General features: G+C 42.0%; 1 protein-coding gene, 1 long non-coding RNA gene and 1 pseudogene across 2 annotated transcripts; all 3 read left to right on the top strand.

Annotated features, from left to right (window-relative positions):
* Positions 1-31,156: 31,156 nt before the first annotated feature.
* On the top strand, positions 31,157-32,015 carry LOC116541164 (annotated as a pseudogene).
* Positions 32,016-37,198: 5,183 nt separating this feature from the next.
* LOC116541165 (late cornified envelope protein 1F) lies at positions 37,199-54,585 on the top strand. Its single transcript, XM_032265157.1, has 2 exons — positions 37,199-37,527; positions 53,852-54,585. The coding sequence occupies exon 2, from the start codon at positions 53,874-53,876 to the stop codon at positions 54,291-54,293; it is 420 nt and encodes a 139-aa protein (XP_032121048.1). The 5' UTR covers positions 37,199-37,527; positions 53,852-53,873; the 3' UTR covers positions 54,294-54,585.
* An 8,438-nt stretch (positions 54,586-63,023) lies between these two features.
* LOC116541166 lies at positions 63,024-65,470 on the top strand. The gene is made up of 2 exons (XR_004264730.1): positions 63,024-63,081; positions 64,765-65,470. It is a non-coding gene; the product is annotated as an uncharacterized LOC116541166 (long non-coding RNA).
* The last annotated feature ends 5,148 nt before the right edge of the window (positions 65,471-70,618 follow it).

Here is a 70,618-nt window from a genome sequence, read left to right as displayed (position 1 = left end):
CGAGTAGGGAAGAGCGATCCCCTGAACCACCTCCTCACTTTCTCAGCCTTCATCGCCACCCAGGTTTTGTGAGCCTGGGACTTGGGAGACTGTCTGTAGCCCACGTCTCCTATGTTTGGCTGCTTCCTGGGCTTGCCTGAGTTGAGGGTGCAATGGGTGTGACCCTGGGCTGCCCAGCATTCATGTGGAAGTGAAGCAAGGAGGACTGGATCAATCCCATTGGAAAGCGTGCCTCTCTACAGCCCCCATCATCCTCCAGCAACACCGTAAGCATACGGCTTTGACATACATCAAAGGCTTTATGTATATACATGTTCTGGGGTCTGGGAGGCCTGACATTCTGTGGCAGAAAGAAAATCTGTCAGGTTTCTTCATTTTAAAAATGATGAAACTACAGGTTCACCAAGTTATGGGCTTACTCGACATCTCCAAGAGATGAGTTTTGAGCACTGCTAATAAAAGCAATCACAACAATTATTCCATAATTATTCATAGGATCCATGTCATTCTGTAAATATTCATACAATTATTCAGGAATTATTTGTTGATCAATTTGTACCAGGCATTTTGCTCAAAACTCTGCACATATTTGGACAGCATATCTTCATCATAATCCTCAAGGTAAAGCTGTTCTCCTAAGAATCAGGTAAGAAACCTGAACAAGAGGGCTAGCAAATCATGAATTTGCCCAGATTTCCATTTTTTGGTTTCTGTGATGCTGGACGAATGACTAGAATGAGTCACAGGAAGAGTATTCATTCCTGTATCATCTTCCAGGACAGAGGTGTGCCCTCCTAAAGTATTGGGCCCAAAATTCAGAAGCGTCTGCTACCTTGCTTTAACAGTGTGGGAAACAACCTCTATTACCTGGAATTTCCCTGGACCTTTGGAATATACAAGAGAAGTATGAGATGTGGTCTTCCCTTGACTATATTTATTTCTCTCTTCTATGGAATACCAATGATTTTCACTAAGACTTTTGGTTTTTTCTCTTTCTTATTTATTTTTTATTTTTGAGACAGAGTCTTGCTCTGTCACCAGGCTGAAATGCAGTGGTACAATCTCTGTTCACTGCAACCCCTGCCTCCCAGGTTCAAGAGATTCTCCTGCCTCAGTCTCCCGAGTAGCTGGGACTACAGCATGTGCCACCAGGCCTGGCTAATTTTTGTGTTTTTAGTAGAGACAGGGTTTCACCATGTTGACCAGGATGGTCTTGATATCTTGACCTCGTGATCCGCCCGTCTCGGTGTCCCAAAGTGCTGGGACTACAGGCATGAGCCACCGCACCTGGCTGACTTTTGCCTTCTTATATCCACAATACATGTTTTATGAAGATTTTGCTAATAGTTCTATTTAGAAAGAATAAATATGAGCTATGGTTTAGGTTTTATGCCCTGGACTTACTGTTTCTATGATTTCTGTTTGAGATTAAATCCTCATGTAAATAGAAAAATACTTATTACTTATAAAAGCAAATCAGTTATTGGTTTGAGTTTTTGACACTGAAGCACACACTTTTGACTTTATCTTTGTCTGTCCCCATCGGGGCCGCTCACTGTCTCCCAGTATGACCTGGCCATGCCCCTGCACTTAACCTCATCCTGCTCAACCATCTCCATGCACTGTCCAATTCCATCAGTGATTCAGGCTCCTCTCAAGGCTCCCTGAAATGGGTACAGGGACATTCAAGCACAAATCAGACACATTCCAGGCACAAAAGCAACCCATACTGTAAAGCGGGCAGCTGTGTTCCCACTTCCTTGAAGTTGGCAGTGATATCAGAGGACAGGAAGAAATACTTTCCCTTGTTAGGGGGTCTGTTCTTCATGTCTCAGGGCTTCTGATCTAGTGAACACAACTGTCCTGAATGTGAACGAACTTGCTAAATTCCTGATTTCTTGCTAGGTGGCTAGAATAGATTTATAAGACTTCCTTACTTACCCATGTTTGCTGAAGTCTGAATTATTACCAGTATGATTCCTTTTCTTGTAAGGGGTAGTTTAGGGAAGATTGGCCCCATTGCCATGAGAGGTAAAGTGAATTTCTACTCAAAGCAACCTTGAATTTGAAACTAAGTCTTCCACTGTTTCAAAGCTGGCCCTTAGGTCCAACTGTGCACATATTTGGACATCATATCTTCATCAGAATCCTCAAGGTAACGCTGTTCTCCTAAGAATCAGGTAAGAAACCTGAGCAAGAGGGCTAACAAATCATGAATTTGGTCATATTTCCATTTTTTGGTTTCTGTGATGCTGGACGAATGACAAGAATGAGTCACAGGAAGAGTATTCATTCCTGTATCATCTTCCAGGACAGAGGTGTGCCCTCCTAGTATATTGGGACCAAAATTCAGAAGTGTCTGCAACCTTGCTTTAATAGCATGGAAAATAACCTCTATTTTCCATTAGACCTGGAATTTCCCTGGACCTTTGGAATATACAAGAGAAGTATGAGACTTGGGTCTTCCCTTGACTGTATTTAATTCTCTCTTCTATAGAATGCCAATGATTCTAAGACTGTTGCCTTCCTTCCTCCCTCCCTCCCTCCCTCCCTCCCTCCCTTCCTTCCTTCTTCTTTCTTTCTTTCTTTCCTTTCTTTCTTTCCTTTCTTTCTTTCTTTTTCTTTCTTTCTCTTTCTCTCTTTCTCTTTCTCTCTTTCTCTCTTTCTTTCTTTCTTCTCTCTTTCTCTCTTTCTTCTTTCTTTCTTTCGTATTTTGAGACAAGAGTCTTGCTGTCACCAGGCTGAAATGCGGTGGTGCAATCTCGGTTCACTGCAACCTCTGTCTACCGGGTTCAAGCAATTCTCCTGTCTCAGTCTCCCGAGTAGCAGGGACTACAGGCATATTCCACCACGTCCAGCTAATTTTTGTGTTTTTAGTAGAGACAGGGTTTCATCATGTTGGCCAGGATGGTCTCAATATCTTGATCTCGTGTTCCGCCCACCTCGACCTCCCAAAGTGCTGGGACTACAGATGCGAGCCACCATACCCGGCTGACTTTTGCCTTCTTATATCCACAATACATGTTTTATGAAGAAGATTTTACTAATAGCTCTATTTAGAAAGAATAAATATGAGCTATAGTTTAGGTTTTATGCCCTGGACTTACTATTTTTATGATTTCTGTTTTGAGATTAAATTCTCACTTAAATAGAAAAATACTTATTGCTTATGAAAGCAAACTAGTTATTGGTTTGTTTTTGACACTGAAGCACACACTTTTGACTTTATCTTTGTCTGTCCCCATCAGTGCCACTCACTGTCTCCCAGTATGACCTGGCCATGCCCCTGCACTTACCCTCGTCCTGCTCAACCATCTCCATGCACTGTCCAATTCCATCAGTGATTCAGACTCCTCCGAAGGCTCCCTGAAATGGGTACAGGGACATTCAAGCACAAATCAGACACATTCCAGGCACAAAAGCAGTCCATATTGTAAAGTGGGCAGCTATGTTCCTGCTTCCCTGAAGTTGGCAGTGATGTCCTAGGACAGGAAGAAACACTTTCCCTTGTTAGGGGGTCTGTTCTTCATGTCTCAGGGCCTCTGATCTAGTGAACACAACTGTCCTGAATGTGAACGAACTTGCTAAATTCCTGGTTTCTTGCTAGGTGGCTAGAACACATTTATAAGACTTCCTTACTTATCCATGTTTGCTGAAGTCTGAATTCTTACTAGTATGATTCCTTTTCTTGTAAGGGGTAGCTTAAGGAAGACTGGCCCCATTGCCATGCAAAGAGAGGTAAAGTGAATTTCTACTCAAAGCAACCTTGAATTTGAAACTAGGTCTTCCACTGTTTCAAAGCTGGCATGTAGGTCCAACTGTGCACATATTTGGACATCATATCTTCATCAGAATCCTCAGGCATGTGTCCTCAAGGGCTTGTGTGTCTGTTGTACTCAGGATAAAGTTATTTCTCATTATGGTAAGTTATAATTAACTTACCAGAATATAATTCATTATCAAGATAAAGTTATTTATCATTATGGCAAGGACACATTTAGAAGACTTATTAAATTTCCTTCTTTATTTCCCCAGCTGGAAACAGTCTATAGCTACTGATATCATCAGTGTCCTCTGAATACCTTGGCTGTGTTAACTGCTTTGACTCAACATGGAGCTGAGGTGTTGGTGTACTGTATCGCGAGATGCTGAAATATGGCTGAAGTCCAGGGTCACTGGCCCAGGACATCCACTGAGGTCATCTCATGAGGCATGGGACACTGGTTCCAATGAACCCACCATCACTACACTTCTCATGAATCACCAGTCACTAGACTGAGAATTCTGTGAAAGCTGGGATCCTATTTTACTCACCTCTGTGGTCATGGTCCTTAGCTAAGGGCCCAGCACAGAGGGGCCTCTCAGCAGTGTGCATCCATGATTGAATAAAATGAATTACAAACCTCTGACCCTATCACCTACATTTCTGTCCCCACTGTCTTGTAAGGGATGGTCTTTCTCTCAGAATGCTGCAAACTTCTTCGCTAGAGAGGCACCTGCCGTACACCATCCCTGCCCCAGAATCCTCTACTGTGGGAGCTTTAAGAAAGACTAGTCTGTCCTGAAAATGTTCTCTTATGCTTCCCCATTATTAGGAGCAATGTCCTTTGACATACCCTCCCATCCTCTGGGCTCCCACAACACCTCAGTTGGGTAGAACTACCGTATCTCGTTGAAATCATCTGTTTGTGTTCTTCCACTCACTGGCTTGAGATTCTTTAGAGAGACATTAAATACCTGAATCCCAAGTGCTTAGCACAGTATAAAGAAAATTACATGCTCAATAAATATTTATGAGAAACTTCCCTCAACTGAAAGTGCAGAGGAATATTATTAGTATCACTGCATCATAATCAAGCAAGGGACACTTACTCCGGCACCTGACCTAGGGCAGAGCGGTTTAATGTAAGAATGGACGTCTCCAACCCTTCTCCAAGCACGGTTATTCCCTCTAACCCACACTGACCTGAAGAGCATCCACTGCTACGGCAGCACTGACACTGAGGCTCCTGGGTCTGGGGAGTGTTCATCCATGACTGAATAAAACTGATTACAAACCTCCAACCATTTTTGGAGTTGAAGCTGCCCCTCAATACAAACCAGCTCTGATCTAACCTGTGGCTCTCCCTGGCCAGATGCAGGAGATTCCTGTCGAGTCAGTTTCTCTCAGTCCCCACTGCTCAGCTCACGCTGCTCCTTGAGGGTTTAAATGGTCATAGCATTGCCCATTTCCCCTGAGGCTTCTGTCCTGGTTTGCCCTTATTCTCACCTTCTTTGGTTTTCATTTACCGATGGCTTGTCCTTTGTGCATTATTCTCATCCCCTAAACCTGCCGACTTTCTTTCTTCCACCTATTCCCTCAGCTCTGGGATTCCAGCGTGTAGACTCGGCTGAGGCTCCTGTAGAAGACACACAGGGTCAGGTCTCAGCTGAAGGTCCCAGGCAGTATTGACAAGCATCTCAATTCCTCAGAGGCTCAGAGAAAACAGAGCAGGAAGGAACCTCAGAGAGGTACAATAAGCCTCTATCTTACTCATGAGGAAACACTGAAGCCCAGAAAGACTGAGACTCTTCCAGGCTCCCTCCGTCACCACTTGGTGGCAGCAGATCCACCATACAAGCCATGGCCTCAGCCTCCCTGTGCAGAGCAGGTAACTCACCCTCCTGAGGCTCGCTGTTGCCATTCAGAAAACTTTAGATGAAAAATAGCCAATTCCACTGTGAAAACAAAAACAGTAAAATCCCCTTTCCTTGGACAAACGCTTTATCACAGTTCTATAGTCCTGGTCTTTATACTCAGTCAGCCGTCATTCACTGGCTGCTAGATTGGGGCAGAAAACACATAGGATTAAATAATGTTTCACACAACCCTGCTTTCCCGGCCTGGGCTCTCAGCTTCTCCATTCTTCTTCAGAAACTTTCTTCTGCTGTAACTGTGGGAGAGTCCAGGCCCTCACGTGAGTCATTTCTCCAAGAAGATCCCTGTTATTTTCTTCCTCTCTTGGAGATAGAGAGGGCAGAGATTGGTTCTGGGACTCCATAGTCTTAGGTTTTCTCCTAAGCCAGCCAGGGCAGCTGAAAGCAATCATGACTGCGAGAGGTCAGGTCAGTGAAGAGGAGCACGGGCTCACAAGGACAGCCCCTCATGGAGATGGTCAGGACCGTGACACAGGCAATATCTGACTAATTCTGCTGAGGATGACACAACAATAATTAAGTGGAGGATGCTGCCACAAGGAGAAAGGGGAAGAACCAAAAGAGTAGGGGAAGAAGGAAAATAAAACATTTTCAATAATGATGGGAAAAAATGCAGAGCCCGGAGGCAAAGCCCCCTGTCACAGAGGGTTAGTTCCAGGCTGAGGAGCCTAATCAAGAAATTCTGGCTGGATTTTGCTCAGCCGCATGTCAAAATGGTTTTGGATCAGTAACGTTGTTCCCTCCACTTTCCCTCTTTTTGAACAAGAATCACTAGCAGTGTTATTCTGTGACTGTCCCGGCATTGCACACTGAGGACAGATAAGCTATTTGATCAGTTTCACTGGTCAACAGGGGTAAGGGAATTATATCAAGGTTCTGTACTTGGGCCGGGCACGGTGGATCATGCCTAAAATCCTAGCACGCTGAGGGGGACAGCCCCTGCGGTCGGGAGTTTCAGACTAGCCTGGACAACAGTGCAAAACCCCGTCTCTACTAAAAATACAAAAAAATTAGCTGAATGCAGTGGTGCATGTCTGTATTCCCAGCTACTCAAGAGGCTGAGTCAGGAGAATCGCTTGAACCCAGGAGGCAGAAGTCGTAATAAGCCAAGATCACACCACTGCACTCCAGCATGGGTGACAGACCAAGACTCACTCTCAAGTAAAAAGAATCTGTACTTAACGGACACCCTGAGAAGCCTCATTCACACTTGGTGTAGATGATTTAAATGAGATTTTAAACTTTTGATCAGATTAAAGCTACATGACATTTTTCACTTTGCACTAATGCATAATGACATGAAACTTGGAAACCTTAGGTGAGAGGGTGAATGTATTTTGCATCTGTGAGGAACGTGAACATCTGGGGACCAGAAGTTGAACTGTGATAGGTGGAATTTCTAAAATCGTCTCCAAACATGCTGTACCCTTATCTCTGAAACCTGTTAAGCTGATGAGACATTCCTGTGATTATGTTGTTAGATGGTAGTCATATGACTTTTTTTTTTCCATTTATTTTATTGCATTTTAGGTTTTGGGGTATATATGAAGAACATGCAAGATTGTTGCATAGGTATACACATGGCAGTGTGATTTGCTGCCTTCCTCCCCATCACCTACATCTGGCATCTCTCCCCTTGCTATCTCTCCCCAACTCCCCACCCCCCACCGTCCCTCCCCTATTTCCCTCCAACTGACCCCAGTGTGTAGTGCTCCCCTCCCTGTATCCATGTGTTCTCATTGTTCAACACCCGCCTATGAGTGAGAACATGTGTTGTTTGATCTTCTGCTCTTCTGTCGGTTTGCTGAGAATGATGGTTTCCAGGTTCATCCATGTCCCTACAAAGGATACGAACTCATCGTTTTTGATGGCTGCATAATATTCCATGGTGTATATGTGCCACATTTTCCCTGTCCAGTCTATCATCGATGGGCATTTGGGTTGGTTCCAGGTCTTTGCTATTGTAAACAGTGCTGCAATGAACATTCGTGTGCACGTGTCCTTATAGTAGGACGATTTATAATCCTTTGGATATATACCCAGTAATGGGATTGTTGGGTCAAATGGAATTTCTATTTCTAGGTCCTTGAGGAATCACCACACTGTCTTCCACAATGGTTGAACTAATTTACACTCCCACCAACAGTGCAAAAATGTTCCTATTTCTCCACATCCTCTCCAGCATCTATTGTCTCCAGATTTTTTAATGATCACCATTCTAACTGGCATGAGATGGTGTCTCAATGTAGTTTTGATTTGCATTTCTCTGATGACCAGTGATGATGAGCATTTTTTCATATGTTTGTTGGCTTCATGTATGTCTTCTTTTGTAAAGTATCTGTTCATATCCTTTGCCCACCTTTGAATGGGCTTGTTTTTTTCTTGTAAATCTGTTTTAGTTCTTTGTAAATTCTGGATATCAGCCCTTTGTCAGATGGGTAAACTGCAAAATTTTTTTCCCAATCTGTTGGTTGCCGATTCACTCTAATGACTGTTTCTTTTGCTGTGCAGAAGCTGTGGAGTTTGATTGGGTCCCATTTGTCTATTTTGGCTTTTGTTGTCAATGTTTTTGGTGTTTTGGTCATGAAATTCTTGCCTACACCTATGTCCTGAATGGTTTTGCCTAGATTTTCTTCTAGGATTTTTATGGTGTTAGGTCTTATGTTTAAGTCTTTAATCCATCTGGAGTTAATTTTAGTGTAAGGTGTCAGGAAGGGGTCCAGTTTCTGCTTTCTGCACGTGGCTAGCCAGTTTTCCGAACACCATTTATTAAACAGGGAATTCTTTCCCCACTGCTTGTTTTTGTCTGGTTTGTCAAAGATCAGATGGTTGTAGATATGTTGTGTTGCCTCCGAGACCTCTGTTCTGTTCCATTGGTCTATATCTCTGTTTTGGTACCAGTACCATGCTGGTTTGATTACTGTAGCCTTGTAGTATAGTTTGAAGTCTGATAGTGTGATGCCTCCTGCTTTGTTCTTTTTGCTTAGAATTGACTTGGCTATGCGGGCTCTCTTTTGGTTCCATATGAAGTTTAAGGTGGTTTTTTCCAGTTCTGTGAAGAAGGTCATTGGTAGCTTGATGGGGATAGCGTTGAATCTGTAAATTACTTTGGGCAGTATGGCCATTTTCACATTGATTCTTCCTAACCATGAACATGGAATGTTTCTCCATCTGTTTGTGTCCCCTCTTATTTTGTTCAGCAGTGGCTTGTAGTTCTCCTTGAAGAGGTCCTTTATGTTGCTTGTTAGTTGTATTCCTAGGTATTTTAGTCTCTTTGTGGCAATTGTGAATGGCAGTTCATTCTTGATTTGGCTCTCTTTAAGTCTGTTATTGGTGTATGGGAATGCATGTGATTTTTGCACATTGATTTTGTATCCTGAGACTTTGCTGAAGTTGCTTATCAGTTTCAGGAGATTTTGGGCTGAGATGATGGGGTCTTCTAGATATACAATCATGTCGTCTGCAAGTAGAGACAATTTGACTTCCTCCTTTCCTATTTGAATATCCTTTATTTCTTTTTCTTGCCTGATTGCTCTGGCTAGAACTTCTAGTACTATATTGAATAGGAGTGGTGAGAGAGGGCATCCTTGTCTAGTGCCAGATTTCAAGGGGAATGCTTCCAGTTTTTACCCATTCAGTATGATATTGGCTGTTGGTTTGCCATAAGTAGCTTTTATTATTTTGAGATACGTTCTGTCAATACCTAGCTTATTGAGGGTTTTTAGCATAAAGGGCTGTTGAATTTTGTCAAAGGCCTTCTCTGCATCAGTTGAGATAATCATGTGGTTTTTGTCTTTGGTTCCGTTTATGTGGTGAATTACATTTATAGGCTTGCGTATGTTGAACCAGCCTTGCATCCCTGGGATGAAGCCTACTTGATCATGGTGGATAAGCTTTTTGATGTGCTGTTGCAATCGGCTTGCCAGTATTTTATTGAAGATTTTTGCATCTATGTTCATCATGGATATTGGCCTGAAGTTTTCTTTTCTTGTTGAGTCTCTGCTGGGTTTTGGAATCAGGATGATGTTGGTCTCATAAAATGATTTGGGAAGAATTCCCTCTTTTAGTATTGTTTGGAATAGTTTCAGAAGGAATGGCACCAGCTCCTCTTTGTATGTCTGGTAGAATTCAGCTGTGAACCTGTCTGGACCTGGGCTTTTTTTTGTGTGGTAAGCTCTTAATTGCTGCCTCAACTTCAGACCTTGTTATGGGTCTGTTCAGGGTTTCGGCTTCTTCCTGGTTTAGGCTTGGGAGGAGGCAAGTGTCCAAGAATTTATCCATTTTTTCCAGGTTTACTAGTTTATGTGCATAGAGTTGTTTGTAATAATCTCTGATGATGGTTTGAATTTCTGTGGAATCCGTGGTGATATCCCCTTTATCATTTTTTATTGCATCAATTTGGTTATTCTCTCTTTTCTTTTTTATTAATCTGGCTAGTGGTCTATTTTGTTGATCTTTTCAAAAAACCAGCTCCTGGGTTTATTGATTTTTTTGAAGTGTTTTTTGTGTCTCTATCTACTTCAGTTCTGCTCTGATCTTAGCTATTTCTTGTCTTCTGCTAGACTTTGAGTTTTTTTTTTTTTTTATCTTGCTCCTCTAGCTCTTTCAATTTTGATGATAGGGTGTCAATTTTTGATCTCTCCTTGCTTCTCATGTGGGCACTTATTGCTATATATTTTCCTCTAGAGACTGCTTTAAATGTGTCCCCGAGATTCTGGTATGTTGTGTCTTCATTCTCGTTGGTTTCGAAGAACATCTTTATTTCTGTCTTAATTTCTTTGTTTATCCAGTCAACATTCAAGAGCAAGTTGTTCAGTTTCCATGAAGCTGTGCAGTTCTGGGTTAATTTTTGAATTCTGAGTTCTAACTTGATTGCATTGTGGTCTGAGAGACTGTGTATTATGATTTCAGTTCTTTTGCATTTGCTGAGGAGTGATTTACTCCCAATTATGTGGTTAATTTTAGAGTAGGTATGATGTGGTGCTGAGAAGAATGTATATTCTGTGGATTTGGGGTGGAGAGTTCTGTAAATGTCTATCAGGTTTGCTTGGTCCAGGTCTGAGTTCAATTCCTGGATATCCTTGTTAATTTTCTGTCTGGTTTATCTGTCTAATATTGACAATGGGGTGTTAAAGTCTCCCACTATAATTGTGTGGGAGTCTAAGTCTCTTTGTAAGTCATTAAGAACTTGCCTTATGTATCTGGGTGCTCCTGTATTGGGTGCGTATATATTTAGGGTCATTAGCTCTTCTTGTTGCATTGATCCTTTTACCATTATGTAATGTCCTTCGTTGTCTCTTTTGATCTTTGTTGCTTTAAAGTCTAATTTATCAGAGATGAGAATTGCAACTCCTGCTTTTTTTTGCTCTCCATTTGCTTGGTAAATCTTCCTCCATCCCTTTATTTTGAGCCTTTGTGTATCCTTGCATGTGAGATGGGTTTCCTGGATACAGCACACCGATGGGTTTTGGCTTTTTATCCAGTTTGCCAGTCTGTGTCTTTTGATTGGGGCATTTAGTCCATTTACATTTAGGGTTAATATTGTTATGTGTGAATTTGATACTGCCATTTTGGTGCTAGCTGGCTGTTTTGCCCATTAGTTGATGCAGATTCTTCATTGTGTTGATTCTCTTTACCATTTGGCATGTTTTTGCAGTGGCTGGTACTGGTTGTTCCTTTATATGTGTAGAGCCTCTTTCAGGAGCTCTTGTAAAGCTGGCCTGGTGGTGACGAAATCTCTGAGTACTTGCATGTTCACAAAGGATTTTATTTTTCCTTCACTTATGAAGCTTAGTTTGGCTGGATAGGAGGCTCTGGATTGAAAGTTCTTTTCTTTAAGGATGTTGAATATTGGCCCCCACTCTCTTCTGGCTTATAGGGTTTCTGCTGAGAGATCTGCTGTGAGTCTGATGGGCTTCCCTTTGTGGGTAACCCGACCTTTCTCTCTGGCTGCCCTTAGTATTTTCTCCTTCATTTCAACCCTGGTAAATCTGACGATTATGTGCCTTGGGGTTGTTCTTCTTGAGGAATATCTTTGTGGGGTTCTTTGTATTTCCTGGACTTGAATATTTGCCTGCCTTGCTAGGTTGGGGAAGTTTTCCTGGATAATATCCTGAAGAGTATTTTCCAGCTTGGATTCATTCTCTTCATCACATTCGGGTACACCTATCAAACGTAGATTAGGTCTTTTCACATAGTCCCACATTTCTTGGAGACTTTGTTCATTCCTTTTTACCCCTTTTTCTCTATTCTTGCCTTCCCGTTTTATTTCATTGAGTTGATCTTTGACCTCTGATATCCTTTCTTCTGCTTGGCCAATTCGGCTGTTGATGCTTGTGCATGCTTCGCGAAGTTCTCGTGTTGTGCTTTTCAGCTCCGTCAATTCACTTATATTCCTTTCTATTTTGTCCATTCTCATTAGCATTTCATCAAATCTTTTTTCAAGGTTCTTAGTTTCTTTGCATTCGGTTAAAACATGTTCTTTTAGTTCACAGAAGTTTCTTACTACCCACCTTCTGAAGTCTGATTCTGTCATTTCATCACACTCGTTCTCCATCCAACCTTGTTCCCTTGCTGGTGAGGGGTTATGATCCCTTGTAGGAGGAGAGGTGTTCTGGTTTCGGGTGTTTTCATCCTTTTTGCACTGGTTTCTTCCCATCTTTATGGATTTAGCCACCTGTCATCTTTGTAGTTGCTGGCTTTCAGATTGGGTATCTGAGTGGACGTTCTGTTTGCTGATGATGAGGTTATTTCTGTTTCTTGGTTTTCCTTCTGACAGTCTTGCCCCTCTGCTGTAGGTCTGTTGAGGTCCACTCCAGGCCCCACTTGCCTGGGGATCACCTGCAGCAGCTACAGAACAGTAAGGGTTGTTACCAGTTTTCTTCTTCTGCTATCTTTGTCCCAGAAGGATACCTGCCAAGTGTCGTCTGATCTCTCCTTTATGAGGTGGCTCTTTGGATATACAGGGGTCAGGGAGCTGCTTGAGGAGATGGTCTGTTCTTTATAGGAGCTCAAATGCTGAGCTGTGAGCTCCATTGTTCATTCAGAGCTGCTGGGCAGGTACGTTTAGGTCTGCTGCAGGAGAACTCATAAACTGCTTTTTGTTCCCAGGTGCTCTGTCCCAGGGATTAGGGCTTTGTTTATGAGTTTCCACTATGCTGCTGCCTTCTTTTTTTTCCTTCAGGGCTGCCCTGCCCAGCAAGGAGGCAGCTTAGTCATTGTCTGCTTGTAGAGACTTTGCTGAGCTGCTGTGGGCTCCACCCAGCTGCTGAGTGAATTTCCCTACAGTCCTGTTTATGTGGGTGTATTTAGAACTGCCTCTGCAATGGTGGCCAGCCTCTGTTAAGGTGGAGTATCTCTGTAGTGGCGGGTTGCCTTGACAACGGCGGGCTGCCTCAGCAATGGCGGGTTGCCTTGGCAATGGTGGGCTGCCTCAGGAATGGCGGGTTGCCTTGGCAATGGCGGGCTGCCTCAGCATTGGCTGAATACCTCCGTAGTGGCGGGCTGCCTCGGTAATGGCGGACGCCCCTCCCCCACAGAGCTGGACCGTCCCGGGTTCAGCTGCGCTTGCTATGAAACTCTCAATCCAGAGAGTTTCTGATTGCTGTTCTTTTGTGGGGGTGGGCCCAGCCGAGCCTGATCGCCTGGCTCCCTGCCTGAGAGTCTTTTTTTTAAGTTGGTATTCCAGTCACCTGTTGAAGAGACGCTGGGATCTCTGTGTTTTCCCATGCGGCGACTCACTGCACTGGCTTAAACAGCGGCACTGAGATTCGTGGCCCTTTTTTTGCCCTGGAATCTACTGTTCTGGTTCCCTGTTCAGTCCCCTTTTTAAACAGATGAATGGGTGACTTCCCGTGGCTCCAATTGCCAGCCAAAAGGGCACCTGGACCAGTGTATTTTGTATGGAGAACCGCTGCGCTGGGGCGCTGACAAAGCAGCCGCGCGGGGCAAAGCAGCGGAGCGGGCCGACACAGCCACCCTGGCCGAAACAGCTGCGCTGGCAACCCGTGGAGCTCCTCCGTCTGGGAATTTCCTAGTCTGTGGGCAATAAAAATGCGGCGTCCACTCACCCTCTGCGCTTTCACTGGGAGTTGCAATCCTGTGCTGTTCCTAAACGGCCATCTTGGATTCACCTTTATCAGAATGATTTATTTTCCCATATGACTTTAAAGAGTGATATGGTTTGGCTCTGTGTCCCCACCCAAACCTCATGTTGAATTATAATCCCGAGTGTTAGAGGTGGGGCCTGGCAGGAGGTTATTGGATCATGGGGATGGTTTCTAATGTCTTAGCACCATCCCCCAAGTGCTGTTGCATGATAAGAGTTTCCATGAGATCTGCCTCTTTAAAACTATGTAGCACTTCCCCTTTCTCTCGCTCTCTCTCCCTCCCTCTCTTGCTCCCCTGTCAGCCCACAGAACCATGACCTGATTAAACCTCTCTCCTTTATAAATCACCCAGCCTCAGGTCATTATAACATTGCAAGAACAGGCTAATACAAAGGCTGAGCTTTCCTGAGTGTGCCGCATCTAATCACATCACTCCCTAAGAGTCACAGATTTCTCTAGTGGGTAGGAGAAGACGAAGTCAGAGAGAGGATGGAAGCTGGAGAAGAACTCCATGGGCTGTTGTTGGTTGGAAGATGGGGAAAGTGAGAAAGAATGCAGGTGGCCTCTGGAGTCAGGGTGTCTCCTGGCTGAGAGCCAGGAGGACTGCAAAAGGATGTCAGTCCTCCACCCACAAGAAGATGGATTCTGCCAATACATCTGTAGCGAACTTGGAAGAGTAGCCTCAGCTCTAGATGAAAAACACAGGCAGCACATAACTGGATTTCAGCCTCCTAAGACGCTGATCAGAGAACCCAATCATTCCTGATTTCTGTGGTTTCCCACCACTAACTTGTTATAATGTGTTAATAGGTAGCAACAGAAAAATAGTTACAGATGCCTATCTGTACTCTTTTTATATTTTCACATACATGTATGCTAATCCCTATAAGCACAAAAAAGAAAAAAAAGCAAAGAACTACAGTAAAATGTTACACTTACCTTTACGGGAGCACTGCAAGGGCTGTTCCAGAGCCCATGCAACTTGAAGAAGATAACGTAGGCCATTTCAGGCAGGTGAGAAGTGTCTCTTCAATGTTACCAACCCAATTTCTGAAAGAAAAAAGATGGAAAAATACTTAACTCCCAGCCAGGTGTGGTGGCTCACACGTGTAACCCAGGCACTTTAGGAGGCTAAGGTGGGTGGATCACCTGAGATTTGGAGCTCAAGACCAGCCTGGCCAACATGGAGAAACCCCATCTCTACTAAAAATACAAAATTAGCTAGGTATGGTGGTGCATGCCTGTAATCCCAGCAACTCGAAAGGTTGAGGCACAAGAATTACTTGAACTCTAGACGTAGAAGTTGCAGTGAGCTGAGATTGCACACAGCACTCCAGCATGGTGGCTCATGCCTGCAATCCCAGCACTTTGGGAGGCCAAGGCAGGCAGGTCACCTGAGGTTGTGAGTTCAAGACCAGCCTAACCAACATGGAGAAACCCCACCTCTACTAAAAATACAAAGTTAGCTTGGCATGGTGGTGCATGCCTGTAATCCCAGCTACTCAGGAGGCTGAGGCAGGAGAATTGCTTGAACCCAGGAGGCAGAGGTTTCAGTGAGCCAAGTTCGTGCCATTGCACTGCAGCCTGAGACAAAAACTTAACTCGGCATAACATTATTTGCAAATTCATCATCTGCATTTCTAATAGATTTTCTTTTAGGTCTTTTACTCATGCTTACTAGACAAGGTTTGATAGCAACAGTCTGACACCAGCATAGATGAACCAATTCAAGGAGAGCAATAAACAGAACTACTACTAAGTTCCCCCAAAGAAAATCCTTAGAATAAAATATCTCCTCTAGTTGCCACAAGAGTAAGACAATGGTCTATTATATAAAATTCCAATCTAATAAAAGCTGAAATGCAATGTTGTCTGTTTTCCCAATTTTTATTTTGTTCAGGCTCGGTCGTGGTGACCAGGGATTGGAAAATGATGGCAAAGAGGCTCTGGGGAATCTGGGGAGGGAAGAAATGTATTCTAAGAGGGGACTGAGGTGATGGCTACAAAATTCTATATATCTACTTAAATTATTCAATTCTACATTTACAATTAGTGATTTTTATTACAAGTAACTTGTTAAATGAAATTCCTGGTTTCTACTCCAACTTGTAAGGAGCGAGGAGGTCACTTGTCCTCACAACAAGAAAAAAGCTGAACAAACTGAAAATTATCAACCCTTATCAGAGGGACTAGAGGAGAGGTCACAGGGCAAATTGCCATGCTGAAAACCAGACAGACAGACAAATACAGGGAACAGAAGCTGCTGAAGCCAGCAACTGGGAGGAGCACTTAAATGGTACTCACAGATGACTAGAAGCTGAGGGTGGCCTGGCTTGAGCATTCAAAACTCCTTGGGGACCAGATTTAGTGGGGATCTCACACTTTTCTAAGTGTTACCACCAGGAGCTCAACCAGGTTCTCATTGTAAAGATCAGAAAAATCCCCAGAGAACTGACACTGCTGACTTCAGTACTAATTATAGAGCTACAGTAACCAAACAATGTGGAAATTGGTGAAGAAAGAAAAAACAGAAAAATAGGTCACTAGAAAAGAATACAGAGCTCGGGAATACACCTACACAAATACTCAACAGATCTTTGAGAAAGGCACAAAGGCAATTTAACTGGAAAAGGACAGTCTTTTCAACAAATGGTGCTAGAATTACTAGATATCCATATGTGGAAAATGAATAAATCGAGGCACAGATTTTACACCTTTCACACAATGGATCTTACACCTGATTGTGAGGTGCAAAACTGTAAGACTCCTGGATGATCACATGGGGAAAATCTGCGGGACTTTGGGATTGGTGATGACTTCTCAGATACAATGCCAAAAGCACAATCCAGGAAAGAAAAAATTGATAAGTTGAACTTCATAAAAATTAAAAACTTCTGCTCTGTGAAAGACATTGCTAAGAAAATGAATAACCAAGTAACAGACTGGGAAAAAAATTGGCAAAATACAGATCTGATGAAAGACTGGTGTCCAATATATATAAAGGACTTTAAAAACTCAATAATAAAAAAGCAAAAACCCCAATTTAGAAATGGGCAGATCTGGATACTTCACCAGAAAAGATACATGGATAGCAAATAAGCATATGAAAAAGATGCTCAAAACCATGTGTCACTAGGAAATTGCATGTTAAACCAATGAGATGCCACTACACTATAATATACACCTAATAGGAAGGCTCAAATCCAAACAAGTGACAATACCACAGGCTGTCAAAGACGCAGAGCAACGGGGACTCTCAGTCACTGCTAGTGGAAATCTAAAACGCTAGTCACTTTGGAAAACAGTTTGGCAGGTACTTTTAAAAAAATAAAAAATAAAAAGCTAAACACAGCCTTGCCATATAATCCTGAAAATAGCAGTTTTAGATACTTACCAAAGTAATGTGAAAACATGTTCATTCAAAAACTTGTATCCAAGTATTTACAACAGTTTTACTCACACTTATCAAAAACTGAAAGTAACCAAAATATCCCTCAGTAAGTGAATGGCTAAACAAACTGTGGTATATCTGTACAAGAGAATATGATTCAGTGATAAATGAAATGAGCTATCAGGCCATGACAAGACATGGAGGCTCTTTAAATACAGAATGCTAAGAAAAACTAGTCTAAAGACTCTACACACTGTATGATTCCAACACTAGGACATTCCAGGAAAGTCAAAATGGTAGAGACAGTGAAATGATCAGTGATTGCCAAGCATGCAGGAGGGATGAATTGGTTGAACACAAGGTTTTCAGCAGTGAAAATCTGTGTGATACGGTACTGGGGATTCATGACATGGTAATTGTCAAGCCCTATAGAACTGTAAAACTCAAAGAACACACCCTAATGCAAACTATGGAGTTTAGTTAATAACAATGTATCAATATTGATTAATCAATTGTAAACATATATCACAGCAATGCATGATACTAATGATAGAGGAAACTGTATGCTAGGGGACAAGAGAGAATAGGGGAATTCCCTGTACTATCTGTAAACCTAGAATTCTTCTAAAAAATAATGTCCATTAAATTTTATTAAAGTTAGGATGCAAGAGCCCCAAATCAAAATTGTGGTGGCATCCTGCTATGTGTGGTTCATACTGGGCATTGAGGTGCACCAAACTGGAGTCAGAACAGTCGGAGACATCAACACCTATGCCTCCAACCACTGGCTCTGTGGGTGTCCCTGGAATCCAGAGGACAGATCAGTTAGCCTGAGACCGACTCAGTGCTCCACATAGTGCAGGCTTCTGGTAAGGACAGGGAGAAATCAACTCAGGGCAGTAATATGGCCGATATATATGTTATTTTGGACGTGGGTGAATCTTGAAGTCTAAAAAGTATTTAACTTAGAAGACAGATAATCTCTGCTCATTATGTTAAGAATAAATTTAGAATCATTGTTAAACTTACATCTTTATTTCCCTAGCTGGCCAGGACCTCATCAGTAGCTACTGATGTCACTAGTGTCCTCTGATCACATTGGCAGTGTTGACTGTTTTGACCCAACAGGAAACTGAGGTGTTGCTTGTACCTAAGATGCTGACACCTGGCAGAAGTCCAGGGTCACTGGCCCAAAGCAAGCCATCCAGCTGTCGATAACAACCAGAAGGGGGACCAGGCCATCCACTGAGGTCATCTCCATGCAGCATGAGCCACTTGCTCTAATGAAGCCACCATCACTACACTTCTCATAACTCGCTAGTCACTAGACGGAGAGTTCTGTGAAAGCTGAGATCGTATTCTACTCATCTACTCATGATTCCCAGCTTAGGGTCTGGCACTAAGGAAGTTCTCAGCAGTGTTCACTCAAGATAGAATAAAACTGACTACAGATATCCAATCCAATCGCTGACATTCCTCTCCAAAATGTCCTACCAGGAAGGCTATAATTTCTCCCAAGATGCAGCAAGTGCCCCTCCTACACCTGTAGACCCATGCTCTACACCAGTCATGCCCCAGGATCTTCTTCTGCGGGACACTGGGGTAAAAACAGGACTGCTCTGAAGAATCCCTCTTACGGTTCCCCTTGTCCTTATGAGTAATGTCTTCACCTACACTCCCGTCCTCTGGGCTGCCATGACACCCCACTTTCGGAGAACTACTCTATTTTCTTGAAATCATATCTCTGTGTTCTTTCTCTCATGGGCTTGAGTTCCTTGGGGAAACTACTATCTAAACCCCAAGTGCTTAACACAGTATAGGGAAAATTAAACACCCAGTAAATACTCATCACATAGAGACCTTCCTCAAGTGAAAGTGCAGAGGAATAGTCTAAGTAGCACTGCCTCATATACTGGCAAGAATCACTTACTCTGGCACCTGGCCTAGGGCAGGGCTGTTTAATGTAAGAACAGACATCTCTAACCCTTCTCCAAGCACGGTTATTCCCTCTAATCCACACTGACCTGAAGAGCATCCACTGCTGTGGCAGCCCCAAGGTCGAGGCTCTGGGGTCTGGCGTGGGGGCTCATGGTCGCATCCTCCCTGTCTTGGAGTTGGTGCTGCCCCTCACTATAAACCAGCTCAATGCCCTCTTTGGCTCTCCCTGGCCAGGGTCAGGAGACTCCTGTGGAGTAAGTTTCTCTCTCGGTCCCCATTGCTCAGCTTGCGCTGCTCCTCGAGTGGTTGAATGATCATAGGCCCATTGCCCATTTCCCTGAGGCTCCTGGCCCAGTTTGTCCTTATTCTCCCTTCTTTGGTTTTCACCTGTTCTAGCATTTACTTGTCCTTTGCAGGTTATTCTCTTTTCCAAAACCTGCTGACTTTCTTTCTTCCGTCTGTTCCCTCGGTTCTGGGCTTCCAGGGTGTGGACTCAGCTCATGTTCTGCAGGAGACACACAGGGGCCAGTCAGGAGTCAGACCCAGAGAGGTCAGTGCAGGTTACAGGTCCAGGCAGTGTTAAAAACCATCTTAGTCCCTCAAGGACTCAGAGAAAACAGAGCAGGAAGGGACCTCAGAAAGGTACAATAAGCCCCTACTTTACTGATGAGAAAACTGAAGCACAGAAAGACTAAGAATCTCCCAGACTCCCTGACCACCTGGTGGCAGCAGATACACCATGCAAACCTTGGCCTCAGCCTCCCAGTGCAAAGCAGGTAACTCACCCTCCAGAAACTCACTGCTGCCTTTCAGAAAACTTTGGATCAAATACAGCAATTTCGCCTTGCAAACAGAGTAAAGAGGTGTTTCCTTGGACAATTCTTGATCATGGTCCTATAGGCCTACTACTTATTCTCAGTCCATTGTCATTCGCTGGCTTGTAGATTGGGGCAGGGAGCACATGAGAATTAAATAGTCCTTAACACAACCCTGCTTTCCCAGTCTGGACGTTCAGATCCTCCATTGTTCCTCAGGGAGTTTCCTCTGCTGTGACTGCCGGAGAGTCCAGGCCCTCACGTGAGTCATTTCTCCATGAAGATCCCTGTGATTTTCTTCCTCTCCTGGAGATAGCGAGGGCAGAGAATGGCTCTGGGACTCCACAGTCAGGTTTTCTCCTAACCCAGCCAGGTCAGCTGAAACCAATCAAGACTGAGAGAGGTCAGGTCAGTGAAGATGGTCCCAGAGGAGCACGGGCTCACAAGGACAGCCCCTTGTGGAGACGGTCGTGACCATGACACGGGCAATATCTGACCAATTCTGCTGGGGATGACGGACCACGGATTAAGTGGAGGATGCTGCCATGAGGAGAAAGGAGAAGAACCAAAGGGGTGGGGAAAAAATAAGATAGATAATAATGGTTTCAAGAAATGCAGAGCAAAGATCCCAGAGGCAAAGTCCCACAGGATGGAGGGTCAGTCCTAGGCTGTGGATCCTGCTTAAGAACCTCCTCCTGGATTTTGCCCAGCTCTACTTCCACATGACTTTGGGTCGGCGACTTCTTTCTACCTTCCACGTTCCTTCTTTTTGAACTAGAATCACTGTAGTTGTCATTCTGTGTCTGTCCCGCCATTCCACATTAGGAGCAGATAAGCAGGTTGTTCAGTTTCACAGGTCGACGGGGGTAAGGAAATTATGTCCAGGAGCTGTACTTAATGGACACCCTCAGAAGCCTCATCCACACCTGGTATGGATGTTTTAGATGAGATTTTTAACTTTGGATCTGTTGTGGTCTATGTGACATTTTTCATGTTGAACTAATGCTTTAATATGAAATTTGGAAACTTTAAAGGAGTGGGTGATTGTATTTTGCAGATGGGGGAATGTGAGTGTCCAACTGTGGTAGACGGAATTTCTGAAATGGTCCCCAAACACGCCATACCCTTGTCTCTGAAGCCTGTGGTTTGAGACACCGTTCCTGTGATTACATGGGTATATGACAGTTACATGACTTCATATACCCATGTATATGAAGATGGTGAGGTTACCTGCATGAACTGGATCGAATCACATCACTCCATAGTGACAGAGCTTTCCTTGGCTGGTTGGAGAAGATGAAGTCAGAGAACGGAAGTCAGAGCTTGAGAAGGACTCCATGAGTGGTTATTGGTTGAAAGATGGGAAAGACAGGTGAGGAGGAAAGCAGGGGGCCTCTGAAGTCAGAGGGTCTCCTGGTTGACAGCCAGCACAGAAAAAGGGCCCTCAGTCCCCCACCAACAAGAACAGAAACTCTTTCAATATGTATAGTGAACTCAGAAAAATAGCCTGAGATCTAGAGAAAACCCATAGCCAGCCCATTCCCAGATTGTGGCTTCACATGACCCTGATCAGAAAACCCAGCCGCTTCATTCCAGACTTCTGTGGCTTCAAACCACTGGTTTGTGGTAATGTGATAATAGGCAGCAGGAGAAAACTAATACAGGTGCCTGTCTCTACTCTTGAATTCTATTTCAGATACATGGATGCTAAACCCTCTAAGAGCAAAAATCAATCAATCAATCAAAGAACTACAATAAAATCTTGCCCTCACCTTTATGTGGCTGTTCCAGAGCACTTCCCACCTGAAGAAGACAATGTGGGGCATTTCAGGCACATGAGGAGTGTGGCTTTACTGTTATCAACCATATTTCTGAAAGAATAAAGAGACGCTTCAGTCCTGGTGCAGTGACACATGCCTGTAATCCTAGCACTTTAGGAGGCCAAGGCAGGCGATCACCTGAGGTCAAGAGTTAGAGACCAACCTGGCCAATATGGTAAAACCTTGTCTCTACTAAAAATACAAAAATTAGCTGGGTGTGGTGGTGGGCACCTGTAATCTCAGCTACTCAGGAGGCTGAGGCAGGAGAATCACTTGAACCCAGAAGGTGGAGGTTGCAGTGAGCTGAGATCGTGCCATTGTACTCCAGCCTGGGCATGAAGCAAAAACTTTGTGAAAAGAAAAAAAAGGAAAAAAAAAGAATAAAGATGGTTTAATACTTAACTCCACATAAGACTATGTGAAAATGTATCATCTCTGTTTTAATGGCCAATTTTTAAAGATTACTTTCCTTGTGCTCACCAGACAAGCTTTTGTAGTAAGTACCACTCACCAGCACAGATGAATCAATTCAAGGAGAACCATAAACAGGACTACTGTTATGTTTCCCCAAAAACATCCCTAGAATGCAATCTCTTCTCTATTTGTCAGAAAAGGAAGACAATTGTCCACTATATAAAGTTCCAAACACATGAAAATGTAAATATAATGAAGTCGGTTATCCAAATATTTATTCTATTCAGGTCTAGTCATGGGGACTAAGGATTAGGAAATGGCTACAAAGAGGCTCAAGGGAATTTGGGGAAGTGACAAAAATGTACTGAAATAGAACTCTGCTGATGGCTGCACAATTCTATAAATCCACCTAAAATGATTAAGCTGTACACTGACAATGGGTGACTTTTATTACAAGTAACTCTAAAATGAATTTTTGGGTTTCCAATCCAACATGGAAAGAGCTAGGGAGTCATCACTTATCCTCACAGCTAGAGAAAAGCGGAACAAACTGAAAGTCAGCTCTTCTAGGCTGGACCAGAGAAGTGAGGTCACAGGGAAAACTGCCACCCTAAAACTGAGAGAGACAGGCCAACACACAAGGAGTCAGAGCTCACCAGGAAGAGAAGCTACTGGGGCCAGCCACTGGGAGGAGCACTTAAATGATATTCACACATTACTAGCAGCTGAGGGTGGCCTGCCTTGAGCATTAAAAACTCCCTGAAGACCAAACTAAGGGGGAATCTCACACATTTCCAAGTTTGACTACAACAGTCTTGATCAGGTTGTCATGATGAAGTTCAGAAAAAAAAACCTGAAGGTACTACCAACTTCAGGATTTACTAGAAACATACAGAAACCAAAACAGCGTGAAGTTGGTGAAACGAGGAAAAACACACAAATAAGGTCTATGGAAAAGTATACAGAGCCCAGAAACAGGCCTACATACAGTCCACTGATCTTTCATAAAGGGTTAAAGACAATTTAAAACAGCAAGGATAGCCTTTCCAAATAATGGTGCTAGAACAGCTAGACAACCAAATGCAAAATCAATCAACCAATCAACCAATCTAGGTGTGCATGTTATGCCCTTTATAAAATGAATCTTACACCTAAATGTAGGTGCAAAACCATGAGAATCCCAGGAGATCGCACAGGAGAAGAGCTCGGGAGCTTGGGTTCAATGATGACTTCTTAGATACAACACCCAAAAGGACAATCCACAAATGAAAAAAATAAAGTTGAGCCTCGGAAAAATGAAAAACTTCTGCTCTGTGAAAGACACTGTGAAGATAGTGGAAAAGGCAAGCCAAAGACCGGCGAAAATATTTACAAAATAATCTGATAAAACACTGCTGTCCTAAATATACGAAGAATTCTGAGAACTAAACAACACAAGGCAAAAAAATAATAATAGGTGAAAGATCTGAGCACATCACCAATAAAATACGCAGATGGCGCATAAGCATATACAAAATGCTGAAAATCATTGGTCATTAGGGAATTGCACATTAAAACAATGAGCTATCACTGTAAACCTATTAGAATGGCTAAAATGCAAAAAGGTAAACACACCAAATGCTGTCAAAGATGAGAAGCAGCCAGAACTCTCCATAGCTAGTGAAAATCAAAATGGTACAGTCACTTGGGAAATCTGAAGTTCACTCAAAATCCTGCACAAAAGTACTTACAGCAATTTTATTCATCAGTGTCAAAACTTGGAAGAACCAAGATATCTTTCACCATGTGAATGAATAAACACACTGTTGTAGCCATACCATGAAATCTAATTCAGTGATTTTTTAAAATGAGCCATCAAGCCACAAAAAGACATGGAGGAAATTTAAGTCCATCATGTGAGCAAGAAGCCAGACAGAAACCTCTATACTTTGATTCCAACTGTAGGACATTCCTGAAAAGTCAAAAAGACAGAAACAGTGAAATGATGAGTGGTTGTCAGGGGTGGAGGAGAGGAGGCCTGAAATGGTGAAGCGCAGGGAATCTTCAGCAGTGGAACGATTTTGCATGATGCTGTATTGGGAATTTACGACATTATGTAATTGTCAAAACTCAATCTGTGAAAACTCGAAGAATGAACTCTAATGTCAACTATGAACTTTAGTTACTAATGATGTATCAATATTGGTTGATCAATTGTAACAGATGGACCACACTAATACAACATACTAATAAGAAAATTATGTGCTGGAAGTCAGGGGAGCCTAGGAAAACTCTCTGTACTATCCACTCAATTTATCTGTAAACCTAGAACTGCTCTGAAAAATAATGTCTATTAAGTGTTTTGAAATTAGGAGGCAGCAGACCCAAATCAGGTTTTGGTGGCATCCGGTTCTTGTGTGCTTAGTACTTGGCATGGAAGTGCATGAACCTAGAGTCAGAGCAGCTGGAGATTTCAATGCCTGTGCCTTTTGCCTCCATTGCTGGGGTGCCCTGGGAATACAGACGGCAGATCAGTTAGATGGAAGCAGCCTCAGTGATCTAGGCAGTGCAGGCGTCTGGTAAGGACAGGGACAAACCATCCAGGTGGGCAGAACTTAAGGAAGACTAGAAACATCTGAGACTCAGCAGCAGCCCCAGGGGTACCCACAAATCCAAAGAGAAGGAGGCTGGGAGGGGCTGAGGCATACAGGATGACATCCCTGCCTGAAAGACAGAAGCAGCTCCAGAGATTTTGGTAAATAATGTGGGTTTCAGTACAGTGTGGTCTATTCAAAAAAGTTTAAAAGAAAGAAAGAGAGTGAGAGAGAGAGAGAAAGAAAAAGAAAAGAGAAGGATGGAAGGCAGGGAAGGAGGAAGGGAGGAAGGGAGGAAGGGAGGAAGGGAGGAAGGGAGGAAGGGAGGAAGGGAGGAAGGAAGGAAGAAAAGAAGGAAAGAGGGAAAGATGGAAAGAAGGAAGGAAGGAAGAAAGGAAGGAAGGAGGGGAGGGAGGCAGGAAGGAAAGAAGGAAGGAAGAAGGGGAGGAAGGAAGGAGGGGAGGGAGGGAAGAGGGGAGGAAGGGGGAACAAATAAACTTACACAATGATGAGAAGATCCAGGGGGACTTACACCACCAATATTTTCCATTAACAGACACACGCTAACTAGCTATTAGAGAGAGAAGCACTATTGTAAAACCATATTCTGTATCCACGATGTACAATTCCTTCCTCCTTTTCTGAAACACATTCTGTCTCTGGCCTACTATTTCCAGAGACACTGAGTCCTCCATTTGGACAAATTCTGACACCCACAGAATGAGATGGGTGAGTGGACCCCAGAACTCCAGGCCACGACCTTCCCTGCTGCTCCTTGTCCACTCCAGAAGCTGCCCAGCTGCAGATGGGGGTCTTAGCCCCTGGGTCTGACATCGTCCCTTTGCCTTGCTCACTGGGCTCCTCTCCTTGCACTGGCTCCCACTGCCCCAGGACCTGGCAGGTGACCACGTGAGAAGGACACAAACAGGCCACACCGCTTTCTTTCTCCCCCTCTCGATGCCTGCAGTGGTGGGTTCCGTGGGGTAGTGACCTGATATTTACTCATTATGGTGCCCCTAGCCCAGAGCAGAGCCTGGCACCTAATACCCACCCTGTGAATGCTCAGTGAAAGAAGGTGTCCACCACAAGGTCCTGAGGAACCAACAATTCCACTGTGGCCCATCAGTTTTAAGTCCTACACGATTCTACAATGGGAGCTGTGAAAGGCCTTCAAAAGTGGCCACTCTCTGAAACCATTATACTGGCAGCTGAGCCATGTTTCCCCATCCTGGACACATCTAGAGGGCGCCGCCTAAATCCACACACATCTCCCCACCAGGACAGTGCAGGGGCCTTAGCTGGGAAATGCGGGTGGACGGGAGAACCATGAAAGCTGAAGAGGAGAAAGCAGGTGAAAGGGAACAGCAAGGTGGAAACAGACAGAGAAATGGGGATGGAGACTGGGGGTGAGAGGGGAAGAGAGAGGAGAGGGACGCAGATCCAGCCACTGAGGACAAGGCCTGAAGAGAACACTGTCCTCTCCTGAAGTCAAGTAACTTCCACCTGACCACACACTGCAGGTCATGGTGGCACACGCTGGTCATGCTGCGATGTTTAGGGTCCATGGCATCTTCCCTTCGCATCTGAGTCACAATGGAGAGAGGGCTCTCTGACCTCAGGATTTTTACCTGTTGGATCTGGCAGCTCTTCATGTCAGCCCACACCGTGTGAGGCTGCTCTTGGTGCACCGAATGGGGAAGACTGTATATCAGTGCCTCGGACAGTCCACTGGAAGCCCTGGACAGCAGGAGTCGGTGGTGCCCCGGCATGGAGGCCGAGAGCACACAGCACTGAAGCTCCAGACACCCTCCGGAGGACAGTAAAGGACAACGTGCCGGTGAGAGCCTGGGTCAGCAGGAACCTTCGCCTGGGTCTGAACATGATTTGCCTTCATATTGGCTGTGACATAAAAGAGAGAAATGAAGGTTAACATTGAGATTCAGCGCTTGGGCAACGTGAAGGATGGAACTGCCACTTACTGAGACTGGGAAGACGGAGAAAGGAGCAGATTGAAAGGGGGCAGGAACTCGAGTTGGTTGGTTTCTGTCACATGCAATCAACAGTCCTGACCAGCCTGGGCAACACAGTAAGACCCTGTCTCTGAAAATAAAAAATTAGCTGAGCATGGTGGCGCACACTTGTGGTCTCAGCTACTCTGGAGGCTGAGGCAGGAGGATTCCTTGAGCCTTGAGTTAGAGGTTACAATGAGCTATGATGGCAGCACCACACTCCAACCTGGGGGGCGGGAAAAGAGTCCTGACTGATGACTTGAGTCGACAGAGAAGGTGCTTACATTTCACAAAGTACTATTTGAGACAGAGCTCAGTGAGCAGGAATTCCATGCTTTCTGTTAGGAGGAGAGTATGGGTGTAGTTAGTTAATGCTGATTGAACTATCTTTGGAATCTCATCTACTCGTGAGATTTTGGGGCTTTTGTTACTGCAGCATAAACTAGCAAAGCTCACAAGACAGCAGATACGATATACACATATAATAGACCAGACAGAGCAGGAGATAAGTTCCAGAGATAGTTCAATAAGCGTTAACTAACTACACCCACATTCTCTTAATTTACTAACAGAAAGAATGGAATTCCTGTTCACTGAGATCTGCCTCAAACAGTACTTTGTGAAATGTAAGCACCTTCTCTGGCTACTCAAGTCATCAGTCAGGACTCTTTTCCCGCCCCCCAGGTTGGAGTGTGGTGCTGCCATCATAGCTCACTGTAACCTCTAACAACTCAACGCTCAAGGAATCCTTCTGCCTCAGCCTCCAGAGTAGCTGAGACTACAAGTGTGCACCACCATGCTCGGCTAATTTTTTATTTTCAGAGACAGGGTCTTACTGTGTTGCCCAGGCCGGTCAGGACAGTTGACTGCATATGACGGAAACCCAACCAACTCTAGTTCTACACATAAAAGGGTTTATCTTCGTTGGCATTTCCTTTTATGGCAGGTTGAGTGTGGCTCTGCTCTATACAAGCTATTTTATTTGTTAGATGGTGAAAGCTGTGATACTCGGCGAATTGTTGAATGTGGTATGAGTATGTTCATTCATTCATTTAACAAATATTTAATCAATATCTGTTTCATACTAGGCAAGGTCAAGTATTGAGAATACCGTAATGAATAACAGACAAGTCCTCTAATTTCCAAGAGCTTATATTGAAAATGACATTAAACACATACAAAATAATCATAACAATAATGAATACTGTGTTAATAAATAATAGATTTTAGTAAATATTTTAAATTAGAAAAATGTAAAAATTATTAAAACTAAAATGGCCAGGTGTGATGGCTCATGTCTGTAATCCCAAAGTTTTGGGATGCCAACATGGGAGGATTATTTGAGCCCAGGGTTTTGAAACCAGTGTGGGCACCATAGGAAGACCCTGTATACAAAAAATGAAAAATTAGCCTGGCATGGTGGTGCATGCCTGTAGTCCCAGCTACTAAGGAGGCTGAGGTGGGAGGCTGCTTGAGCCTGTGAGGTCAAAGCTGCAGTGAGCCGTGATCATACCGCTTCACCACTGCACTCCAGCCTGGGCGACAGGGCAAAATCCTGACTCAAGAAAAACAAACAAACAATTTAACAGATGTAGTCCTGAAACTGTTACGTAGAATACTATTGTCTACATCACATCACATCAGCCCTTTACTTTAAGTGGCTTAACACTTAGTTAGGTATGATCCATAAAGTTTTCCTGGTAATTAAGTATGCCTAAGAACAATTAAGTATAAAAGAGTTACTGCCTTGACAGGAAGATTGTAAACATTTTAAAAAGGCAGATAAATATGAGTCAAAACTGCAGCTCTGTGAGGCCCAAATAATGTCTAATTCAAGTCACAACGAACATCTAGCAATCATTCTGAACATCATATAATTCACCTAATACATTTTGCCTGAACGCCCAACAGATCTGACTTACCAACACCTGTATGTAGCCAAGAAATTGACAATCATTTATAAATTATCACCTATGACTCCATCTGCTCTACCCACTTAAAAAAAAATTTATGTATTTATTATTTATTATATGGTGTAGAGACAGGATCTCACTATGTTGCCCAGGTTGGTCCAGAAACAGACCCACATTAATTTCATAAATCAAATGACCATAGAGTCATCCAATTTATAAAAAGAAGTGCACACAGTACAGAAGGGCAAGGATGGTCTTTTCAATACATGGTGCTGGATCAAGCAGTCACATCCATGTAGTAAAACGTGAATCATGGCTGGGTGGGGTGGCTCACACCTGTAATCCCAGCACTCTGGGAGGCTGAAGCAGGTAGACTACTTGAGCCGAAGAGTTTGAGACCAACCTGGGAAAATGCTGAATCCCCATCTCTACATAAAACACAAAAGTTAGCCAGGAATGGTGGCACACATCTATAGTCGCAACTATTCTAAAGGCTGAGATGGGAGGATTGCTTGAGCCAGGAGCTGAAGGTTGCAGTGAGCTGAGATTATGTGGCGGCACTCCAGCCTGGGCAATAGAGTGAGACCTTGTCTGGAAAAAAAAAATGCATGAACTAAAATAAAATTGCTATAAGGTTAACACAGAAAAATATGTTCATTTTCTTAGGTTAGGCATTGATTTCTTAAAGAGGACACAAAAAGCAGTAACCACAAAGGAAAAGATTGATAAAGTATAATTTCTTTAAAATTCAGAAACATGCCAGGTGTGGTGACTCATGCCTGTAATCCCAACGCCTTGGGAGGCCGAGGCAGGTGTATCACTTGATCCCAGAAATTCCAGACCAGCCTGTGCAACCTGGCAAAACCCCATCTCTACTAAAAATATGAAAAAGAGCTGAGCATAATGGTCCTCCCCTGAAGGTCCCAGCTACTAGGGGGCTGAGGCAGGAGGATCACCTGAGCCTTGGGAGGTGGAGGTTGCACTGAGTGATTGTCACTGCATTCCAGCCTGGACAGCAAAGTGAGATCCTGTCTCAAAAAGAAAAAAAAAAAAAATAGAGAATCTCCATTCACGTGAAAACATCATTAAAAGAATAAAAAGGCAAGCTACAGTTTGAAAAAAGAGAAATGCAATGCATATATGTCCTAGAAAGGACACATACCCAGAATAAAGTGTTACAAATCAACAGAAAAACAAGCATGTCAATGAAAACAGGATAAAGAGATTTAACAGGCACTTCCCAAAAGAAGACACAAATGGCAATAAAAAATACTCAATCTCAATACTAGGAAAATGTAAAATGAAACCACACTGATATATTACTGTACCTCTACTAGAATGGCAAAATAATTTTTAACTGACAAGCATAAGCAAAGATGTGGGATAACCAGAATATTCCCTGCTAAATAATACAACCACTTTGGGAAAATGTTCAACAATGTCTAATACTAAAGTTTTACCATTCATATATCTCTAAAACCAGCAATGCCACTCCTGCATGTACATCCCAGACCCCAGTCTAGTAATGTTCCCTTTCTTGGTCTGTGGTAGTTCACTTAGTAAAATTCATTACCTGTACTTTTTTTTTTTTTTAAGACAGTCTCACTCTGCCACCAGGCTGGAGTGCACTGGCATGATCACGGATCACTGCAATCTCAGCCTCCCAGGCTTTGGTGATCCTCCCACCTCAGCCTCCCGGGTAGCTATGACTACAGGCACACACCACCACACACAGCTCATTTTTGCATTTTTAGTAGAGATGGAGTTTTGCCAAGTTGCCCAGGCTGGTCTGGAACTCTTGGGCTCAAATGATCTGCCCACTTTGGCCTCCCAAAGTGCTGGGGTTACAGGTGTGATCTACTGCACCCGGACCACCTGCACATTTAAAATTGTCCCTTGGGACCCAAGAGGGAACGGATTTCTGGCCTTAAGGTGGGGCGCAGGGTCAGTGTTCTCCATAGGATTTAGGAGGATGTGCCCCCGAAGCTGCTCCGTCCCTCCACCGCCGGGGCTGCCACAGGAGGACCAGCCGCGAGTTCTTCCCCAGCGCCCACGAGAGGAGGGCGGCGGGCTGCAGCGGCAGGCGAGGAATGGAACCTGGAAACAGGCCCCGGCGGGGCCGCCGCGCCCGCCAGCTCGCGCAGCAACACTTGGGGCAGCCCGAGAGCCGCGCGGCGCCCCAGCTGCTCGCCGGCGGTCCCCAACTCACCGCCCGCCCGGCCTGGCGCGGCGCCCTCACCTCGGAAACGCCGGGTGGACCTCGCAGGAAACCTTAACTTCCATCCAAACGGCAGCCGCGCCCGCGCCCCGCGCCTGGGCCCGGCTCCCGGCTGCGCTGGTCGCCCGTCCGGCGTTTCCAAAAGCATCGGGCTCCCTCACGCTCGGGCCACCTGGGGACCCTCACCGACCCCTCCCGGCACCGCCGCCGTCTCAACCGCCGCGCAGCCCCTCCCACCGCAGCCCCCCGGCTCCTCCGGGTCTTCCCGCCGACAGCCCCAGGCGCAGGCGCTGCGGGGCCTTAAAGGGACCGCACCCTCAGCCGCACAACCAGGTGAGGGGCTGCGGGGGGGATGGACGGAGTGCAGCGGGACCGGGAAATCCCCCTCTCCCCTCCGCCTCACTTTCAAAGCACCCGCCCTGGATCCTGCAACTCGCCAATTTCCCCCCACCACTTGAACCGCCCCTGCCAGGTTAAAGAGGCGGGAGACACAACCGCTGGCAGCCCGAGCGATCCAGAGCCCGCTATTAGGGTTGCCGGCCTCACGCTGCCGCCCAGCCCCGAGTCTGACTTCCAGGCCCGGGCACGCGGTGCAGACGCTAGGCTTCAGAAGGCAGCCCCCAGATCCCCGGAGAGGTGGCCTTAGGTCACCGTCAAAGCCGGCAGGATGGGCCAGTGTCCTGGACTTCGTACTGCTAAGAAGCTCCGTAGCCACCAAGGACACCAGAAGTGGCATGATAAACACTACAAGAAAGCCCATCTGGGCACAGCCCTGAAGGCCAACCCTTTTGGAGGTGCTTCTCGTGCAAAGGGAATCCTGCTGGAAAACTAGGAATTGAAGCCAAGCAGCCAAATTCTGCCATTGGGAAGTGCGTCAGGGTCCAGCCCATCAAGAATGGCAGGAAAATCACAGCCTTTGTACCCCTTGATGGTTGCTTGAGCTTTATTGAGGAAAAAGATGAAGTTCTGGTTGCTGGATTCGGTCGCAAAGGTCATGCTGTTGGTGATATTCCTGGAGTCCACTTTAAGTTTGTCAAAGTAGCCAATGTCTCTCTTTTGGCCCTATACGAAGGCAAGAAGGAAAGACCAAGATCATAAGTTTTAATGATGAAAACACTGTACTAATCAATTTTCATATGCCAAAAAAAAAACCAATAATCAACATGTCAATGGCACTTTTAGTTATTTTCTAATTTAAATATATAACAGATTTTGCAGATGGATTTTCACTGAAATAAGCCTTTCAGAAAGAGAAAAAGTTTTTTTAACAAGATTAGGAAATATCAAGAAATAGGAAGTAAAGCCATGCTGTCCACCCAGCTAAAAGCTTTAAAAATTTTGCGTTTTATCTAATGCAAATGTTTGCCTAACTTTAAGTTATGAACAATTGTATGCCAAATTGGATAACCTAGATAAAATTGATAGATTTCTAGAAACAAATCTAAACCTATAACCCATAACTAGCAAAGAGATTGAATCTGTAATTCAAAATCTGCTAACAGAATAAAGTGCAGTACCAGACAGCTTCACTCATGAATTCTACTAAACATTTGAAGAGAAATCAACACTAATCTTAACGCTTTTGAAAAATTGAAAAGAGGATACTTCCAAAAGAAAAGAGGACGCATGAATTCATTCTCTGAGGCCAGCATTATCCTGATGCCAAAGCCAGAAAACTATATATCAATATCTCCGATGATATTGAGGGATGGTAGAAATCCTCAACAGCACATGAAAAGGACTATACACTATGACTAACTAAATTATTTCTCAAATAACCAAAACAATCTTGAAGAAGAAAAATAAAGTTAGAGTCACACACTTCCTGACTTTAAAACTTACTAGAAGCAGGCATGGTAGTGCATAATTGTAGTCTCAGCCATTCGCGAGGCAGAGGATAGAAGATACCTTGAGCCCAGGAGTTCTACACAAGCCTGGGAAACATAGTGAAACCCCATCTCTAAAAATAAAATTACAACAAAGCAACCATAATGAAAATAGTGTGTTATTGGCATAAAAGATAGACACATAGGTCAATGAAATAGAATAGAAGAGTGGAAGAGAACCTTAAAATAGATAAACCCTCACGTATAGGGTCAAATGATTCTCTTTTTCATCCAGAATGAAGATCTTGCTCTGTTGCCCAGGTAGGACTCCAACTCCTGGACTCATGCTATCCTCCTTCTCAGCCTTGTAAGTAGCTGGAACTATAGAAACAAATCCTCATGCCTACCTAATCAAAATGATTCTTGACAAGGGTGCCCATAACATTCAATGAAGAAAGGACAATCTTTTCAACAGGTGGTGTTGGGAAATTTAGATATGCCCATGCAAAAGCATGAAACTGGACCCTCAGCTTACACCTACACAAAAATTAACTCAATAAGGACCAAAAACATAAACAGAGAGTTGCAGCTACAGGCCAGGCCTGGTGGCTTATGCCTGCAATCCCAGCACTTTGGGAGGCTGAGTCAGGTGGATAATGAGGGCAAGAGATTGAGACCATCCTGGCCAACATGGTGAAACTCTGTCTCTACTAAAAATACAAAAATTAGCTGGACGTGGTGGCCCACGCCTGCAGTTCCAGCTACTTGGGAGGCTGAGGCAGGAGAATCACTTGAACCTGGGAGGTGGAGGTTGCAGTGAGGCAAGATTGCACCACTGTACTACAGCCTGGGCAACAGAGTGAGGCTCCATATAAAAAAAAAAAAAAAAAAAAAAAAAAAAAGAAAGAGTTGAAGGAAACATAGGAAGAAATCTTCACAACATTGTATTTGATAATGATTTCTTGGATACTGAAAGCACAGCCAACAAATGTAAAAACAGATAAATTCAACTATATAAAAATTAAAAAGTTCTGTGCATCAGTGAACAAAATCAGCACGATGAAAAGGAAATCTTTGTTATGGGAGCAAATATCAGCAAATCATATATCTGGTAATGGGTTGCAATCCAAAATATGTTATCATTCATAATTAGATTAAATTATTTAAAGTAAAACCCACAATGAGATACCACCTCAAACCCAAGAAAACAGCTATTATAAAAAATAAAGCAAAACAAAACAGAAAATAACAAGTGTTGAAGAGGTTACGGAGGAATTAGAACCCTTGTGCACGGTTGGTGAGCATGTAAAATGGTATAATTACTATGAAAAATAGCACGCTGGTTTCTCAAAAACTTAACAGAATTAACATACGATCCAGCCATTCCACTTCTGGGTATATCGAATACAAAGGATTGAAAGTAGAGTCTTGCCAGGGTGCATGCACACCCATGTTCACAGCATTATTATTCACAACGGCTAAAAGGTGGACGCAATCCAAGAGTCCACTGCTGAATGATTATAGACACAAAAAGAGGCACGTACACACAGTGAAATATTAAATGGGCTTAAAAAGGGAAGAAATGTATGTACATCCTACAATATGAATGAATCCTAAAGATGCTAAATTAAATAAGCTGGTCACACAAAAACACTGTATGATTCCACTAATATGAGACACAAGGAGTACTCCGTTTCATAGAAACAAAGTAAAATGGTGGTTGCCAGGGGCTAGGGAGAGGGAGTAAGAGAGAACTTTTGTTTAATGGGTGTAGAGTTTCAGTGTTGCAAGAAGACAGAAATTCTAGACATTGGTTACACAATGATATGATTTTATTTAATATTACTGAACTGTACACTAAAAAATGATTAAGGCAGTAAATTTTGGGTTATATATTTCACCAAATTTTTTAAAAGTGTTCACTGCAAGAATTTACGAGTGTTCAGCACAGCTGCAGTACAGGATATCAATATATTAAAAATTATAACAATAATAGCAATAAAAATATTTTTAAAAGATGCTAGTTAAATAGAATAGATTTTCTTCTAGATTTTAATAGTATTTTTCATCACTGTAATTGTTTAAAGGTTTTGTAGATATGGAAAGAACAAAACCAAGATTGCTAACTTAACTTGTTACTGATTGTGGAACACACAGAAAAAAATTATTCCATTTGAATTATATCTGGTTAGATCTCAGCAGTATTAACTCACATCCCATAAGATGGTGAAATTTTGCCTACATAAAAGATAAAATCTTTGGCAAATAGGACATTTCAGAAAGTCAGTGCTTTGCTGACAAGATATCTTATTGACTTAATAGCTGAGTCATGATATCTCACAGCCAAGATTCAAGTTCCGGTCTTCCTAATCCAACTATGTTGCTGACTCATCACCTACATCCCAGTCAGGTCAGCTGAGGGCTTGGGTGTTGTCCTGCATAAAGACGGAGGCAGGGACTAGATGGCATCCCAGCCCCATCATTCTAGATACCAGGAGTTGAACTTCTGAGTAGACCTGCCATTGTGACAACCCGGTAACCAATGTCCAGACCACTCCCGCATTACTAAGCCCTTTGGAACAATCTGAACAGGAGAACAAATGTCATACCCAGGAGAGAAGGTGGCAGATCTTTCAGAGTGATGTAGCCCACACACCTCACTGAGCCTGTCTCAGAGTGTGTCTCCTATGAGGGTGGCCTGAGTCATAAGGAATAGCTATTTATAGACTGTAAATCAATGCTAATACCAGTAAGAGGATTTAAAAGTCATTAAACATCCATTGTGCATATAGCCTTTTGTTGAAAAACAGAGGTAAAGGATCATAAAACATCCAAGGCAGACCATCAAAGAATTTACTATTATCTCATTAGAGTGATATGCCACATGAAGGATAAAAAAACATGTGGAATTGAGCCACAGTGTCCTGGAAGGGCAGAGGCCATGACGTGCATTGCAGGGAGAAGCATAATCAAAATACAGAATACAATCCTGTTCTGCTTCAGAACATTTCTGAGAGTGGACGGCAAAGGCTTAAACCAAAGGGAGGACGTAAAGTCTTATTTCACTGCAGGAATTTGGACATTTACCCTTATACAGTGTCCAATCCTGAACAAGACTTAACTAATAATTTAGTGTTGATTCTGTACAAGGATGGAAGAGTGTTTTCTTGGATATCATAAAGGAACAGAAGCAAAGACACACTACAAGTGTTTGGAGCGACTATGTTGTCCGAGGAGGCTGGGTAGCTGTTATATTGATGCTCTGAGAAAGGGGGCACACACACACCTCTCTCCAAATATGTAAGCTCTGTACATGTGTTTATAAATACACATGTATCTCCACCATGTTTTGGTTAGGGTCACCATGTCCATAGTGACCTAGATATCATTCCCAAGCTCTGGGCATATCCAGAGTCTGTCAGGGGCTGGGAAGAAGAGGACTTGTCCCTCGTGTGATTTAATCTGGCTTTTCTTGGTAGTCATCTGTAGAAATCATTTAATTTGTGGACTACCTTGCAGTCATGGCTGTCTCAGTGACCACTGTGTCCTAGAATGAATAGCAACGTGTTTCATTAATATCCTAAAAATGTGTAAATTCAAAACACTCCATTCATTTAAATCCTGTGAACATATAGAAAGCTAGTGACCCCAGGGGAGAGAGAGGACAGGGGCTTCCAAAGTAGCAACATAAACACATTGACATTAAATATTAAGGACTCTTGTTCTTAAAAGGCACCTGTCCTCCTATGATCTGGGGCAGCGTCCCACCAGCCATTTGACCCCACTTGGAAGAGTAGACCTATAATGTCTCACAGCCATGTCTCTTTTCTTCCTCTTTCTCCAGTGCCCTCAAAGTGACCCCAGAAAAGTCCTAATTCTCACACTAATACAAAGAGCAGAGCTGCTGCTTCTTGTTTCTCTGATGAGCTGCTTCCGGGTTCACACCTCAATACTGACACATCAAGGTCCCCACCAGAAGAAAAGGGTTATTTAAAAGCAAACATCACCAAACAATCAGACTCACTCTCATCAGAAAAAAAGCTGTGCTTCATTTGTTAACCAAACATCAGTATCTTCACTCTGTATTCAGCAAAGTATGAATATTTCGCTTATTCAGAGCCTACAACATTTCAGTCTCTCTGTCAGGCACCCTTTCTCTTTTTTAGGTTACTTTATTGATTTTCACAACCAACTAATTCTTCTGTAACTAATCCTTTTTTATCTTCCAGCTTTATGGTTTAAAAAACAGAAATGATACAGGCTAAATTGTTCCAACAGTCCCGCCTCACAGGGCCTGGTCCTGGGCTGGTTCTACTTCCAGGGTTTTACTTGTGTAGATGTCTACACTGCACCCACAGCCACACAGTTTCGTGGTGCACAGAGAGAGAAATAAACAAGCATGGAAACCTCACGGATGAGTACTTCAACTTCAACCCAGGTTACACTGAGCATCAGGCACTTTTGGAAAGACAGAAGTGAGATAGGCCTAAGTTCCAAGACTGAGAACAGAGAGGCTCTCAAGGCAAGCAGCCTTCGAGTAAATGAGGTGGGTGATGGTAGGAGTTATCCTGAGACCCCATTTCAAGTAGGCACTTTCCTACCTGGGAGTGGCTGCCTTGAGCCCGGGGAGAGAGTCACCACCTGTCACAGGACCCACGTGCTGTCAGGAGGCAGGTCCTCTCATGCCCAGGCCCTGTCTCACAGCTGAAGCACAGCCCAGGCCAGGATAAAAGGACTCCGGACCAGAGCACCCCATCCACACACCTCCTGAGGTGCTGAAGAGCCCTGTGCTACGTGTGACTCCGGTAAGAACAGGAGCAGGGATGCTGAGAACAGGGAAGGAGGGGAGGCGGGGAAGGGTCTCGGGGCTACAGCCATGTTGTCAGAGGTGGAGAGTTTAGAAAAGACTGAAAGGGTAGGCTGCAAAAAGGGGTCTGAGCACTAACTGGGAACGGGAAGGAGAAGAAGAAAAGAGCTGGCTGGCTGTGCCATGTGCCTTTGAACTCTAGAGGAAACACATTGCTCTGGGATGAGGTGGGCCTTCCAAGATGGGAGCTTGAAACACAGAGACCTGCTCCACTCTGGCCGGCCACAGGAGGGAAGCCCACCTTGGAAGACACAACCCTGTCTCTGCCTGCAAGGGAAGAACTAGAGCCATGGACATGGGACTAAAGGCTCTTTCGGGCTTATGAACCCCAAAGTTTTATGGATCTGAGACTTGTTCACGAACTTCCCGGGTTGGTTAAGACACACCAAGCCTGAGAGCCACCATGTCAGCCATCAGCCTGAGCAGGTGGTGAGCTGAGGAAGTCTGAGCTCCAACCTGAGATCAGGCGGTCAGCGTTCCAGTACTCGCTGTGCAGCAGTTGATGAATTTATCTGTCTCTGTTGAAGTGAGTTTACTGACCTAGTAGTCTCCCAGATCCTGTGCAATGCCGACCTTCCAAAGTAAAATTGTCTTGCAAGTTATGACAAGAGAGAATGACTGCTTCTTTCCTTTTAGAAATAATTTTCCCTTAAATGATTTGTAATTAGACAATTTCCAGCTGAAGACATATTTGTAATACTTTCCTTCTCCACTGACAACACATTAGAATCTTAGATGCATTTTGCAATATTGTTTAGTCTTAGTTTACAATTGTCTGACATTCAAAGATGTCCTAAGCTTGAAAAAGATGATATGAGAGTTTGAGGAAGTTATTGGAAGTAAAACTACTGAAGATTATGTTTTTATACTTGAGTGATGCTAAGAGTGTCACAGGGACAGAGGTGGCCTCTACTTGGGTCTGATTTTCTGTCTGATTCTCCCACAGCTCCTGAACACCCACCTCCAAGATGTCCTGCCAGCAGAGCCAACAGCAGTGCCAGCCTCCTCCCAAGTGCCCCGCACCTAAGTGCCCCCCAAAGTGCCCCCCTAAGTGCCCTCCAGTGTCTTCCTGCTGCAGTGTCAGCTCTGGGGGCTGCTGTGGCTCCAGCTCTGGGGGCTGCTGCAGTTCCGGGGGAGGTGGCTGCTGCCTGAGCCACCACAGGCGCCGCAGGTCCCACCGCCACAGACCCCAGAGCTCTGACTGCTGCAGCCAGCCCTCGGGGGGCTCCAGCTGCTGTGGAGGGGGCTCCAGCTGCTGTGGGGCGGGCAGCGGCCAGCACTCTGGAGGCTGCTGCTGAAGCGAACCTTGACTTCCTCTTTCTTCTGAGCCTGCCTAAGGGCTGAGAGTTTCCAGCAGAAGCTTGAAGTCTTGCCTGGAGTATCCCTCTGGTCTGATATCAGGAAGCCCAAAATCTTTCTCCTTAATGGCATTTAGAGACTTCCTTCTGCATATCCATGGCTGCCCTGGGAACTCCGAAGCACACACCTAGTTCCTCCGCAGCTCATGCTGCTGTATTCTGCTGCCTGAACTGAAGAAATAAAATCCAGAATCTGCTCCCCAACTTGGTACCAGCCTGCTTGGTTTTTCTGTTTGTGTCTCCTTGTTCTGTTCTCCTGTGTCTGCTGGTGGCTGCTGAGGCCTCAGTGGACAGAGGACTGGGAAAGGGTCAGGAGGAAAAAGCTTGCATTTTTGTGTTTTGTGTTTTTTCTTCTTTCTGCGTTTTCATTTTAAAGCAAGGGACTGAAGGAGCATTGGGAAGCATTGTTCTTTCAACTTCTGGCTCCCTTCATGTATGTAACTGTGTCCCCCAACCATGGCCAGGAAGCCAACTTCATTCTCCTTCCCACTGTCACCACTTCACTCTTGTGTTCCTAGTTCCCCATTCCTTCCACCAACAAGCTCCCTGGACTCCTCCTTCAGATTATATGTACATGTAGTAGACATATGAATAAAAATGTATATATAGGTGTATATATACACACACATATTTACATATGCACACATTATATGAAATAAATGTTATATTTTAAATTTAAATCACATATTGATGTATAATTTTCACAGAATAAAATTCCTTTGAAAATATACAATTCAATTAGTTTTGCTAAATGTATACACTCTTGTAAACATGATTGCAAGCAACACTCTAAAAATGTAGTTGATTATTGATTAATTAGTATTTGCAGAAGGTTTAAAAATAGGCTATGTGTTTATGATTTATTTCTGGATTTTGTGTTTTGTTTCATTGGTCTATATGTTTGTTTTTATGCCAGTGCCATGCTGTTTTTGTTACTATAACTTTGTAGTATAATTTGAAATCAGGTAGCCTGATGCCTCCAAATTTATTCTTTTTTGCTCAGGAGTACTCTCATTATTTGGAGTCTTCTGTAGGTCCATAAAATATTTAAGCCTTTCTTTTTCTATTTCTTTGAAGAATGTTGTATTAGTCAGCATTCTGCAGAGGGACAGAACTAATAGGATATATGTATCATGAAAGGGAGTTTATTAGGGAGAATTGAGTCACGTGGAATTTTCACAAAGATTACATTGCATCTGTAGGTTGCTTTGACTACTGTAGTCATTTTAACAATATTAATATGCCAATTTATGAGCCTGGGACATCTTTCCATTTGTTTGTGTCCTCTTCGATTTCTTTCAACAATGCTTTTAGTTTTCATTGTAGTTCTTTCACATCTTTGGTTAAATTTATTTCTGGCTATTTTATTTTTTGCAGCTATCATAAATGAGATTGTTTTCTTGATTTCTTTTTCAGATTGATTCCTGTAAGTGTATAGAAACACGACTGATTTTTGTATGTTGATTTGGTATCCTGCCACTTTGCCAAATTTATCAGTTCTAAGAGTTTCTTGGTGGAGTCTTTAGTTTTTCTAAATATAATAAGTTATCTGCAGAAAAGATAATTTGACCTCTTCCTTTCAAATCTATATGCCCTTTATTTCTTTTTCTTGGCCAATTACTCTGGCTAGGACTTCCAGTCTATGTTGAATTAAAGTGGTGAAAGTGGATATCCTTATCTTCTTTCATACTTAATAGAAAGTACATTTTTTCTTCATTCAGGATGATATTAGGTGTGAGTTTTATCATGTTGATGTATGTTCCTTCTATATGCAATGTCTTGAAGGTTTTTAACCATGAAGATATGTGGAATTTTATTGAATGCTTTTTTCAGCATCTATTGACAAAACTTTACCTAGATTAAGGAAGAAAAGCCCCAGATAAATAAAATCAGATGAAAGATGAAACATAATAATTTATATCACAGAAATATAAAGGATAATTAGAGACCGTTATGAACAACTGTGCACCAACAAACTGGAAAACCTAGAAAAATACAGATAAAATTACTGGACAACCTTCCAAGGTTGAACCATAAAGAAATAGAACAGGCCAATAATAAGTAATGAGATTAAAGTAGTAATAAAAAGTTTCCCATCAAGAAAAAGCCCCAGACCTGATAGATTTTTTGCTGAATTCTACCAAACATTAAAAGAACTAATTCTGATTCTACTCAAACTATTTCAAAACACTGAAGAAGACCAAATACTTCTACAAGGCCAGAATCACCCTGATATCAAAAACAGACAAAATAGAAAAAGAAAACTACAGGCCAATATCTCTGATGAACATAGATGCAAAAAGCTTCAACAAAATACTAGCAAACAGAATTCAACACTACCCTAAAAAGGCTATTCACCATGATAAAGTGGGATTCACCCCAGAAATACAAGAATGTTTCAACATATGGAAATAAGTTAACATGATGCATCCACAGCAACAGAATCAAGGATTGTCTTCTTTTTCAAGGCTGCATACTATTCCTTCTGCTATATAGTATATATATTCAGAATTTTAAAAATTCATTCATCCACTGACAGACATTTTAGGTTGTTTTCAGATCTTGGTTATTGCAAATAATGCTGAAGGAAGACTAGGAGTACAGGCATTTCTTGAAAATACCAATTTTATTTCCAGAAGTGGAATTAGTAGGTCATGAGGTAGTTCTATTTTCTATATTTTTTGGAAATTCCATATGGTTTTACATAATGGCTGTACCAATTTATATTTCCAACAAGAGCGTACAAGGATTCCCATTTTGCCACATCCTTGCCAACACTTGTTATGTTTCCTCCTTCTGATAATAGCCATTTTAACAAGCATGAAGTGATATCTCATTGTGGCTCTGATTTGTGTTTTCCTGATGATTGGTGAGATTGAGCACCTTTTTCTGTATACCTGTTGGACATTTGTGTGTCTTTTGAGAAATAGCTATTCAGTCTTTAGTTCATTTTTAAATTGGGTTGTTTAGTTTTTGCCATGCAGTTGTATGAGTTCCTTCATGGGCAATTATTAAGAGTTTGTCAAGATGAGAAAGCAAAAAAAGATCAGCAGTTTCCTTGGTGTTGGCTCTGATGCACAGAGATAAAAATATAACTCAGCTTAAACTATTTTATTTCCAGTTAGCTCTCAGTAATGTTTTCTTCCATCCCATGTTAGGATAAAGTATTGATGATGTAAAAGATAAATGCCTTGACCCTCAGAAAGTCAGTGCTTTGCTGATCAGCATGTCTGTATTGACCTGATAGCTAGTCTATGATTTTGCAAAGCCAAGACTTGAATTCCAGTCTTCCTGATACAACTATGTTGTTGACTCATCACCTACATCCTAGACCGGTCAGTTGAGGGCTTGGGTGTTGCCCTGCATGAAGGCAGAGGCATGTACCAGATAGAAACCCAGCCCCATCATCCTAGATATCAGGAGTTGAGCTTTTGAGTAGACCTGCCATTGTGACAACCTAGGAACTAACGTCCTGACCACTCCTTCATTTCTAAGCCCTTTGGAACAATCTGAGCAGGAGAACAAATATCATACCCAGGGGAAAAGGTGGCAGATCTCTCAAGGTGATGTGGCCCACACACCTCACTGAGCCTGTCTCAGAGTGTGTCTCCTATGAGGGTGGCCTGAGTCATAAGGAATAGCTATTTATAGACTGAAAATCAATGCTAATACCAATAAGTGGATTTGAAAGTCATTAAACATCCATTGTGCCCATGGCCTTGTGTTGAGTAATTGAGGTAAAGAAATATAAAACACCTGAGGCAGGTAATTAAAGAATTTACTATTATCTCATTAGAATGATATGCCACAGGAAGGAAAAAAGAAGTAGAATTGAGCCACACTGTCCTGGAAGGGCAGAGACCATGGCTTGCATTGCAGACAGAAGCATAACCAAAGCACAAAAATAATCCAGTTCAGCTTCAGGTCATTTCTGAAGGTACATGGCAAAGGCTTAAACTAGAGGAAGCACACAAGGTCTTATTTCACTGCAGGAATTTGGACATTTACCCTTATACGGTGTGCAATCCTGAATAAGATTTTACTAACGACTGAGTGTTAAGTATTTATGGAGATGAGAGAGTCTTTTTCTGAATCTCACACTGGAACAGCATCAAGGAGGCCCTTTTATCCCGGCCTTGGACTGTGTCCCGATGGGTGAGGCAGCACCTGGGCGTAAGAGGACCTGCCTCTTGTCACCTAGATGGGTCATATGACCAGGTGATAACTAGCAGCTTCTCACCTGGGATCAGAATAGTTCCCATTAGTGCCACCTCATTCTCCTTGGAGCTGCCTTACGTCTTTTCCTTGGAGTTTGGCTCCCCAAGCCCCTCTTTTTCTATATCCCCGATAGTATCATTTAAACCAAAATTTTACAGAGATCCTTTAATGTCACTGATGTGTCCCAGATTCTGTGTGTGTGTGTGTGTGTGTGTGTGTGTGTGTGTACAAATACATGTCTATACCATCACTTTTACAAGCCTGGTAGGAGTCAGACACACGTGGGACAGAATCCTGGTTCTGTCACTTATTAGCTGTGTGACTTCTGAAAATCCCAAATTATCTCATCCTCTGTTTCCTGAAATTGAAAGGAGAATAATAAAGATATTTAAATTTAAAGGAGAATAATAAAGAATAATAAAGATATGAAGATAATAAAGATTAGTCTCCAGGATGTTGTGAGAATCAACGAAACTATAGAAAGGAAAGGCTCATTAAAGTTCCTGGAACACAGTGACCCCTCATATGAAATATCTATCAATAATTTTAAAGGGAATGAATATTTTTTGAGATGGTCCGAGTCCGGGGCACTATGTGAAGGACCCCTGGAAAAGAGACCTCTAGTGGAGGAGGCTGGAAGACCTGAAAAAGTAGGAGGACTTGAAATGCAATGGGAAAGATTCAGTGTTATTTCTTTGTTTCAACATGAACAAAAGTTTTTGTCTGAAGGTCTGTTTAAAAACATTTTTAGGAGATTAAGATTTATTACTGTCAATTTGGTATATAACAGGTGTTCCTTCCATATCTTGAGGGCAATATTATTTAAAAAAGAAAAGAACTAATTAGATGAAAGCGAATTAGACCAGGGAGCAATCATGTGAAAAAGTTCTCTTTTCAGGAAGTGTCAAAAACAATTCTCCAGAACATGTGATGAGGTAAAAATTGTCACAATAATACCAATATCCAGATAATAATGGGTATAGAAAATCAATATCTGAGCTATGTATATGGACATAGGCATAGATACAGAAGTAGATCATATAGATACAGATACATAAGCGACCTAGTTCTGTTATTACAGTATCATATATCTCAAGGTACTTGACCTTCCCTGCAGTTACACTGCTTTACTTCTGTAGGGTTTCTCTATGATCCTAATCTTCATTGGAATCCAAAAATGATCTTTCCACACCATCCCCCACTCCAGAAATAATGACCCCTGACCATTAATAAAGTCTCATCCAGGGCTCTGCACTGTGTTCAGGATCAAGGTCAATGGCCACCGACTGACATTCAAGGCTCTGTGCATAAGACCCTGTACAATTCCTCTAATTTATGCTTTGCTAAGCAGGACTGCCCACTAGCAGTTCAAATCTCACTTGCTCAATTTTCCTTTCTTTTTGACATACCTCATGAATCAAGTTTGAATGAAACTTTTGACAGCACAATTTGTGACTTATATTGTGTAGTCCCCATTAGCTACTAGTACAAAGTCATGGCCACATGGGTGGTTAAGACTTTTTAAATCCTGAAAGCAGCATTAGTGGTGGAGGTTCATGGGAGGTATGAATGATAAACCTTAGAAAAGAAGTTGGAAACATATTCTGTTAAGTCTTAAATGTAATACTTAAGAAGCACACACATTTTTTTTCTATGGGGAGTTGCTGTTTTTGCAGAAGTGGAGTGGCAAGTTGAGAAATATAGTACAGGAAGTGTGTTCTGGAACAAAGTGTAGATAATTTAATGAAGATAAAAAAGGAAGAAAGAAACAAGATTTGATGGAATGTTAATAGAAAAACAATTTTTATATGTAAATGTGCCTAGAACTAAACTTATTGCAGAAGTAGTCAGTGGGAAAACTGTATTTTCAAAACATATTCATGGGTTTCGTTCTCTTTTTCATGTGTACACATGCATATGTGTCCATGTTTCTGTGTGCACCTGAAAATGTTCAGAAGTATATGTATTTGCATGTCGTGTGTATATGTGCACACACATATATGTGAGGGAGGAAGGATGTTGGGTGCAGCTAGGACCAGTCTCTCCATCCTTCTCTCCCTCTAGGGCTATACTCATAGAGGGAGAGAAGCGTGGTGAGACTGGTTAGGCCCTTGAAGGGGACCAGAGACAAAGAAGCTGTGCTTATAAGAGACAGTTCAGACTTGGTCAGAAGCAATGCTGCTTCAGGCTAGTTGACATAGGACAGACAGAGTTGGGAGCAGTGATCCCTTCCCACTCCTGCCCCCATTAACCCCAATTCACTCCAGAGCACCCCACTGTCCCCTGAGGTTCCAAGACCACCACCAGCAGAGGACAGGATGAGGATAGCAATAGCCACTCAAGGAGAATAGGGTTCTCATAGAACAAGACACTGAGCAGATTCCTTGTTTTATTGTTTTAATCAGCAGATGCACACTGCAAGAAGATATGACATGGAGTGAGCTAGGAGCTTACACAGAGGGTGGGAGGGTGGCCACAAATGTGAGGTCCAAGGCCAGTGGATGGAGATCCAGGAGAGGATCTGAGTTTCTGGACTCCAGGGAGAAGATATGCTCTTGGTAAGTTCAGAGCATTCCCTGGGACCTGTGAGCCTCTCAGGTAGGCCTAGGAGGAGAAGGGGGATGGCCTAGAACAGGATTCCGCTCTTCTAGACTCAGGGTCTGCTTCAGCAGCAGCCTCCAGTGTGGCCACTGCCCCCTCCACAGCAGCTGGAGCCCCCTCCACAGCAGCTGGAGCCCCCCGAGGGCTGGCTGCAGCAGTCAGAGCTCTGGGGTCTGTGGCGGTGGGACCTGCGGCGCCTGTGGTGGCTCAGGCAGCAGCCACCTCCCCCGGAACTGCAGCAGCCCCCAGAGCTGGAGCCGCAGCAGCCCCCAGAGCTGGAGCCACAGCAGCCCCCAGAGCTGACACTGCAGCAGGAAGACACTGGAGGGCACTTAGGGGGGCACTTTGGGGGGCACTTAGGGGCGGGGCACTTGGGGGTGCACTTGGGAGGAGGCTGGCACTGCTGCTGGCTCTGCTGGCAGGACATCTCGGAGGCGGGTGTTCAGGAGCTGAAGGAGAGTCAAATAACAAGTCAGACCCAAGCAGAGGCCACCGCTGTTTATTCTTGTCCTTTCCAACATTGTTTCTCTTTCCTTAGTTTGATAAACTGTTTAACTGTAATGGTAGATTACACTAAATGTAGATAAATGGTAGATAATCACTAAAAATTGTGTCATTTCTTGTGGTTTGGCAAGTGTTCTCACACTATCTTTTGAGTCCCACAATTTCATCTTAAGTCAAGAATTACTATATCTTTTACAAAGAAGGAAACTGAGGCAATACACCATGTGAAAAAAATGCCAAGATTAAACATTTAGTAAATTAAAGAAAGCAATTTTTCTCATTGTGTCAAACAAAACCCTGAAACTGTTCATATAGAAATCTGGTGATATAAATATTTTCTTGAAAAAAGATAATGAAGAATTTTCTCTTAAAGTAACTTCCTAGATGACTTTATCTTGCAAAAACCTGTGCATGTAGAATTGTAAATGGCTTTGGAGACAGGCTGGTCTCACAGCCTCCCTTTGTTAAGGAAGATGCTGAAGAACAGTAGTTTTGGTGCACAGAGGGGATTTGAACTCAGGAATCCTGGCTCTAGGCTGGTGCACGGCCATATTCAGCACACAAAGGCCTCACAGAAACATCTTGGCACCGTGATCCTCAACTTGCTATGTCTAACTACTTAAAGAGAGTCTCAATTCAAATTTGAATCTGGAGATAAATGGGTTTCCAAAAGCCCTGAAAGATCCTGTAATTATCTCTATTCCACTGATTGAGAACTACTATCTCTAGCTGAAACTTAGAAGGATTGCTACAGTTTTGCTCTGAAAAGGAAGTGTCCTCTTTGAAACTGTTCTAGCAGAGTCTGGCTGCCTGGGCTTCAATTCCCTCTGACCTTAAAACTCACCCAGTTGAAGTGCAAAGTCAGAGACATCTACTTCTTCTTTGTGTTACTATTTGGTACTCTTCATGCCTCCTGTGCACACCCTCCTTTAATATTCCTGAGGTCTTGACTTCCATCCAGATGAAGCCCAGTCCCCAAAGCCCTGTCCAGCCTCCCCTTCTGCCCTGGGCTGAGCAACTCTCTGTGGAAGCCCCTGCTCCTATTCTCAAAGGACACTTACCAGGATCACAGGCAGCACAGGGTCCTTCAGCACTTCAGGAGGTGAGTGGATGGGGTGCTCTGGCCCAGAGCCCTTTTATCCTGGCCTGGGCTCTGCCTCCAGCTGTGAGACAGGGCCTAGGCATGAGAGAACCTGCCTTTTGACAGCCACGTGGCTTCTGAGGGGGTGGTGACTGGCAGCTCTTCACCTGCCTTCCTCCCTGGGGTTCACGAAAGCTGCTCCCAGCTTGGAATATGGCCACTTAAAAATAGAAATGGGGTGGGAAAATCCCACCATTGTTTCCTGTCTTGCTCTCTGTAGAGAACATCTAATCTGTTTAGTTTTGGAGCTTGAGTTCTCTATTTCGTTAACTCCAAAATCTTGGCTCTGTTGCTCTGGGCAACCTGGCTTAACTCAAGTTTTACAGAATGCTCCAACCCTCAAGTCTCTTACAGTGGAGTGTGTGTGTGTGTGTGTGTGTGTGTGTGTGTGTGTGTGTGTGTGTGTGGTGTGTGTGTTTGTGTTCCTGCATTATAGCCATTAGGCAACTGCTTAAAGAGTCAGATCTAGAGAGAAACCTGATTCTGCCACTTACTACCTGCCTGACCTTGTGAAAAATATGAATAGCTCATCGCCCTTGTTCTCATTTGTCAACTCTGCAATAGAGATAATATAAAAAATATTGTGCAGGGATGGCTGGAAGTCAATGAAATAAAGCAAAGGAAGTTTCTGGTGGAGAGTTTATAATATGTCATTTTCTCCAAACAAATGCCAATGCATTCATATTTTTAAATTACATCTGCTTTCTGAGGACAGCGGATTTGATCAGAAAATATAAGACTCTTGTTTTGTTGAAGTTTTAATGAGACTATATAAAGGAATGAAGGAATAAATGAATGAAGTTTTACAGAGGAGGGAGAGAGAGATGACTTGATCTGCTAATGAGAATGAGAATTAAGATTTTCCAGGGTTATGTGGGTGGGCTTAAGTGAAGCCCACCGATGAAGAAGGGGAAAGGTAGAGGAGACGGTGAGATTGTGTAAAACGGGCTCTGCCTGGTGTAGCGGACCAAGGGAAGGACATTCCTAGTGGGTGGAGACTGGAATATGTTTAAGATCTGGAGTATTGCACGTTTTATAGAATCTTTTCTTTGTGCTTTTAAGCCTGTGTCAAATGCTGGAAGGTCCCAATTCAGTTATCTGCATGAACACAGGCTTCGATTTTAAAAATATTAGCATTTTTACACTTTCAGGAGATTAAGGGAAGGGGCTAGAGCTTACCTCTGGGTTAAGATAGTAATTTAGATAATAATCATCCCATATATGGTATTGTAAGATTATTAAACAACTAAACAAATTTATCAGATGAAAGCAAATTAGAGTGGGAGGTGATATGCAAAGAAAGCCTACTTCCTTCCTGGCTTGGAGACCTCTGGAACTCCCTGGACCCTGAGTGCATGTTGACTTGATAATACCTGGGTCACTTTGTGCAGTAGGAACACTGGTAGCATGTGGCTGAGATGGGTGTATTGGTATATATTTCTACTTAAAAATATTACAAAGACTATGAAAGAAACCACATATGCAAATGTGTGTGCATGTATGAATATATGTGTATGTTACCATATCTGTCAGTATCTTGCATTGTCTTGTGTTCTGCCTCTCCAAAATTGTTCTGCTTCTCATCTCTCTTGTGCTTCCTTTTCTCTATTCTTCACTGAATTCCTGAAAAGCTCTCTCTCTCTATCTTTCAAGCCTCTTGAACATTTCCCCAGATCATTAAGGAAATACCATCTTCAGGTCCCCACTGGGTCCACGTGAGCTCCAATCTCTATCAACTCGTGTTTGAGGCATATGCAATATGATCCTTTGCTACATCTCCAGTATAGGCTTTGCCGTCTCCCTGTAGAAATGCTTAGGGTGAAATGACCCGTTTTCTCTCTTTTGTTTTGTTTTTAACTTTTATTTTAGGTTCAGGGGTACACAAGCAGGTTTATTATGTAGGTAAACTTGTGTCATAAGGGTTTGTTGCTAAGATTATTTCATCACCTAGGCATTAAGCCTAGTACTCAATAGTTGGGTTTTTTTTTTTTTTTTTCTCCCTTCCCTTTTCCCACCACTTGCTTTCAGGAATGCCCCAGTGTCTGTCGTTCCCTTCTTTGTGTTCATGTGTTCTCATGATTTAGCTCTCACTTATAAGGGAGAATATTCAGTATTCGATTTTATGTTCCTGCATTAATTTTTTGAAGATAATAGCCTCCAGCTCCATCCATGTTCCTGCAAAGGATATAATTTTATTCTTTTTATGGCTGCATACTATTCCATGCTATATGTATATCACATTTTCTTTATCCAGCCTACCACTGATGGGCATTTAGGTTGATTCCATGCCTTTGCTATTGTGAATAGTGCTGAAGTGAACATACACATTCATGTGTCTTTACGATTGAACACTTTATATTCATTTTGGTAACCCTCCTTTTCCAACATCCGGGCTTTATTCCATGATCTATGCATTTCTAAAACAGTGCCATTCAACTGTAACTTCTTCATGAATCTTAATTTTCAAATATGACTACAATAAACTATCCTTGATTCTGCAGCTTGGTTCTTATATTTATGTACCCCGCAACAGTTTCTAAAACAGGGGAGGACTCCATGGGTAAGCAATTTAAAAATGAATTGATTACTATTCACATCATCTTAACTTTGTGCATGACTTAAGCCATCATCATTGGAATTCTCACTCTGAGATATTACATTACATTATACTAGCCTTATCACCCTGCAGAAATCAGCCACGGAATTACTTGGCTATAGCTTATGATGTTCCAAAGAATGCATTTAATGAGAGACTAATCAAGACATTGATTACTCAGCTTACATTGGCATTTCTGATCTAGAAGCCCAGCCCATTCATTCCAAGGTTCATGAGGATTAGAAGCTATTCTATCCATGACTCTGATACCACAAAGGGTAGCACCCAATCTGTCAATTAATCTGACATGCATTGGGCTAATAAGGTAGCAATATGATGTAACATCATAAGGATTGTTTTCTTATGTTTGGTGCTAAATTTCAACAGCATTTGAAATTTATTGAATTTGTCACCATTTTAATACCAGCAATATGCACTAGCAAAGGAGTGGTTTTCTGAGAGTATATTTCTATGTTGTCAGGCTCTCATATCACAAAAGATAGGCTGGAAGAATGCTGAGACCTTGTCAAAATTAACTTAGACTTAGTGGATTTTACTCTGTGTCCCAGAGCCAGCGCCACACATAAGTGGTTTTTAATTCGTTTTCTTCCTCTGCAACTCCTGCATAGAGTGGTAACAATAAACCGATACTCCAAAGTTATTAGAAGAATATACAGCATATCTAATTATTTCTTTATAAGTAATTGGATCAAATATTTAAGCATAAAAATTGATAAATCTCATCACATAGTAAAAGAAAACTGTATGTCAGAAAGCATAATTTTAAAAGGTGGAAAATATAAATAACCAGCTGAGAAAAAGTAAAATACATACGTCAGGAATAGTATTAAAATTCATGGTAAATAGTACATCCTTACAACTTTATAGAAAAGAAATAAGCCTGTCTACAAATCAATGGGCAAAATGCATGAGAAAGACAGACAGCTTGGAAAGAAATACAAATTTCATATTTGCATATACAAGTAACCAAAGACTTGTATATAAAACAAGGATGGTCTTTCCAGGATGAGGGCTGAGTCTGCCACTGAATTACCTGGCTGTGGCTCATGTTGTTCCAAACAATGTATTTAATGCGAAAGTAGTTAAGATATTGGTTACTCAGCTTACATTAGTAGCTCTTATCTAGAAGCACAGCCCATTCATTTCAAGGACGATAAGGATTAGAAGCTATTCCTTTGCATCGACTAGAAGAAACTTAAAATCAAGGACCAAAGAGTATTGCTGAAGGTGATAGGAAACGGGTCTTCTAAATTGGCACAATAATGAAAATTCGGATGAAATTTGCCGACCCATTACTCAACAAATAATCATTTTGCGTATACAAATTAAAATTTAAAATGAGCATACTCTTTATCCAGCGGTTGTACTTCCAAGAACTTAAGGAGAAAAACTTTGATAAACAAGAATGATTACTATAGAAAATTAAAATAGCATTAAGAGTTAGGAAAATTGCAAGATGTAAGAATAAATCTATATTAACTAGCAACAAATAATTCAGAAATATAATTTAAAAAGTGGCTATTTAAAATAGAAAAAATACATAAAATCTAAAATATAATTTTAATGTAAAATATATTTGACAAAATGAGACTATTAAACAGCATTACAGAATAACATAACAGAGAGATACACCATATTTTTGGGTGAGTAGAAAAAAGTTATAATAAAATATGACAACTATGCATAAATTAATGCATATTCTTAATGATGTTTTCATCAAAATTCTAATGTTTTGTTTTGTTTCATCTTCATTGTGTGGGGCATGACAAACTGGCTCTAGTTCTTACATAAAAGAGCAAAGGTTTAGTAATCGCCAAGCCAATCTTAAAAAATGATGGAAACTGTGTGATTTAGATATCACAATTGATTATACACCTATGGTAATTAAGGCAGCCGGATGTTCTCAGAGGTGTTGACAAATTGACAATGACAGAAATTGTCCCTCCAATTATAAATTTACAGAAATGTGAAAAATTGATTCTGACCCAGAGGTATTTCAGATAAGTGGGAAAAATTGAATATTTGATTACGATACTAAGACAGTTGGTTATCCATTCAGAAAAATGTTTAAAATATATTAAAATGTACAAAAAGTCCTTTCTTGATTGAATAAAAACCTTCTTTTTAAGAGGAAAAAAAATTCAACTTTTTAAACATAGGGAAAAGATTTCTGAACTTACAAATGGTTGAGATTTATTAAAATCGTGTAAAGTGCAAACAACATAGTTATTGTTGCAGAAATTCAACTATGTTAAAAATAAAACACTAGTTCATCAAATGACACCATTAAAATGCAAACAAGAATATACTTTCTTAGAATATATATTCACAACACATTTAATAGCCGTACATTAGAACCAGATCCCATGGGCTCATTAACACTGGAGAGGCAAGAAGGGCAGTATTAGGGCCAAAACTTCAAGGCTCCAAAAAGGAGAAGTGAGAGCCTTAAAGGCAGGTGCCCTCCAGGGAGATTAAAACAGGAGATGATGGTTGGGATTTTCCAACCCCGCCTCTATTTCAAAATGGCCATATTCCATGATGGGAGCAGCTTCCCTGAATACCCATGAAGGCAGACATGTGCAGAGCTGCCAGTCATCACCTGTCACAGGACCTACGTGGGTGGCAGGAGGCAGGTCCTCTCATGCCCAGGCCGTGTCTCACAGCGGCAGGCAGAGCCCAAGAACAGGATAAAAGGGCTCAGGGCCAGAGCACCCCATCCACTCACCTCCTGAGGTGCCAAAGGACCCTGTGCTGCTTGTGACCTCCGTAAGTGTCCCCCGGGTACTGGTGAAGGGGCTTCCACAAAGGGATGCCCTGATCAGGGCAGGAGGGGAGGCCAGGCATGGCCTCCAGGGCTGAGGTAGTGCTGGCATCCATATGAGTGAAAGAGGGAGTCTCAAAAGAACTGAGGAAGGGCAATGGGGACAGACAGTGGACATGAGAAGAGGAAGTCCCGTGATGGTGACTTGGTGCTCTGGAGAAATGAGATGGATCTAGAGTTCTCGGGTCTCTCGTCTGAAGCCATTGCAACATTGTCATGTTCACCTGTAGGTGTTTTTAGAAAGGGATCTTTACCTTGGAAAATATAACTGTCCTTTCTTGAAAAGTTGAGATGGAGACAGTGGTTCCCAGGCAGTGTAGAGGGTATCACAGCTAACAGACTCGCTTAAACTCACATTTAATGGTGCTTGGTGAGACAGCCAAAGTAGACAAAAAATATATACAAGTGCTGAGCATTCGGTACAGGTGTTTGTCTGCTGAAAACGTCAGAGCACTGGACTAAGTCGGGAACCTGGATAAGAGTCTCAACGTAATTAAATGATATTTTTCCTCAGTTCTCCAACATTCTTTACAGTTCTGAACTTCGATGTCCTTACAACAAGATAATCTAGAAACTTCTTCCAAAAGAGAATTACTGTTTTCCCTTGAAAAACCACTTTGTTTCCAAACTCCTTTGTAGACTGTTTTCACGATTCAGGTGTATAGTGGAAGCAGAATGTCTCCTCTACATATTCCATGCTTGATTTTGAGAATGCTTTCTTAATATCTTTTGGCCTCATTTTTCTAATTATAAAATAGCTGAAAATGCTTTATGATTTTATAAGTATATTAAGAGCATTAGGTTCAAAACAGAGGCTATAAGTGTATTTAGTCAATTATTAGAAATAATGAAACTTCCAGAGATTAATTAGCTACAAATACACTTAAGCAGTTCATTGAAATGAAGGGATTAGAAGTTATGCTGAATGGGGATAACTTTCTAAGAATAGGCAGGAATGGTCTCTTTCTGGGTCTAACTTGCTGTCTGTCTCTCCCCCAGCTCCTGAACACCCGCCTCCAAGATGTCCTGCCAGCAGAGCCAGCAGCAGCAGTGCCAGCCCCCTCCCAAGTGCACCCCCAAGTGCCCTCCCAAGTGCCCTGCCCCTAAGTGTCCCCCAAAGTGCCCCCCTAAGTGCCCTCCAGTGTCTTCCTGCTGCAGTGTCAGCTCTGGGGGCTGCTGTGGCTCCAGCTCTGGGGGCTGCTGCGGCTCCAGCTCTGGGGGCTGCTGCAGTTCCGGGGGAGGTGGCTGCTGCCTGAGCCACCACAGGCGCCGCAGGTCCCACCGCCACAGACCCCAGAGCTCTGACTGCTGCAGCCAGCCCTCAGGGGGCTCCAGCTGCTGTGGAGGGGGCTCCAGCTGCTGCGGAGGGGGCTCCAGCTGCTGCGGAGGGGGCTCCAGCTGCTGTGGAGGGGGCAGTGGCCACACTGGAGGCTGCTGCTGAAGTGGATCCTGTGCCTAAAAGAACACAAATGACCAAATATTTCCCTCTCCTCTTCCTTCTTCTGAGCCTGCCAATGTTGCTGATAGGTCTTGGTGAGGGCTGAGCTCAAGCATAGAGGATTCTTCTGTCTTGGAGTTCAGGGGCTCAAAAGTTCTCCCACAAAGCCTTTTACCAACCTTGTTTTGCATATATGTGGTTGCTCTGGGAAGCCCGAAGCACAGACCTATATCCCTTTGTAGCTTGTCTTTGTGCATAGCTCAGCCTGATGTAAAACAATAAAACTAGAAATATGCATTCCTTTTTGCCTTGACTGATTGTTATTTTTTCATTGGTTTTCACACTGTCCGCATCTCCAGGCTTTCCAAAGATGTCACTATCTACAGACCTTATTCAAATTTAGTCATTCTTCCTACTAATGTCCTTTATAGCAAAAGACAATTTTGTTGATTCAGAAGCCAAACCAGGATTCTTCATTGCCTTGACAGTAGTTGCCATGACTCCTCAGTCTCCTCCAATCCGAACAGTTCTTCACTTTCTTTGTCTTTCATGACATTGACCTTTTTAAAGGACCATCAGTTTTGTAGAATGCCCCTCAATTTGGGTTTGTCTGATGTTTGTTCTTGAGCGAGTTCAGATTACGCACTTTTGCAGAGATCCACAAAAGTGATGTTACCCTTAGAGCGTGATATTGAGCCTCACATGTGTCTAATTGTCCCATTGCTGGAGACACAACTTCCACCACTTGGTCTGCCAGCTTTCTCCATTGCAAATTTAATATTTATTCCTTTGAAACAAAAATTTGAGAAGAAGAGAATATTTCAGCTTTTTTTTTTTTTTTTTGAGTTGAAGTCTTACTCGCTCAGGCTGCAGTGCAGTGACGCGATCTCAGCTCATTGCAACATCTGCTTCCTGGGTTCAAGCGTTTCTCCTGCCTCAGCTGCCCAAGAAGCTGGGATTTTGGGTGTGTGCCACCACGCCTGGCTACTTTATGTATTTTTAGTAGGGATGGGGTTTCACCATGTTGGCCAGGTTGGTCATGAACTCCTAACCTCAAGTTATTTGCCCACCTCAGCGTCCCAAAGGGCTGGGATTACAAGGGTGAGCCACAGCAGCCAGCCCAAACATTTATTTGGTATCAAACATTTTCCCAACACGTTTTAAATATAATTGATGTTCTTTTACAAAACTATTATTACTATAATGTGGCTGGTATCACTGAGTATAGATTTTTAGCCATATCTCATACCCGGAGTCTATGTATACATGTGAAGCAAAGAGAGGTGGTAAGGAGGGGTCCTGAGAAGAATGAGCAATGTCCTGCAGTACAACTACTTGAAGGTCATTACAATTTCTTCTCATTGAATTTTTATTATATCTAATTTCCAGTGAGGACCATTCTTATCTATTTATCTCTCCCATACTATAACTCGATCTTCAGGTAAATTTCTAGAATACAATGTTTTTGTATAGAAAGATATGCTTATTATAAATTTAAACTCATTACACCTCAATAACTATCAAACTGCCATCGAGAATTGTTATGGCAACTTATATTACCATCTCAAAATATGTGTGTTACCGCAAATTGTCACACGCTATTTTGTTAATCATTAAAATAATTATCATTTTGAAATAACTAAATGAATCTGTTAGTCTCCTTTCTCAAATTCAAGATATTTCTTTTTTCTTTTGTTTGCATTTGTTTGAATATCAGTAAAGTTGAACATGTTTTTTGAATGTTTTGTTGTTTGTTTGTTTTAGATGGAGTTTTGCTCTTTTGCCCAGGCTGGAGTAAAATGGCATGATCTCTGCTCACTGCAACCTGTGCCCCATGGGTTCAAGCCATTCTCCTGCCTCAGCCTCCCACGTAGCTGGGATTACAGGCACCTGCCACCATGCCCTGCTAATTTTTGTATTTTTAGTAGAGACAGAGTTTCACCATGTTGGCCAGGCTGGTCTTGAACTCCTGACCTCAGGTGATGCACCCACCTCGGCCTCCCAAAGTGCTAGGATTACAGACATGAGCCACTGCGCCAGGCCTTTTTGAATTTTATTTGCCATTATATTTGCATGTGTGTGTGTATATATGTGATGGTTAATTTTATGTGTCAACCTGGCGAGGCTATGGCTCCCAGCTCTTGCTCTAGCACCAGTCATCAGTCTAAATGTTGTGAACATATTTTTTTTAGATGTGATTAATATTTAAGTCAGTAGTGTTGAGTAAATTAAGTCAGTAGAGTTGAGTAAAGGAGATTACCCCCCATAATATGGGTCGGACTCAGCCAGTCAAAGGTCTTAAAAGACTGATATCCAGTGAGGGAAAAAATATTCTGCCTCTGGGAACAAGGAATGCTTATATGCTCTTGATGGGAGTGTAAATTAGTCCAGCCATTGTGGAAGCCAGAGTGGCAATTACTCAAAGACCAGAAATATCATTCAACCCAGCCATCCCTTTACTGGGTACACACCCAAAGAAATATAAAATATTCTAGTATAAAGACACATGCACACGTATGTTCATTGCAACACTACTCACAATAGCAAAGACATAGAATCAACCTAAATGTCCATCAATGATAGACTGGATTAAGAAAACATGGTACCTATATACCATGGAATACTATGCAGCCATAAAAAAGGATGAGATCATGTACTTTGCAGGGACATGGATGGCTTTGGAGGCCATTATCCTTAGCAAAGTAACACAGGAAGAGAAAAACAAACACTGCATGTTCTCACTTAAAAGTGGAAGCTAAATGATGAGAACACATGGACACATGGAAGGGAGCAATACACACCGGGCCCTGTCAGAGGGTGGGAGAAGGGAGAAGATCAAGAAAAATAACTAATGGGTATTAGGCTTAGTACCTTGGTGATGAAATACAACAAAGCCCCATGACACAAGTTCACCTATGTAACAAACCTGCACTTGTACCCCTGAACTGAAAATAAAAGTTGAAACAAAATCTGCTTCCAGAATGATTTTGGACTTCAGACTGCAAGATCAGCCCTCCCCTGAATCTGCATTCTGCCATCCTTCCCCACAAATTTTTGTTTTGCCATCCCTGATAGTCACTTGAACTAATGCTGCAAAATAATCTTCTTTCCCTCTTTCTTGCTCACACTCACTTTACCAAAACCTAACAGAATCTAAAGGAATAGAATTTTAAGGATAAGTTTCTGAATGAGTTCTGGGGTTTCTGGAATTTGTTCTCTGGCCTAACTAGATTTAAATGCACGAATGAACCCTATTTCCCATAGTGAAGGGAATACTGATAGAAATGTGGCTATAGGGATTTGCAAATATCACTTTTAGATGCTTCCGATCAAATGCTCCTAAGAGACAAGGTTTTCTGACTCCTCCTCTCTTGGGCATTTTAGTGTCTCCCCTCTATCTGTGATGTGAGAGATATCTCTCCAGGGTAGATTTCCCAAAGTTCAGTCTTGGTTCTGGAATCTTCTCTTAGACAAGGGATAAATGGCTCAAGGCCAGTTGGTCTTTCCAAGGTGATCCGCATCTGGTCATAGAAAGCACTGATGCATCATTTGACCTATGCTTGCAGAGGAACCAGAAACTCATCTTTGCTTAGATGACAAAGCTGGTTTCATTTCCTCCACGTTTCCTAAGGGAAGAGTCGGGTCCTCGTTCTGCACACCCCTCATGTCAGGGATCCACCTGCAGACTCCTCCCTGGAAGGACAAAGAGGGCAGGATCCTAAGCTTCTAGTCCTAGGAAATTCTCTTTCTTCTTTTTATTTGCCAGAAATCTAGAGGATCTTTCTTATCCACCAGAAGTCCCAGTTTGATAAAATACTTATCCATAACTTTCACATAGTGAAACCCCAAACCTTGAGACTGGTGCAAATTTTTAATAAAATGTAATAGTGTATATATATGCACACACACACACACACACATACACACATGCATATACCCACACATACACATTTATGTATGTATATATACACATTTATGTATACATATACATACATATATGTATGTATGTATACATATATATACAATTAAATCTATATATGTATATAGGGATTTAAAATATGATGATGCAGGTGACAGTCATCAATGGGGAAAAATAACTATTCAATATCTAGAGTTAGAAAATTTTGTTAACTGAAAAGAAAATGAAAACCCTCATTTAGTATTAGATGCAAGACAAATTCCATAGGATTAAATATTTTAAGGAAATCAAATTGTAAAGAAAGAAGTACTTATAGCTAAATGTTTATCTTCTCTCAGGATTGAGAAAAACATTCTAAATATAAAAACAAAGAAATTATAAAGAAAAATAGACACAAATACATGCATATTAAATATTTCACTAGAGAAGAAAACAAAATTAATAGTGAAATAATGTTTTGGAATATTTTAATATATATAAAATATGATAGACTAAACACCTTATATAAGTGTGTATTAAATGTTACATATGTATAAATTTCTTAAACAAAATATTTTATAGAGCTACAAACTTAAAATGGTATCCTGGTAAACATCACTGCATGTATTTTCCAAATTAAGAAATAAATCATCAGAAATATGATTGAAACCATCCCCTTATATATTTCTTCTATCTAGACATATTCAGTATTCTGTATTTTTGTTTTTCTTCCTGTGTAATGTGTGCACTTTTCTGTGCTTATTTAACCTTAACTTATAATTTATTTATAAGTAAAAAATGTAACAATCCCCTTACGCTATATTTGTACTTAGCTACAGTTTATTTTTAATTTTTTGATATTCATTATAATTTGTATTTTTAATTTTCCAAAAGTGACCTACTCCATGACTTTGAGGCATTTATCTATTTAACACAGGTGACTCGATTTCATTTTCATTTATTCTCACTGTTGTATAGCATTTCAGTGTAAGAATGTTCGTATTTTACTTATGCATTCACCTGAAATTGGATACTTAACTTGGTTTCACTTTGTGCTTTATAAAAAGTGCTACTTTCTAATATTCTTACACATCCCTTGGAAGCTTTGCATCTAAGGCATAGACTTACAAGAAGAATCAGCAGGTCATTCAGTGTATCTGCCTTCAACTTGACTAGATATTGAGAAATTACTCTTCAAAAGTACTACGACTGTACACCCCCATCAGAGTACATGAAAATTTCTGTTACTCGACATCAATGAGAAGAATAAACAGTGAGACTTTTTCAATCTCACCAAGGTGGTGGATGTGAAATTATATACCATCAGGGTTTTTTCTTGCTTTTCTCTGATTCCTAGCAAGGTTGAAAAGCTTTTTCAAAAACTTATTGGTTATTGACTTTTCAGGTTTTCACTTCTAGAAATCAATTTTCATGTGTTTTTCTGCTTTTTCCTTTGAGCCATTGCTTTTTTCTCACTGATTTGTAGGATTCTTTATTTAGATACTTATTTGTTGTCAATTACATGTGTTGCAAATATCTTTTCATAATCTGTATTTTCTTCATCTTTTGTGATGTTTTCTGGTTAAAGAAAATTTAATATAACCAAACTCATGGGTTTTTGTTTGTTTATATCATGTTTGCCTCTGATGTGAACACATGTATATTATTTAGGAAATCTTTTCCATTAAAAGCCCATAAGGTTCTTCTATTAAAAATCAGTTTTGAAAATTTTTAATATATTTTCAAAGTTTTGTTTACTACATTAGCTCTTTGATTCATGGAATTTATTTTAATTATATGGTGTGAAGAAGAGGTATTTATTCATTGCCCAAATGAATAAGCAGTTGGTATGGTACCAATTACTGAATTGATTACTCTTAACCCACTTTTCTGTAATCCTGCCTCTGACATATTTCAGGGGTTTACATATTAATGAATTAATTTAGTTCCTATAACCTGTCACATTGTTCCTTAATCAATTGCTCACAGTCTTAATGACAATTGCTTTATAATTATGCTTGATGTTTGTGAGATAAGTACCCATGTCTTCTTCACGGTTATCCTGTCTATACTTGGCCTCTTGCTGTGTCATGCCAGTCATAGAATCAGCTCCTTAAGTTCCATTGATCTCCCTCTTGTGGTTTTTATTAGAATTACATGGAACCCACAAGTTGGCTTGTAGAAAATTGACCTTTTTAAGACAATGCTTCTTTCAACCCATGGATATGACGTTGCTTTCCATTCGTTATAGAAAGAACTTTAATGCCTTTCAATAAAATGTTATTTTTTATATTTGTTTATCTTTTGAGATATTGATTCTTGTCTCATATTTTTGTTGCTGATATCTATGGTTTTATTTTTAAATAACAATTTCTGATCATTGTTGTATATGTGTTGTATATTATAACAGCTTCAGTCAGGAAATATCTTTTTATGCCTAAACATAGAACCACAAAACAATTTTAATTATTGCTATATGTGCCTTTGTATGCCTGTTTCAAAATTTAACACCCTAAGTATTAAAGGTAAGTACTAAGTAGTGAGCATTTCCAATTTACTTTATTACACTATCATAGTTAACACCGTTGAATATTTAGATTTTCATATTTTTATGATAAGCTCCATGAAATAAAGGCCTGAAAATTGGAGTCTCTTGGTCAAAGTACATGTGCATTCTACACTGTAATTATTTTAACTCAAGAGCAAATATTATCTGAATGAATCAATCACCAGTTTACCTTTCAGAAAGTTATTCCAACCAGAGTAGCTTTTCCCACCCATATCCACTTTTGGTTTGTAAAAATTTAAAATCTTTGCCTATTTAATATGAATGCATATATTTGATAGAAAAATAAAATATCTTTTTATACATGTATTTTTATCTATAAATTTAACATTTTGTATTGCCTGCTTATCTCTTTTGTCCATTATTTTCACGGAATTTTTTTCTTAGTAATTTGTAAAGGATATTTACATGTCAACCATGTAGTCTTATTCTTGGGATATGTGATGTAATTTCCCCTCAATTGGTCATTTCGCTTTCAGGAGTGTTTATATGTTGCTCTTTTCCACATGACATTTTTATTCAGAAGTAAATAAACATCACATTTTCCTATGGTATCATGGTTTTGGGAGCCACCAGGCACAAGAAATAACGAACTATCCTTTTCTATTTTAAGAGTGTTATTTAATAATGTATGTTACAAAAAAAGGATCTAATGGGCAAAAAAAATAACCCATTAACATACATGGTGCTGATTCCAAAGCATAAAGTAACATACCACGCAGTATGAAGTTCGGGTGATTCTTTAAAAATTAAACATTTCCAAAAATGTGTCAATCAATAGCCAGGTTATAGATGGACATAGAAACAATTAGAAAAATATTATTACAGTTATTCCTATGTGGGACATAATGCATTACTTTTGATTTGCCTCATAGCTACATCCTAGATCCCAGCCACATCTACTTCAGTCTTGATAACAGAAGACCTAAAAAACCAGTCACTTGCTTAATAAAAATTTTATAAAATTTGTCATTGACATCATACAGTTAAGGCAAGCAGATCAAGCTTTATGAGGTGATAAACATGCTGCCAATTTACCATCCAGATCTGAATCAGATTGATAGATGTATTGGGTACCACGTCACTAGAGGCGTGGATCATGTGGTCCCTCAGGCCAAGAATCCTGAGAATCAGTGAGGTCTGCTTCTGAGTAAGACTTACCTATGAGCCAAGGTATTGATATCCTGAACACTCCCTTATAACAAAGCCTTTTGTAACAACCGGAGCAGGAAAAGAAGAGTCACACTCTGGCAGCATAGGCACAGATTTCTACAGGATGATATATCCTCAGCATGTGTGTTTGCATGCTCCAGGTTCTTATGCTGATGGTGTAAGTCATGTGAAATAACTATTCATAAACTCTATAGTGCTGTGCAAATGCTGGCTTCATTCCTGGCCAAAAAAGTGTATGTGTATATATATACATATATATACATATACATATATATATATATATATATATGTATGTATATACACACACACTTTTAAAAATAATGATGATGATGATAAATTGTAGTATGCATAAAATGTCCAAGGAATAGTTCTATGAGCTTTAAGTGTATTATCTCATTTAATAGTCCTAAAAGCTCATGAAGGGGAGGTCATTAAAATCCCCATTTTACAGTCAAGGAAACTGAGGCAGAGAGGTTAAATAGTTTGTCCTACATTATCTAAGTAGTATCAGAGCTAGGATTCATCTTCAAGATGTCTGGCTCCAAAGCCCCAAAGTTAGCTTCGAAGTACTTTCTCCAAGCTCAACCTCATCTTCACAGGCAGATCTGCTTTGAACATGTGCTCCACCCAATGCACACCTAATGCACACACCACACTTAGAAACACCACACACACACACACACACACACGTCAACAACTCCCAGCAGCAAAGCGGTGGGACACACGTGAAAAAGCTGAGAGGCTTCGGTGTTTCTTTGTTCAAACCTGGATGCCTGGAGCTCATAAATTGACATTGCTGGGGGAAGAAGGAGAACGTTTGGGAGACCACGCTTCAAGAGCGAGAACGGAGAGGCAGGCACCTCTAAGAGAATATGGTGCCAGGTGGTGGTAGGAATTCACTCCCACCCCATTTCTAAGTCATATTCCACGCTAGGAACAGCTCCCCTGAGCCCTGTGAAGAAAGGCAGATGAGAAGCTGCCAGTCACCCCCGTCACAGGACCCGTGTGGGTGTCAGGAGACAGATCATCTCATGCCAGGCCCTGTCTCACAGCAGGAGGCAGAGCCCAAGGACAGGATAAAAGGGCTCATGGCCAGAGCACCCATCCACTCACCTCCTGAGGTGCTGAAGGACCCTGTGCTGCCTGTGACCTCGGTAAGCGTCCACTGGGAAGAGAAGCGGGGGCTTCCACAGAGGAACACCCAGAACAGGGCAGGAGGGAAGGCTAGGCAGGGCTTTGCTGGGGAAGGGTAACTGGATTAGAAAAGGTAGAGAATGCTTAGAAATTCTGATGGAGTCCAAGCCGTGGGGCAGGAGAAATTGGAAGAACCTGGATGATTTGGATGTCTGTGCTTCATGCTCTAATCCAAATTAACTCTGTATTTTTTTAGTGTTTCCCATTGCGGATAAGTTAAAACAAACTTTCCTTTCAGAGAGTAGATTTTAGCAACTCAAGTGTGTTCCTTCCCCAAAGCCTGGACTGAGGTTATAGTTGTTCTCAAATAATGGAGACCAGAGACCAGAGGAACCCTATTTGGAGCTTGATAAACAGAGATACATGGCCATTACATCTTCATCAGGAGTCAGTTGGTGGGGAATGGTGTCTGGGCATCTGTATCAGAAGCCCCAATGTTAGGGCCAGGCACGGTGGCTCACGCCTGTAATCCCAGCACTGTGGGAGGCCAAGGCGGGTGGATCACGAGGTCAAGAGATCGAGACCATCCTGGTCAACATGGTGAAACCCTGTCTCTATTAAAAATACAAAAAATTAGCTGGGCATGGTGGCACGTGCCTGTAATCCCATCTACTCTGGAGTCTGAGGCAGGAGAATTGCCTGAACCCAGGAGGCAGAGGTTGCGGTGAGCCGAGATCGCGCCATTGCACTCCAGCCAGGGTAGCAAGAGCGAAACTCCATCTCAAAAAAAAAAAAAAGGAAGTGCCAGTGTTGAACATTGAGTAACAAGTTGAAATTTATGGTTGCCAGTGTAGCAGCTGGAGGAATCTGTGGGTTCTAAGAGGGAGCTTCACTAGGCCTAGGTTCACCAGACCAGAAAAGCTAGGGTCACGTGCCAGCTTGCTGCAATTGGCTTTAGACCTCATTTCTCCATTTATATTATGGCTTGGGATAACCAACTCGTATGATGACTCTTTGCAATTCTGACTATAATATATTGTGTTTTTGTGTCAACTAAATACAGCCATTTGAGAAGCTCCTCCAAAAGGGAATCTTTATTTTTATTTTATTATTTTATTTTATTTATTTTGAGACAGAGTGTCTCTCTATTATCCAGGCTGCAGTGCAGTGGCATGATCTTGGCTCACGGAAGCATTGGCCTCCTGGGCTCAAATGATCCTCCAGCCTCAGCCTCCTAAGTAGTTGGGACTACAGGTGCATGCCACCATACCCAGCTATTTTTTTTTTATAGAGATAGTGTCTTCTTGTTTATTTTTTTAAAAGCAGAGCCGCAGCTTTAAACTGGCTTCTAGATTGGACATTTCCAGAATTCTGAGTGGCGCAGAGGTGTAGATGTCAGTCAGATTCTGTGAATGTCAAATTGCCTTTTCCACTTAAAGGACATTAATTTTGGGCAAGTTTGTTAATATAGTCTTCCTCATTGTCTTGCTTGGTTAAAATAAGATAATCTATGTCTATTTTATAAAAATATCCTGATGATCCTATAAGATATTGTGAAAGCATCTGATAAACAATTTTGGAGATAATTTCTCTCTGACTTATTTGAATAGGTTTTTAAAATGTAGCAAAAATGAACGATGGTAAAAAGACAATAAGAGTGGCCTCTGTGCCTGGCTCTAACTTGCTGTTTGATCCTCCCTCAGCTCCTGAACACCCGCCCCCGAGATGTCCTGCCAGCAGAGCCAGCAGCAGTGCCAGCCTCCTCCCAAGTGCCCTCCCAAGTGCCCCACCCCTAAGTGCCCCCCAAAGTGCCCCCCTAAGTGCCCTCCAGTGTCTTCCTGCTGCAGTGTCAGCTCTGGGGGCTGCTGTGGCTCCAGCTCTGGGGGCTGCTGCAGTTCCGGGGGAGGTGGCTGCTGCCTGAGCCACCACAGGCGCCGCAGGTCCCACCGCCACAGACCCCAGAGCTCTGACTGCTGCAGCCAGCCCTCGGGGGGCTCCAGCTGCTGCGGAGGGGGCTCCAGCTGCTGTGGAGGGGGCTCCAGCTGCTGCGGAGGGGGCAGCGGCCAGCACTCTGGAGGCTGCTGCTGAAGTGGACCCTGCACCTAGAAGAGGAGATGTGGGTGGAAGGAGTGATCAGATAGATATTTCCTCCTCATCTTTCTCCTCCTGGGCCTGCATGAGTGGCTGAGATGCCCTGGTGAAGGCTCTGAGCTCTGGCCTGGAGGATCCCTCTGCCCCAGGGATCCAGAAGTTTGATTCTTCTCCCACAGACCTATCTGCTGCCCCGACACCAACTGTGTTGTCTACTATGGGATCCCAAACCGCAGACTCAAATTCACCCACCAGCTCATTTCCCATTTCCTGCAGCCTCAAGTGAAACAATAAAGCAATAGATCTTCTTGCCATTTATTCTGGACTGCTCCTTTCCTGCTTGTGTCTCCAGTATTCTTTCCATTGCTATCTATTTTCCTGCTGCCCGGAGGCTTTGGAAATCAGAGACTTGCTAGTCACATGGCTAAAGGCAGGGAAGAGGAGAGAAAAACATCTCTGGTTCCTACTCTGACACCTTATGTCAGATGCATCACTATGTGGCTCTGCCTGGGCCCACCCTCCTGGTGTCTCAGGAACACAGAGACTTGTGCTTTGGACTTTCTCCAGGGTCCCACTCGGTCCCCAGGGTTTGGTAGGGAAACAGATGTGCACCCCATTCTTTCATCCATCTCCTCCCCTCCCCTTTACAATACTGCCTACTCACTCCCAAATTTCGTTCTCTTTCAGTAAAAAAAATTAGAAAATTATACATAAACTTTCTGCAAATAGACCATGAATCTCAGACCATTCTAACTGCAAGTATGCATATAACATGTAGTAAGTATGCATATAACATGTAGTAAGTATGATTTTAGAAAACATAAAAATCCATAGAAAAGGAGTCAGGAGTTTAAAATGTTTCTCTCCCAGAGTCCCAAGTTCAAGCTTTCCAGTCAAACATTTCATTTCTATATTTTGTAAAGAAGTCCTGATTTTTCATCAACATTTTTTCAATGACAAATTTTACATCAGATTGAATAATTGTTAACTTTTGTGTGTGTGCATAATGCCTCAATAATTTTATTATGAACTGGATAAGTGGGCCATGCACTACATTTACTTTTTAAACCATGAAAAAACCCCGGTGTCTGGCAGATCAGACAGCAAGAACATTTAGGAATAATCTGATGTGTACCTCACAAATGCCTTGTTTAATACTACCTCTAGGTGTCCCTGTGTCTTTGGTCAGTCACCCAAGATTCAAAGTCCCGTGAGGCAACATCCAGTACTCTGAATCTCAGCCATGTGCCTGCCTCTTAACTATCTGGGGAGACTAGATGAAGATATATTCCCTTTGGCTTCAGTAACAAGAAGAACCCCTCCAAAGAATTCAACTAGCATATTAACAAGTATGGAGCTGATGGTTGGCCAAAGTGACAGATGATACCATTCCCCAGAAGGGAAAGAATGTTCCAGATGGGACCAGGCACGCTCTAAGATCCAGGTTTCTTTCTCCCTGCTAAGGACAGGTGCTATGTAGCCATCTCAGACCAGAGTTCCACGAAAGCCAAGACTGCGTTTTTTCGTAAGGTCGTAAAGATTTTCTTGTATATTTTCTTCTATGATGTTTATTGTTTTAGCCCCTCAGTTAGGTTCTAGATCCATTTTGAGTTAAATTTTTTTAATGTTAAAAGGATCAATTTTATTATTTTGTTTGTGGTTTTCCAGTTGCCTTAGCATTATTTGTTGAAAGACTACTGTTTCCTCATTGAAACAGTAAAAATTTTGGCACCCTTGTCAAAAAATCAATAACCATCGATTTATGGTTTATTTTTGACAATTCTCTTCCATCGTTCTTTGTGTTTGGCTTTAGTTGACAGTTTTGTTTTAATTTTTGTTTTTTTGTTTTTCTTCTCAGTATTTTGAAAATGTCATTCCCATGCCTCTGGCTTCTATTGATTTTGATATAAATATAATTGGGGTTATAAATATTATTGGGGTTCCCCTGTAAGTGAGGAATCAGTTTCCCTTCACTGTTTTCAGGAGTTTCTCTTTGCTTTTTTTCCCCTATACTTTTACGATGATGTCTCTAGATGTGAATATATTTGTGGATCTCCTACTTTGAGTTTGCTGATGTTGTTAAATGAATAGATTAATGTTCTTCATCAAATTTAGTAAATTTTACATCATTATTTTTGAATTTTTTTCTGTTTTGTGTCCTTTCTCTCTATCCACTCCTTCTTGTACTCCTATTACGCATATGTTGGCGTCCATGTGTCACAAATTTTCCTGAGGCTCTGCCTACTTTTGTTCATCATTTTTTCTCTGTTATTTAGATTGCTTAATCTCTATTGATCCATTTCACTTGCTGATTCTCTCTTCCGCCAGTTCAATATATCATTGAGCCTCTGTAGTGAATTTTTCATTTCAATTATTTTACTTTTCAACTGCAGAATTTCAAGTTAGTTCTTTAAAAAAAAAATTCTACCTGTTTATTGACATTCTTTGTTTTATAAACATTACCATACCTTCCTTTACTTCTTTAAGCACAGTTTTCTATAATTCTTTAAAAGTGGCTACAATGGCTACTTTGGAATCTTCGTTTAAGTCCAGCCTTTGGGCCCTCTCCTGGGAAGTTTCTGTTCATTGCTTCTTTTCCTGTATAAGGGTCATACGTTCCAGTTTATTGCATGTATCTTATGTTTTTTTCTTTAAAAGTGGTTATTTTAGACATTAGAATGTAGCAACTCTGTATTATAATCTTCCTCTCCCCTCAGGGTGCGCTGTTGCTTGTTTATATGTTTGATCATTTCGATAGACTATATTAGTGTGGTCTATTTCTCCTGAAGTGTCATGTCTCTGATGTCACTCCTCAGGGGGCTCAACCCTGGGCTTGCTCACGTTACCCTGAATGACAGTAGGTTTAGCAGAGCTCTCTTTGCTTATCTCTTCCCTGATTTCTGTGTTAAGCTATCGCTGTGGGCATCACACACAGCTGTTAGGCTTCACTAATTGCTGACAGATTGCTTTATTATTTTTGACAATGTCCTGGCACATAAACTCCTTCATAATTGGATCCAATTAAGTCCAGGTCCCTTTGCAAGAGTAGTGTTTGAGGTCAGGTTTGAAATTTGTTCTACACCTAGGAAGACTCTGCTTAGCCCTCACTTTCCTTGGTTTTCTCTGGTAAACAAGCTGCCCTGTTGTTCAGCCTATTGCTCTTATGACTCAACACCTCCTCTTAAATGCTTGCGGACAAAATATCTCCTATTTAACAGATTGCCTTTAGGCTTCAACATCCCCACACCCTTTTCCAAATATAGTCAGTTCCTCTCGTGAGAACTTTGAGTTCTCTGGGTTTTCTGGCCTTCTTCTTCCTTGGACAAATTCTCTTAGCCACTGCTCCTGAGCTGCAGGCAGATGTCTCCTGGAGCTCCCTGCTGATTCATGAGCAGAGTACTTTAATGGGGTGGCAACCTCTTCTCTTCTTGGGTTGCTTCTCCCACCATCAGCCCTCCACCCTACAAATGAGCTGGGACTAAGGCCTTTGGTGTTTCAATATTCTTGCCCTGCTGCACCTGAGATAGACTTACTGCATGCCCCATGAGTGGGAGATGGCAGAGTAAGAAAGCCCCCAATCTCTTAGAGTTCCCCTCCTGGAATTTACCCTCTATGCCACAGAACTAGGGGCAGAGGTGTAAGAAGTGCTGGCAGCCTCCCCCTCACAGGAAGACACCGAAGATCATGATCTGGAGCGAAAAGGGGATGAAGCCTTATCTTATTGATTGTATCTTCCTAGAGTAGAGCTACCATCATGCCCAGGAAGAGATTAGGGAGGGTGCAAGTTGTGATTCAAGTGCCACAGACTCTTGCCATTGTTACTATGATTTAGTAGATTTTCTTGAATAAATGGTTTTAATTTTCTGTATACCCTTAGGACAATTTACGAAGACTAATTTTTTTTTCAAGTATTAATTGTTTTGCTAGGGGAAGGGTCTAAGGAGTTCTTCATGGCAGTGTTCTGAAAGTCCTCCCTAAAGGGTTTTTTATTTCATTTGTTTTAGGTTTTCTACAAGGCTTTTTAAAAAATACTCTGAGTTGAGATTTTATGTATTCACAGATTTCTTTTATAATTTACTCTTTAGAAGTTTTAATAAAGAGTTGTGAACAACCTAAGCTCTGAACACAGTTTTAATTATTTTCTTCTAAATCTTAGAAGCTTTCTCTCCTCTTTCTCTGGATAGTGAGAGAGAGAAAAAAGAGATTTACTAGTTTGATGAAGAAAACACTACATTAAGCCCTTCTTTTGCCAATGACAAATTTTTCTATTGAAATGGAAACCAAACCACTTATACCCAATGGTCTACTTCAGGGGTGTCCAATCTTTTGGTTCCCCCAGGCCACATTGGAAGAAGAAAAATTATCTTTAGCCGCACATAAAATACATTAATATTAACAACAGATGATGGGCTAAACAACAAACAAGACACACAAAATTTCATAACGTTTTAAGGTTTGCAAATTTGTGATGGGTCACATTCAAAGCTGTCCTGCGTCACATGCGGCCCACAGGCTACGAGTTGAACAGGCTTGGTCTAGATGAACAAGCCAGTCCTCACGATGTTATAGTCTTGAGTACAAGTTGGGATAATTTGTGGTTTGCATACCATCCGACCTGAAGAAAAAAAGGTAGGATGAGATCTCTCGGCCCTTCCTCCTAAGAAAACATAAGCAGGGCTGGGTTCTAAAATAGGAAGTACCTATAGAAAACATTATATAGGTTTTCTGAACACTCCCCTCAAACTAAACTCCTTGGGACAGTCTAGGTAAAAATATAACAATGTTCAGGAAATATAGTTGAGGCGTCCACAGCGTGATGTGGACAATCTCAACCTCACTGTAAGTGTCTGATTTTGTCATGGGCTGAGTCCATATTTCATCAGAATTAACTGACTCAGGAACATTTGAAAAGCATTCTGTAAACTGTGAAGTTATGTGCAAATGTTTGTGATGGGGATTTTTAAAAACTTAGTAATTAACAAACCTAATAACTAGTAACTGTAATGAACCATGTGTACGCTGAAATGGGACACGAAATATACAGGTCACAGTCCCATGTTCAAGGTATTAACAATATCACATGCAAGTATAACTGTTTATGATAATAAATTATATGAATAACAAGCAATAAATGCTCTGAAAGAATTTCCCTGCCAGGCATTGTCCAGAAAGTCTTTACAGAGAACATGGGATTTGGACTGGCCCTCTGAAGTATTCTCAGAAGAGGAACCAGGAAATACAAGAAAGACAGAAGAAAAGAAAAGAAGAGGAGAGGAGAGGAGAAGAAGGGAGGGAAGGGAAAGAAAGAAAAAAAAGAAGGAAAGAAAGAGAAAAAGAGAGAGAGAGAAAGAAGGAAAGAACAGAAAGAAAGCAGAAAGAAAGAGAAAGAAGAAAGAAAGAAAGAGAAAGAAAGAAAGAGAAAGAAAGAGAAAGAGAGAAAGAGAGAAAGAGAGAAAGAGAGAAAGA

The sequence above is a fragment of the Sapajus apella genome, unplaced genomic scaffold, assembly GCF_009761245.1.
Source record: "Sapajus apella isolate SASKATOON/1434 unplaced genomic scaffold, GSC_monkey_1.0 scaffold148, whole genome shotgun sequence".
NCBI classification, from domain to species: domain Eukaryota; kingdom Metazoa; phylum Chordata; class Mammalia; order Primates; family Cebidae; genus Sapajus; species Sapajus apella.
This window is presented reverse-complemented; position numbering and strand designations above follow the sequence as displayed.

What these genes read in the sequence shown, in the direction of transcription:
- LOC116541165 (XM_032265157.1), top strand. Translation starts at nt 53,874, where the DNA reads ATGTCCTGCCAGCAGAGCCAGCAGCAGCAGTGCCAGCCCCCTCCCAAG.